The sequence below is a fragment of the Phoenix dactylifera genome, chromosome 11 (assembly GCF_009389715.1).
Source record: "Phoenix dactylifera cultivar Barhee BC4 chromosome 11, palm_55x_up_171113_PBpolish2nd_filt_p, whole genome shotgun sequence".
NCBI lineage: Eukaryota > Viridiplantae > Streptophyta > Magnoliopsida > Arecales > Arecaceae > Phoenix > Phoenix dactylifera.
Genome location: NC_052402.1, coordinates 13,208,413 through 13,277,082, shown reverse-complemented (window position 1 = coordinate 13,277,082; position 68,670 = coordinate 13,208,413). Strand labels below are relative to the sequence as shown.

The following is a 68,670-nucleotide window of genomic DNA, read 5'->3' as shown; positions in this document are numbered from 1 at the left end:
CAACTTTGCTGGGCAAGGATTACACATCAATTCAGACCCAGGTATGACATCGTTTTTTTTTGTTTGAAAATAGAAATTTAAAGTTAAGGAAATCCTATGGGAACTTCAGCATACAAATATGATTGAGAAAACTAAGCTAAAATCATTGATGGTCAAATAGATATGGTATTTCTGTACAAATTTTTTGAAGTAAAGATTGTGTTTGAAGATCAAGTAATCCAAACTATTAATAAACTGACAACTAATTAGTAATCCATGCATCTGATGATTACCAAAGAAATAATACAGGGTTGAGACTAATTGAGACTTGTGTCTGATTTGTTAGACATGCCTAGGCCAAGGCAGAGTGATATGCAACATATCATTAGATTCTTGATTCATTCTTTACTGGCTATCAGTGTACTTGTAGTGTTGGGATGAATCCATTTGATAGTTGACTCATTCTGTTTTGTCTTACCTCATGCAAAAAATCCACAACTTCAGATAACGATTCTCTCATTTTAAATCATGGAATAGGCTTGGTTTCTTGTGTTAGCTTATACCTGGATACTTGCAGCCATTTCTTGGTGAAAACCAGTTACCACTTGACTATCACTTACGGTGATGTTGTCTCAACTGTTACTGTTATACAATATTTTCTTTTAGACTTCATGAACTACCTCCTGGAATAAAAGACAGTTCCTAAATCTGTGGCATTCGTTTAAAAGTCATCCCCTGGAATGAAAGCCATCACTCAGATCCATGTAGTTCATAATAAATTTAATAGCAGTTGTCACCAAACCCAAGTTATATGTTTATATTAAGCTCTTTCTTGGCCTTTGACAGCATCCAGTTTGTTTTCTACAGTTCTTTGCTGCTTTGATTGTATTGTTCAGGTCATCTCCTATTGCCTTTTCTTCCTTGATTCACAAGCCTTACGTTTATACCCGAAAATAGATGTTGCCATCAAGACAAGATTCTTGTATTTCAAGAAGGCAGTGATCTGATATCTTGTTACAGCCTTGCCTTGTGTTTTGTTGGCCTTGAACAAATGCATTAGGCTAGGCTCTTGGAAAGACCCTAAAGTTTGTTTTCCCAAAAAATGCACCCAAGAAGGCCTATCAGCATTGATCCATAGAAACACCTATATTCAACCATGCAGCAAGTTGATGAGCCAATTTACTCCTAAAATGACCGCTATTGCAAGTGATTCTTTTTTCCCCTCTGAAATATGGAGGCTATCAGGCCCCAGTTGTTCAAGAACTAGAAACACAAAAGGACGAGAACTAGGCCCAAGGTTCCCAAACTTAACCCATAAGCAATCCATCCCCCCTCCCCACCGCCTTCCCCAATTTTTCTTGTTTTATTTCGATCAGACGAGTACGAATCTAGGGTTTCCTCTCCAGTTACCTTGCTGTTGAGAGTAGCAGATTGGAGCTCACGAGGACAAGGAGATCGAGAGCCTTGTCCTCCTCTGTGACTCGAGCATTTCTTCTCGATCTCTCTCCACTCTTTTCCCCCCCTTCTCTGCTTGAGAAGAAGAACGATCGGAGGTGGACCGATCCAAATATCGAAGGCGAAGAGAAGGTGGCAGAAATCCACGGACAACACCCCGAATTCAAAGCTGCGGGGGGCGAACAAGGACAAGGGAGGAAAGCATGGGATTTTATTTCGATTTAAATCTCGCCGTGGCGGTCATAAAGGGCTCTCAATTTAACGGTCACCTCGGCAATCCAACCGGTTTATTGGTGTTCGACAACATTGGACCGGTCTGGAGATTGAATCGGGTCGGGTTTAAGATGCGAGTCCGTTATAACTCCTTATTATATTGGGCATTGAAAGTATTCTTTGCTTTCTTTCTGACAAAGGCGGAATGAAACATACTGAATGACAACCATATGCCAAGAGCATAGCATATAGCGGGTGACTAATATTTTATAGTTACATGAGTTCTTCACACATATAACATCTCTTCTTTAGAATGCCAAATCCCCCACGCATATCCACTTCCAGGAATGAAGTAGAGGTACTTATTAGATCAGTTACTTCCTCAAAGAATTCTTTGCTATAGTTGAAGGAAGAGAAGAAGGCTTGAGGGCTTTCCTGATCTTGAATATGTTCCAAGCTGTTCCAACGGCGTGGCCAGCCGTGGCAAACGCATCTTCGGTCGCCACTCCAGCACTTTCTCCAAACCTGAGACCCATAACAACTGATAAGATAAAAGGTAGACCAGAACAAAACACTTAGACACACTGGTCTTGAATATATTATGAGAGCACACTTTTATCTTAAATACAAAGCTTTCTGACAGGCAAGCTGTATCTCTCTCTCTATCCACATGTCATCTGTTTGATCTTGATCCAAAGTTAATGATTTAATGCTGCTCCAGCACTCACATCTTATGAGAAATTTTGATTAAGGGAAGAAATTTAGGTCTGCTTTAATTGGGAATAAGCTTCTTTGCCTTAGAATATGGGGGAAAAAGTATTGGTTAGCTTACTTCTTAGACACAGCCCCAGCAACAACATTAGAGGTGGCAGCAATTGTTTTTCTTTCAGCAACCTCGACTGCATCCAAAACCTTGTCTGCAGTTAAAAGTTAAGCATTAAACTTCCATATAAATTATTGTAGGGCAAATCTGGTATAAGAGAATGCAATAGGCTTTTGTTGAGCTCTTCTTTTTACTCTTATCTTTGATTGGATAGCTATGGATTATAATTGTGAACTGGACTCGTAATAGTAGGCCAGTCTGAGCAGTCCATGCAGGTGCTAAGCTCCGGTATGGAGCAATTTGGACCTGAAATATGGTAATGTATGACTTACTAACAGCATCCAGTGAGGCCAGGAGAACCTCTCCAGGGAGCATAGAGAAGAAACTCTTCCCAGCTTTAGATTGAACAAGTGGTGCAGCCACGGAGCCAGTGATCAGAAAAACACCATCCAGCAAAGACCGGCTCATCTTCTCAGTCATTTCTGACAGCTTCCTCACCCTGAAAACATGTTGGAATAATTTAATACATAAGCACCAGAATGCAATTTTCAGACCATGCGATCAAGCCACTAATGCAACTGTAAACAGTGGCCTATCAGGTATTCTGACTTGAACTCTAGCCGCCACTCCACAATCTTACAGAGGTTTATAGGCACACTTCTGAAGTCTTTCATGAATAACAAACATTTCTTTGATTGATTACCTTCGGAGACTCTTATTGATTTCTCCACGATTTTTTTTCACTTCAATACTTTTATCAGTTCTATCCTTCCCATCAGATACACCAGTCTTGCCTCCCACAGCTTTAGGCTGAATCAGATCTGCGCCTTTCTGAATCTGCATTTTTTTTTTATATATTTTAATTTCATATTATTTAGAAGTAATGGAGGAATACGTAATATAAAATAGAGCATAAGAAGAGAGATGATTAGCAAGAATTTTAAGTTTAATCAGAAGTTTATAGATCTATGCAGTTGCCCATTGACTGCTGATTTCATCCATCTAATTACTTAATGACTTGTAAATCAGTTCATCATCTGAATAAAGAAATCTTTGGTAACAACTCCCAATGACTTCACCAACAATAACACTAGTGGACACCCTCTCATTTAAAATTGAATTACTTCTATTACACCAGCTGGTAAGTATTGGGTCACGGGGTCATCTAAGTTCATGCTGCTTGTGTTCCTTTATGGTTCTGGAACATCCTGATGGATGCCAGTAAACCACTTGCAGCTATTTATGTCATGTTTATGATGTTCCTTGACAGGGAGTAATGTAACTCTTCTTTTTCTCTAAAAAGCATACTAGTAGAGCCCAGCATATTTGATCATAGAGTTGATGATTTGAATGGTAAAGGTAATCATAATTATTATTAAAATATTGTCATTGTAGCAACATCTTGCATTAGTGCATATGTTATATCACAGATAAACTTAGAACAATGCTCTGTTATCAATATGTCTCCTCATCTCATCTCTCCGAGAGCTATTAATTGTGCTAGAAAGTAGAAATATGCTCTCTTTTTATGCTTTGTAATCTTTGACCATGAAAACAAATCATTGAAGTTGCAACTTTCTAACACAATTGGACTCTCTCAATTTATCACAAGACATATGATTTTCATTAAATTATGGAGTTATAACTTTTCTTCATTATCAAAGGACTCACTCAATTTATCACATGCTCTCCAGAACTAGCACAACCAATTGGACAGTCAAAGTGAAAGAAAAGAATTCCATACCTGACCGGCGTAAGCATTGCTGCACTTAAATATCCCCTTCACAATCTCACCAGTCCCTCCAGCAATTGCCTTCGCCAGCACCCCATTATAATCTTCAACCCTTGGTGCGTAATCCTTCCAATAAACCTCATAAGAAGGTGGGCGTTTCATCATGGAAGAAGCATCCGTTGGTGTAGAAAAGCATGTGTTTCCCTTAAGAAACATATCAAGAGAAGCCAGGCGGCTATCAGCTGCGGCAAATGAGACTCCATAGTTCAAGAAGCCACCATCCTTATCCGGCAAAGTAAAGAGATAGTGGACTTGGTCAAGCTTGATAACGGGCTCGTCTTTGGTCAGGGGCCACCGGAGGTCGGGGCCGATCCTTATAATAGTAGCTAGAACAGCATCTTGCTCAATGATCCTTAGGATGGCGAAGTCTCCTCTGGCAAGCTCAAATACCTCTCTGTTTTCCAGTAGGTGGACTGAAGCTCCTGGGATGTGGAGAAGTACTTCTTCTTTGCAGCCGCTTTGCCTCATCGGAGGGGAGGTTTTCGGCTTGCAGCAACCCATGCTTTGTTTGGTTCCCAATTGCTTCAGTTCTGGAGGTTTTGAAGGAGAGGTGCCTCTGGGGAAAATATAGGATTGGCCTGACGTACAATATTTCCAGAGAAACGATGCACCATCTGAATCAAGCTTGCAGTCTGAAATCTGGGAGCATCCACATTGTTTAAGGGATGAATGGAGGCTGTGGAATAATTCCATTTGCCATATGCCATGCTTTCTCTTTCTTTTCGTGGCTGGCGACTTTATTCGATGCTCAAGTGATAATATTTCCGCGAGTAAAGGCAACATCTTTATTGCACATTAGATTTTGGCATAAAGTACTCGAACTATCCGATGGACGAGACGAGCACGCCACACATCTCTGGGGTTAACCCCGCAGAATAAGCAAGACCTGCCTTTTTAATTCATACACATGTCATTCCCCATGCCCCGTCTACTCTATTACATCCGTAAAAGAATAGAAGCATGATAATGAGCTTCGCAACCAGTAAGTTATCAAAATCTTTAGATAGTTCAAGTTTATTATACAAAAAATATAAATTTTGTACGATTTTTTATATATAATAACATGCCGAAAAATACATGAAACATATCATATCTATCAGCATATAGTTCAAAATATATAATACATTTGGCCAAAAATAATTTATTCAAATAAACAGAGATGGATCATGCATTCTCACTCTCCTAGTCCTCATGACTATAGCTATGATCAGCCTATGGCAATTTTCGAAAAAGACTAGAGCCTTACTATAATATGCCGTCCATCGGTCATGCGATAGTGATTGCTCCATTAGAGGCTCGGAAGAAAACTAGCTCTAAAATCACATGAAGATAGGTCACTACAAGAAATTTGGACATTAGCGACGCTTTTTTTGGCTATTAGCGACGCTTAAAAGCGTCGGTAGAAACCATCCCGACGCTTTCCAAAGCGTCGGTAAAGCGTCGCCTATGCTACAGTGGAAAAAATATTTTCCGACGCTTTTAAAAGCGTCGCTCTTTTCCGACGCTTTAAAGCGTCGCGAAGTCCCGACGCTTTAAAGCGTCGCGAATTTCCATTTGCCAAAAAAATACCATTTGCGGTCTGCATCTTCTCCTCCTCCATTCAGAAATACAAACAACCTCCTCGATCGGTACCTTCATTCCATCCGTGCAGAGTAGTTGGGTTTGGCTATATAAACAGTTTTTTTTTTTTCAGATCGCCGATGTGGAACTAAAATGAGGTGATTTTTTGGCTTCCGACGACGCTTTTAACGACGCTTTTAAGCATTGTTATTTAACAACGCTAAAAAGCGTCGTTAAAAGTGTCGTTAATTATATATTAACTTCGACGACGCTTTTTAAGCGTCGTCATTAGCCGACGCTTTTAAAAAGCGTAGGCAAATATTGACGGAAAATTTTTTTTGCTGACGCTTGGAATAAGCGTCGGCAAATAAGAGTCGGTAATATTCTTTTTTTGTGTAGTGGATGTCTTCATCGGCATGTGCTAGCGATCAGCCTCGACTGGCTAGGCCTAAAAGAAAACTAGCTTTTGAGTACAACACGTTGTCAGCTAGTATGTGCCAGTGATCGCTCCACTGGAAGTTCGAAAAGAGACTAGATCCTAAGCTCATAAGATCATTGTCAGACTAGTGAGTAGCAAAATTAGAGCATATATGATATTACAGTATAATATAAATCACGCCCAAGTAAATCATGTCATACTTGATCCAACATTCTACAATTCAATTTCATATAGTATGCATACAAAACTTAAAAGAAATAGGATAATTTTCAAATAATGTAGATCAGATTATGTGCATGATTAATCACTAGGGTTAGAGGTAACTTACTTTTCACTCTAAAATCTCTTGAAATTGGCCAATCAAAAAAATCATCCAAAAACCTAAAAACAATTAAATGTTTTATTAGACTTCTATAAAGCATCATATGATAACTTGAAAGGTCCTGAGCTAGGGTCTAGTCTATATCTAGCCTATTGAAACTAGTCTAACATTTAAGGCAACCAGAATCTAAAGAGAGAAGGAAGGGTTTTTGGGTGGCGGTGGCAGTATATCATGGTGGCATGGTAGCCACCGGAGATTAGAAAAAAAGGAGAGGAAGCGGGGAGGGTCTCGGTGATGATCCATCGTAGGGGAGGAGGGGAAAATTTTTTTAAAAAAAATAAATAAGGATGGCTCAACGGAGGATAACCCGGCCGTTACTGGCCCTAGGGAGTTCGCGTCGGCCATGCCTCTGCGTCCTTAGCCCTACCAGCGGCTATATGGGCGGAGGATCGTGATCCCTACTTCGGCAAGAATTTTATCTCTTTTTTTGAATTTTGAATCAAAATAGGCTGGGTCTGCTGACTTTGATACAGAACATGCCTATTTTGGCCCGATTCTCACATTTTCCTCTCAGAAAAAATTTCGTCCTTGAAATTTGAAAACTCCAGATCTTCCAAAGTTAAAATTGTTCAGCCCAAAAACTCATTATACCCAAAGTAGCTAGAAGATAACTTGTCATTGGTGAGTATTTTCTTAATCCAAACACCCATATGACGCCTAGGCTTGCTAAGCACCAAGACCAACCCTCCTGAGTCCTTTTGTCAAACACACGTATAAATACATCTTAGTCATGCACCTCCATACCTATGCTCGGCACTCTGTCAACTGAACACATACGACATCATTGAGTGCTGCAAGCATCTCGGCCCCTCGTGTCAACCACAACACTCGTGAGCATCTTCATGCCAAGGCATAGACTTTTCCTAAACTCAGCACCTTTATGCTAACTCTAGTATTTTGCCCCTTAAGTAATATGTAATCCATGATCCCATCCCTCTTTGATCGAAGTCAGTGTGATAGCTAGATTTGGATCAATCATAAAAGCTTATACTGACGAACAGACATCAGCTTTATGAGGTGATGCTCAAGTTAGACCTCAAAAAAGAGGGGGATAAAGCTTTTTCAGCCCTTGGAGTTTCTGGATTCTCATTCACACTTGCAAGTACTTGAAATTATTTGTGTTCAGGGTTTTCTTTTTCTATTTAATTCAGTGGCGCCCTTTCAGCAAGCTAAAAGATCATAGAAGCTCAGCCAGGGTATCTATTCTTCCTGTGGGCATCAAGATGAGGTGACACAAACATGACCACCACCAGCGGCCTACGTACATAATTTAACGTTGCACATAATCATAAACTCAATATGTAAATGATAATCCAAGATTGTGATCCCTCAAGAAGTTGACAGATTGTTCGAGCTGCTGACAAAACTGGGAGGAAGACTACCTTGGAGGCCCTGAAGAATCTGAGAACCAGAAGAACTGGCCCCCAGGAACTTCAAATTCACTATAAAATATCATTAAATTTCATTAGCTAACGGCTGCCCTCCCTCCCTCTCTTCACTTCTCGTACCTCACGGCTGCCCGCATCAGACTGCTGCCGGTACTCTTGCTGCCACGGTTGGCCATGAAGAAGCGACTCTCCCACGTTGAGAAGCAGCGCCATTCACTGCTATGAGAAATTCTGTGCCATGAAGGAGCTCAAGCAGGTAGTAAGGGCTCTACAACATCTAATGCATGTTGTGATTGGATTTTTATTTTTTTGGGGTGAAGTGCTCTGATTGGATTTGAGAGAAGAACTTAAGGGTGTATTTGGTTTGCACCAAAATTGAAATCATAATGAGATATGAATACTAGAGAAGAGTAGAGATTAAATTTTAGAAGATTGAAATATTTTCATTTGAAACTCTTTCCAGCCAAATTGCTAGAATGAAAATCATTTATTCCTATTTCGGACTTCAACTCTCCCCAACCAAATGTACCCTAAAAGCAAAGGTGCAGCATGAGAGAAAATGTAAGAGCAGGGTCATCCAAATGGATGATTTTGGCGACGTATGACCTCTATGTTCGTAGTAGTTGGAGTAGCTTTCTTTCGAGGCATGACATATCTTAAACTGATTAATAAATACAACAACGCCTTGCAGTTTCGGAGGGAGGAGCATGGCTGATTTTTTTTTTTTTTCAAGAATATGAAGCATGGCTAGTCATCGTCCAAGTTTTCTGTAAGAGCTCCAGGAGTTTGTAACTCCCAAGGTAGCCTGGATTACTTTCGGCAAGAGTTGTCTGATTTGCCATCTATGTTTTGTTCAGTGGTGATTTTAACCTTACGCAATCTCCATTTTTGCGTGAACTCATCTATCTTTTTATGTGAGTCAGCTTTATGAAGCGACAAAGATCCACCCAGTATTGGAGAAATGGATGATTTGTTAAAGCAAGGGCTGCATTTTCCAGCATCATGTAGCTCTCATGGAAAATTGTTAAAAGGATGTGCAAAGATGCCTCCTTTGATTAGTTGCCATTTGCCATTATGACTTTGGTCTGCTTATTTTTAAGAAGTGAATGGAACAAAACATATAAATATCCGGGTGACAGATAGAAAGTACCACCTTGTTCTTGAGCCTGAGAGTCCCCTGGCGTTAGCATGGACAAAAAGCCATAGTACTCCACTTCCCAACCAAAACTAAATTTGATAGCATCAAGCTTTTATAAAGTGGAATATTGAAACTTACTCTGGCCATAAGTAATATCGAGAAAGAAGCCTCCCCCAAATTTTCATAAAAAAATGACTCCATTATCATGAGGGTGAGAGTAATGCAATGTTATGGCTGACACGGCACTATCTTTGTCCAACTTTGAGTAAGATGTACTCTTTTATAATTATTATGCTGTCAAGTGTAGAAAAAAAAATTATTCACACTGTTTGGCGATCCTCTTGCATGGCAGAAAAGCAGTGTCTCATTTTTATGGATCTATTTATTCAAAGAATAGAATAGCAATTTGTTCAAGAAGAATAAAAGGTTTACCGTTGCAGTTCTATACAAGTTGCTTGATTTAATGGTAAAACAAATAAGAAAGAGATATACTCCCTTACATTAGAAAGCTGGCTTGATTTGTTTTCTGGAACTTCTGCTGTAGAAATGTTTCCCATATACGTAAACATACTTTCATTAAAAAAATCAAATAATAAAAAAATGAACAAGATATACCCTACGTCTATTTCTCATAGATTATGGTCAATGAATTTTGTTTCATTGAATGAAATGTGTACCCTATGTGCAGTCGTTGTCTTCATTGTCACCATTATTATTGAACTGTTTTTCTATCAAATATAGGGCAGCTAATAGTGGACCATAAATGTCATGCTCTAGTATAAGATGGGATACAGATCGTTGGCCAATGCAGAATTTCTATGCAACTTTTAGCGTGTAAACTTTATTGCCAAATGATTAGTACCTGGAGCACCAAGCCTTGTCCCAATTGTTATCTTACAGCTTCTCGTTCATCAAGCCATGTCCCGATTGTTAAGGTTATCTGTGCCATGGATCATACAATCCTTTACACCATAAATTCCAGCTTGATCATGTTATTTATACAATAAACCATTTGGAAATCCATTTTCTATTATTCATTTGAGTGTATGAATTTATCACTGATATGCCTTGAGCACACAAAATTAACAAGCTTGTTAAGTGTTTTTGAACTTTTTAAAGACTAAAGAAAAGGACCTTTTGGAGTTCATGGAGTTAAAAGCGCGCTACGGTTCATACACTCAATCCGGGCGCGAATCCCAGTGCGGAGAACTGCGCGCGAGCCGATGCAAACCGGTCCGGTTCGCACCGGTACGCAACGGAAACTGCTGGGCTGGAACCATTTTTCACAGCCGAACTGGACCGGTCAAGGACCGGACTGGTCCGGTACAGACTGAACCGGCCGGTACCATGCTTAAAACCGAGATGCAGATGCAAGTCTTCGTATTTTCACAACCATGTATTAAATCTAGCTAAAAGGATGGTCGCATTCATCTATGTGGATTAATAGTACATAAAATATCTCACATTACTCCATGTGATGTTTTCCACTAAAATGTTATATACTGGTTTATATGATTTGACAGACTTCTTATATGTGCATTTTTCATTTTCCATTTGTCTACCTTGCAAATGCTCATTTTCCCCTTAATTTTCATAATTGTTTATATTTTCTAAATTTTTGAAAGAAGCTAGGAAAAACAAATCTTATGATCCATGATTCAGTCCAATCTTAGCCCCCGTACGATTTAAGACTCAATTCATGTCAACATTACTCAGAATGAAATTGCCAGAAGTCAAAGCAATGATGGAACTATACAGCAGTGAAGTGCTTTTCTTTTTCTCTATATTCCTTTCTTTTGTTTTTGTGGGTAAATGAAATATGCTGGTGGTAGAAATTTAGCAGGTCTCAACATGTCAATAAACTCTCCAAATGACCAAGAATGGAGGCTTTGAGAGGACGTACCTTATTATGATAGAAATGCTTCCACTCAATCTCATAGTTCTTCGTACCAGTTCTTGAATCTCCTGATCCGCAGAGTATTGCATAAATAATGAAGAGAATTCCACAAGAACAAAGGAGAGTTATTCAATTCACTTGGTGTGCCTGTACTGAAGAAATACCTGTCTCTTCCAGTGCAAATCTTGATCAGTGAGCTGTGGCATCTGAACAGAAAATTCTCCGTACTATTGCTTCATCTGATTATTGCATCCAGTTTAAGACAGATATAGATACATAGTACTTCTTAACAGATGAACTAAATACTATATTGTACAATGCAACATGTCCGTTTACAATGATCTTCCGCATTGCTAGGTAGCCACCCTGGTTGAAGAGTGCACCATAGGTTTGAACTTTTAACCAAATCAGTGCAAAACAAGAGAACAATGATTGTTTAGGAAGTCAAGGATGTGGAGAGAAGGAAAAAACGAATGAATACTAAGGGCGATTAAGATTGAGGTTGGACTCATATATATTGCCGATATATCAATGTGATGATTCAAGTTGTAGTGAGCAAAAACTATTTCAAGGCTACCCACAAGTCCAGTGCTCAAGTCCAGTGCTTTTATTTCCACCTCTAACATCTGCACGCATGAGATACAATGTGAAGGGGTGAAATCCTGAGATGATACAACTCCCAGTCTGCTACCCTAACAGCTAAAACATAGCTGAGAAAAACAACTCTTGGAGGTTGCAAATTGGATGCCATGTTCTTGAGATACTTGCATCATGGTCAGTTCATTCTGTCTAATTAGGAAAAAGAAAATTTGTTAGTCCTAACTGATCTATCTTTTGACATATGGTTACAATTTTCTTTTTCAAAAAAAAGAGAAGGTGTAGAACCAGAAGTTTCATATGCAGATAGTTAATTGACGAAAGTTGACAAGCAAATACAAAAAAAAGTGCTTTTGATTAAAGGTGAACAAACAACTCGAACAGACAAGGTTACATAAAAGCATCATTGGGCTTCTCACCTATAACATGACTATTGTTCTTAATCAGATGGTACAGCAACACACCTGCTGCCACACTTACATTCAAGCTCTCTGCAGCAAGAAAAGACTTGAGATCTTGCCCAGAATAAGTCTGATCCTTTTTCTCAGCATCCAATTTTCCAACCCATCCAGGCATGAATCCCGGAATTCTAATCAACTCAGTACATGTCCTCTCCACTAGAGGTCTCAACCCACTGCCTTCACTGCCCAACACGAGTATCGTAGGCACCCCAGCTTCAACCTCATTTAATGGGATAGCTCTTGAAGAAACTGACCCTCCAAGAACCCTCCAGCCATTCTCAATTGATGATGACAAGAACTGCATCATGTTCTTACAAGACAGTAGCTCGATAAATTCAAGGGAGCCTGCACTGGCTTTGCTAACTACACCGCTCAAAGGTGCCGAGTTCTTTGCACACAACACCACCCCTTCTGCACCAAAAAAATATGCTGACCTTATAATGGCTCCTAAATTCTGAGGGTCTGTGACCTCATCCAAAGCCACCCAGAGAGGAGCTTTTTGACCCTCCAATGATACAGGCTCTAGTTCCCTAATATTAACCATCTCCAATGGAGAAGCATCGAGCACCAAACCTTGATGAGGTCGGTTGTCAACTACCATATTCAGATCATGCTTAGAAGCTTCTATAACCTTCAATCCTATCTTTTCAGCTATCTGCAAGACCTTCTCCACTGCCTTCTTGTCCTTCTTCTTATTGTTTTTGCTCAAGTCCATCACTTCCTGGACATAGAGAGCATAAAATTCCCTCCTTGCTGCCGTCAATGCTGCCAAAACTGGACCAACCCCATAAACCCCTTGGCCAACCATTTTCGGAACTGATGACTCGGTAGCCTCTTTCCTTGTCTTTCTTCCCAATTTCTCTTGCTTATTCCATTGATGAACTTGTGTTTTCTCAAAACGAGACTCTCGATCAATAAATCCCTTGGACTTATTCTTGATCCTATCCCATCTTGGATCATCAATAGGCTCATCATCTTCCTCCTCCACCTCCTCATATTTTTCTTCTTTAGCAAACCCTCTGAAACTTTTGAGGTTCTCTTCATTTCTATCTCCATTCTCACTGTTCTCTTTCACCCAGATTCCACGACTTCTGGAAAAATCTCTCTTCGCCGACTGTTCCCATGAGGAGCGGTTGCTTCTTACTGAAGGCCTTTTCTCCACCCCCTTTCGTTCTCCGTCTCTATAGGCTGCTATGCAAGGAAGTGTCTTGCTTTCTGCATTATTTGCAGTTCTCTGCTGTGAACCACTGGAGAAGACCCTAGTTCCGATCCCGTGCATTCTTTTTTGGGATTTCAGGTGAAATCCGTCCGAGAAACTCCTAGGATCGAGGGTTTTCCCACGAAATCCACTTGGAAAAATCCTAGTTCCCATGCCAGCAATAGTTTCCAGAGACTTCGGATGAAACCCCTGCGAAAAGCTTCTAGCTTTCTTTCCGCTACTGCTTTCCAAGATCTTCTGATGGAATCCCTCGGGTAAATATCGAGCGCTTCTTACTCTACCACTTCCTAGGGTTAGGGAATTCGATCGAGCGTTGCTCTTGAGGGCTTCCAGGAGAAACATATCGGCAATGGATCGGGAATCGAACCTGTGAGCCGATGTCCAGCATATGCGTCGTCTCCGAACCCTTGAAAACAGTGGGATCGCTGGGGTCTTGACGAGATTGCAGTATTACATGATAAAGGAAAGATTACGATTTCTTACATGCCCGATAGTTGTTCGACAGATTGCCTCACCGATGAGGGACGGCAGCCCAAATGCTTCTGACGGCTGGGCTAATGGAGCTAAAAGGGCGCTGCATAAAGAGCGGGGTCAAGGAACACTGTTTTGGAGCGCTCCAGGGACCTGGGTGAATACGCTGATTCCAGGCTGGCCCGAACTCTGTCGCCGGTCCGAACCAACCTGCCCGATTTCGGGCAACCCAAGAGCGAATTCCACATTTGATCCTCTGTTTTCCCTTAAAATCGGGTAGGTTGGGTCGGAGTAGAGGTCAGCCAGGCCATACATATATACATACATCTTCTCGATTCTTACTGTAGAAATATCTCAGTACTTGGTTTTAGAAAAAATGATGGTGGCCAAATTTTAAGATGGCCGTGAGAATAGAGATTACTCGGAATCCATCATCTTTGAGATACATTGAATTTCTTTTGTCAGCAAGGAGAAGTATTGGGATGAGTTATGCAGAGGCCAAGTAAGTACTGCAGGAATTGAACACAGCTCAAATCTAATCAAAACTGGATTGAAGACAGATTTTGGTGAAAATGCGACCAAAATGCCAAAGTGAGATCTTTTTGTTATTCCAAAAAACATAAACATTAGATCAACCAATCAGGAAAGGCAATGAAGAAAAAGGCACCATTTTGTTTCAGTTTGAACACCTTCAATTCATCCTCAAGGAGGTAAGGGGCATCTTCTCTTACCTTCGGTTTCAGGACATAGTAAAAAAAAAAGATAAGATGGAGCTTATTTTTTTGACCCCCACCCACCAAAAAAAAAAGAAAGAAAAAAAAGAAAAACAACATGATTGCAAATCATTAATAATACACCATTAATATCAGCTTAATATAATATAATAAATTATAATAAATAGAAAGCATTTATATTACATATTAAGCAATGAATTCTAATAAAGATGGAATATATTAATTCTAGCATTATTGATATCTGTTACATTTTAACTAATGAACTCTAATAATAGCCCGCATATTAATATCAGCATTATAAAGCAATAAATTTGAATATTAATACCAACATCTATATGATAAATAAGAATTTTGTATAAACTGAGTAAGCATGCAAAAACTTCCGTCGTTAATATCAACATCATTGATACCGATATTTATATGGTGAATGAAAAACTTTGCACATATAGATCCTCTACATAGACACTCTTATTACTACTACTAGCATTTTAATACCAGCTCCATACGATACATGAGATATATATTTTTTTGTTCTTTTTTTCCAACAATTCTTGAAGGGAAAGCTTAAATAACTAAATTTTGCACAATAAGAAATAAATTTTAATATTGGTTGAGTACATAAATATTGCTTTATTAATATTAAATAATAATTTTTAATGATAGACAGCATAATATCTGTATTATTAGTACCGAGTCTATCCAACTTTCAGAAAATACAAGGCACCAATTGAACCTACGGAATTAGGAGGACAAACACAGGGTGGACGTACCAAAAATGATGTATATTTATCAAATGACAAAAACCTTTGCCAAGATCCTGTATTGGATGCCAAACACCGCCATCTCATTCCCATCACGTGCACTACACGTGTCCAACTTTGTTGGTTTATTAGCACACTCCCGCTTTAATTGTTGCACTCCATTCGTTTCTACCATACGGGTAACGGATATGGAGAGCAGAATCGACAGGAGTGCACTTTCCAAAAGTTGAGCGACGCGTAAAGAGGCCCGCAACTCTACGGACGTGATCGAACCGATAAAGCCAACTGGAGCCCCTGGGGCATGAGGTCGAGTCCTATATATAAGGGAGAGAGAACGAGGGCTTTCGTGGCATCGCTTCTGGAGCTGCGGCTGTGCTTCCTTTGTCGGGAGGTAAAACCCTAGCCTCCTCTCCGCGATATCCCCTTGCTTTTTTAATTTTGTTAGAAATATTGTATTTAGATTCAATTGCACCGTGATCTGGATTCGTTCTGTCGAGTTTTTCGGCGATTTTTGCGAAAATTTTAACTTTTTTGTAAGAAATCAGGATCGATCGACATGGATAGCTTGTGTGGGGCTTATCCGCAGATTAAAGAAAGTTGCTTTGTTAGGTCTATTGATGGATTAGAAATTTTACTTGTAGCTCTAGATCTGGATTTGGCTTGATTTTGATGCTTATAGATCTATAGATTTATTGCAACAAGTTCAACTATTTCCTTACTTCTGTTTGTAATTTTAGTTTGCACGTGGTTTGGTTGTTTCAGCTCCTGGATCTATGTTCGTTACTGTCCTAGAGCTATATTTGTTATTTAACTGGGGTCTGAGCTGGGTGGGTTTACTTGGATCTATATATGTTAGTAATTCATGTCTTGAAATCCATGTCTTATGTGCTGAGTTATACTACTAAATCGGATTAGGTTTCTATTGCCATCTGACTAAGGGAAACAGGAAACTAACTGACATCTTGTTGATTATATGTCTACTATATTTTTTAGAGTTACTGTCATAGTTTTGGTGCTAAGCATTGATTTTTTCTATATAGTTGTTTAGTAAATCTGTTTGGTTCATTTCTAATTATTTTATCTTGAACAGGTAATTGTATTTTCGTGAGAAAAAATTATCAATTTTTTATAGGGGAGTTTGGATCTCCATATACTTACGTGAAATGTTTTAGAATTTTCTTCGTATTGAAACTTCCAAGCTTTTGTAGCTCTAGACATGCTAGAAGAATTTGGTTCTGGTTCAATCCAAATTCATGTTGCTTCTTACTTGTCTTAACAATTCTTTTGACACTTTTTCTCTAACATTTCCTATGTAGAACTTGGGCCCCAATATCATTGTTAAATAACCTTGACATGTCAGGGATGTATTGAATTCATGACCAGAAGATTCGCTTTTCAGTATTCGTATCTTCTTATACGATTATTGGTAGTTTTCAACTATTAAGGTTTTGGTTATATAGAACTTGATGTATGCCATCTGACATCTGACTCAGATACCAACATAAAATTGTCGTATCATCTGCTAAATTGCTAATATGCATTAGATATCTTAACACAAAATTTTTTTCGTGCTATGTAGTTTGTATACTTATATATGTGATATATTTGCACATGTGAAATGTTATATGATTTGTTATCTTATTAATCTGGTCCAAATTCTATACCATAAGATTTATTTGATAGAAATATCTAATGATCGGGTCATATGATAAGGTTATAGTAATTATTAACTGATCTACCTGTTTTTACCCATAGAGTGGGTTCTGTTTGTTTGATTGAACAAGCAGTTAAATTCTTTATAGACGCTCTTGACATTGCTATAAACTTTACCCAACTTTGATGTAACAAACACTTTCTGTTGCTATTGTGTCCTATGACCTGTGACTCATGAGATGACATGTTAGCTATAATTGTATTTTTTGTAGCTTTTGAAATTCTACTACAAATTTCCAGATGTGGAAACATATTCTTTGCTGATTCAATTTATTCAGCATAACGTGGATTTAGACAAAGGATTATCAAGGTCGGAAAAAATGACTGTTTGTCTATATGCTTAACTACCTTTTCCTCTTGTTTGGTACTGCTGATGTCTGTTGAGTGCTCATATTGCATGCTTGAGTACTTGTTATTCCAACCTCACTCTCCCTATTTCTTCACAGTTTCCACCTTACCATCTCAAACATTGTATTCCTGCCTGGTATCGACTCCTTGTTTTTGATAAAGCTTGGAAGGGATTGTCTTGTTGTTTTTTGCTTTATTTATTGTCATAATCTTTTGTTATTTGCTTATGGACTGCTCATGTCCAATTAATGTAACATGTGCATTTGTTACCAAAAAGTTCATGTGATTTAAAGGAATTTATAACTATCCTACCGAAGATTGTGTTTGGTAGAGAGACACATGAATTCATTCCATGCAAGTGTTTTAGAGGTCATTGAGTGGTAAGTATGTGGCTGGAGTGGTTAGAACCTCAACATTGTACGTCTCACACTTAAAAATTGCTAATCATGTGTTCCTTCCTTCCGTTATTATTCACTTGCTTTGCTTAATTTTATTTTTCTTCTCTTCTCTGCCTCGCTTCTTTCCCTTCTTTTGTCTTCTTCTCTACTTTGTTTTATCTATAGAAGCTGAGAATGTGGTTATCGTTGCTGCCAAGGCAAATAATGTAGAGGTGCATTTTGCAACCTGTGTATCTATCTGCAACCTGTGTATCTACCCACCTATGCTTGCACTATCACTTGCCAAAGCTTGAGTCCTCTTTGGCTTTATCACCCTCTTGCTTGAATGTAACTACAACAGAGAAATCCATGCTCCCTTATATTCTAATCCAAAACTTTCTTCCAAATGATTTATTAGTGCTTCAGAACCTTGCCTAGCTGGTAAAGTGACTGAGGCATGTAATTATGCACCTGCCTAATATAGTAGGTAGGGCATCTTCCTTATGTTTGGAGTGTCTCATTGAGCCACCTAGGCCCTAGGAAAGGTTCCTGGGAGCTTCCTGAACATAAAAAGGGAAAATAGAACCTTACCTTTGCCCTTTTTTTTGTTAAAGTGGTCTATTGCTCTTACATTGTTCAAAAAAAAACTAATGCCAGAACTTTTTTCTGGTGCCTTTTTGTAACCTGGATGTGAAAAGCTTATGATGTCTGGACACAATAGATTTTGTTCTAATTAAGATGTCCATTTGCTTTAGAGGAGCAATTCATAATGTCATCTCATATATGGTTTGGTGACCTAGGTAATTCAAAGAATTTATTTTGCATGTCTTGATAAAAGAACGTTTTTCTTTTTTCCCGTCAATTTTGAAGTTGGAATGCTGGATGACTGCTCAAAAAAGGATATGTTTCATCCTTCTCTATTGCTTGGAATTTTAACATTGTTTGCATAGTCTCGGTATTTTCATGATTGATTATGTTTTTATGATTTTTGCTAACTTGGCTTTCTATTTTTTCAGGAACGTACTAGAGTCTTTGTTGAATCTTCAAAGCAGGCAAGATGGTGAAGTTCACAGCTGAAGAGCTCCGTAGGATTATGGACATGAAGCATAACATCCGTAACATGTCTGTCATAGCACATGTTGATCATGGTATGAGACATCCGAGGCTTTCACTTTTAGTTGACTCTGTTTCCTAAAATCTGTGGTTATGAACATAGGCCAAAGTCTTTATCGTTCTATGATAAAACATAAAGGGCTTTTCTTTGAGCTGTTTGATTAAAAGACAAGAAGAAATACTGTGAACTTGTGGAAATTCACATGTATGATTTCCCTTAACTAGTAAGCCTGTTGGTGGTTCTTGCCTGCTGAATTTATTTGATTTTCAGACCATTTTAGCATCACATAGTTGGTGTGGGCTGCCAAAGAAAATTCATATCTCTTTGAGAAAAAAGGGTATTTGTTTTTGGTTCTCCCAATGTCTTCCAAAAACAAAAGGAAGAAAGAGGGAAAAAAGCTCTTCTTGATCCCAGCTTCTCCATCGAGTGCAACTGTATACACCAATTCTTTGCCTAGCTCCAAAAACAAAAAGAAATGAAAAAAATGATATTCATGGGACTTATGCTGGACAAGATTGACCGTACATACTGTAGCCTTTGCGAGCTATAATATAACAGGAGGGATGTTCATTTCTTCCCGCTTCTTGTGGTTCTTCTCCTACTATAACATTTTTATTTCTTATTCTATACAATTGACACCCTTAATGATAAAAGAAAAGTAAAACATATATTCACATTTTGCATCTAATCTGTTTCTTAAAACAAAATCATTAGATGTTATGCATTTATTTCAAAAAGTAAAGTAACTCAAAGTTGATTTGTTGTTAAAAAACTCATAATAATCTTATGTGAAGGATTATTGATTGAGGTTGTTTTAAGATGGTGACTTTTAAGCTTTACCATGAGCATCCATGTATGCTCTTTTTAGTTTGATATTACATAATTAGAGAGCAACATTAAAACTTACCTAGAATATTATGTGGAAGGCCAAATTATGATACAATTTGTGATCTCTATTTTTGCTCATTATTTTTGCTGTGCATTTCCACAAGTTCTATGCCATTGTGCAGTTTTATGCTTGTACAGGCTGTACGGTTAAGAGGAAAATTTTCTTTTATCAGCATTGCTTTAAAGTAGTCTGCTTTTTTATAATGTTAGTTACTTGATTTTCAACAATATATATTAGAATTTACCCAATAGATGCATATTGGTTTTTCCAAGATACTATTGGGGCTCTTTTTTAAAATGTTCAAAATTTGTATATGTTAAAGAATTCATGTTTTAGACTATCTGAATATGTGCCCTTTTTTTATGGTACCAATGAAGCCTTTTTTTGTGGGTTATTCTGTAGGCAAGTCTACTCTCACTGATTCTCTTGTGGCGGCTGCGGGAATCATTGCCCAGGAAGCTGCTGGAGATGTCAGGATGACTGACACCCGCCAGGATGAAGCGGAGCGCGGTATCACGATCAAATCTACAGGGATCTCTCTTTACTATGAGATGACTGATGAGTCTTTGAAGAACTATAAGGGTGAGAGAAATGGAAATGAGTATCTCATCAACCTGATTGATTCACCTGGGCATGTTGACTTCTCTTCTGAGGTCACTGCCGCTCTCCGTATTACTGATGGTGCATTAGTCGTTGTTGACTGTGTGGAGGGTGTGTGTGTCCAGACTGAAACTGTTCTCCGGCAAGCACTTGGAGAAAGAATTAGACCTGTCTTGACTGTTAACAAGATGGATAGATGTTTCTTGGAGCTTCAGGTTGAAGGTGAGGAAGCCTATCAGACTTTTCTACGTGTCATTGAGAATGCAAATGTTATTATGGCAACCTATGAAGATCCCCTTCTTGGTGATGTCCAAGTCTATCCGGAGAAAGGGACTGTTGCTTTCTCTGCTGGGTTGCATGGTTGGGCTTTCACTCTGACCAACTTTGCCAAGATGTATGCTGCCAAATTTGGAGTTGATGAGGCTAAGATGATGGAAAGGCTTTGGGGTGAGAATTACTTTGACCCGGCAACCAAAAAGTGGACCAACAAGAACACAGGTTCTCCTACTTGTAAGCGCGGCTTTGTACAATTTTGTTATGAACCGATCAAACAAATTATCAGCACTTGCATGAATGATCAGAAAGACAAACTGTGGCCGATGCTGCAGAAACTTGGTGTCACCATGAAATCTGAGGAGAAGGAACTTCTAGGTAAAGCTTTAATGAAGCGTGTCATGCAGAATTGGCTGCCTGCAAGCAGTGCCCTCCTTGAAATGATGATCTTCCACCTTCCATCTCCTTCCAGGGCGCAGAAGTACCGTGTGGAGAACTTATATGAGGGCCCACTTGATGATATATATGCAACAGCTATCAGAAATTGTGACCCAGAGGGCCCTCTTATGCTATATGTCTCAAAGATGATTCCTGCTTCTGATAAGGGTAGGTTCTTTGCATTTGGTCGGGTTTTCTCTGGAAGGGTTGCTACAGGTATGAAGGTACGGATCATGGGACCAAACTATGTCCCAGGTCAGAAAAAAGACTTGTATGTGAAGAACGTGCAAAGAACTGTTATCTGGATGGGTAAGAAACAGGAGTCTGTAGAGGACGTGCCTTGTGGAAACACAGTTGCCATGGTTGGGTTAGATCAATATATCACCAAAAATGCAACTCTGACAAATGAGAAGGAAGTTGATGCCCATCCAATAAGAGCCATGAAATTTTCTGTTTCTCCTGTTGTGCGTGTAGCAGTTCAATGCAAGGTTGCATCTGACCTTCCCAAGCTTGTTGAAGGTTTAAAACGTCTGGCCAAATCAGATCCTATGGTGGTCTGTACAATAGAAGAATCTGGCGAGCACATCATTGCAGGAGCTGGGGAGCTCCACCTTGAGATTTGCTTGAAAGATCTGCAGGAAGATTTCATGGGAGGTGCAGAGATTGTGGTCTCTGACCCCGTGGTCTCTTTCCGGGAAACTGTGCTTGAGAAATCTTGCCGGACCGTGATGAGCAAGTCCCCAAACAAGCACAATCGTCTCTATATGGAAGCACGACCCATGGAAGATGGGCTTGCTGAGGCCATTGATGAAGGGCGTATTGGCCCACGAGATGATCCAAAATCACGCGCAAAGATTCTGTCTGAGGAGTTTGGTTGGGACAAGGATCTTGCTAAGAAGATCTGGTGCTTTGGGCCTGAGACCACTGGTCCTAACATGGTCGTTGATATGTGTAAGGGAGTACAGTACCTTAATGAAATTAAGGACTCTGTTGTGGCTGGTTTCCAGTGGGCATCAAAAGAAGGGGCATTAGCTGAAGAAAACATGCGTGCGATATGCTTTGAAGTATGTGACGTGGTTCTGCATGCGGATGCTATTCACAGAGGTGGTGGTCAGATCATTCCAACAGCTAGAAGGGTCATATATGCATCACAATTGACAGCTAAACCAAGGCTGTTGGAACCAGTTTACCTGGTAGAGATTCAGGCTCCTGAGCAGGCACTGGGGGGTATCTATGGTGTTCTTAACCAGAAGCGTGGCCATGTCTTCGAAGAGTTACAAAGGCCGGGTACCCCTCTTTACAACATCAAGGCTTACCTCCCAGTTGTTGAGTCGTTTGGGTTCTCGAGCACTCTGAGGGCTGCAACATCAGGTCAGGCATTCCCTCAGTGTGTGTTTGACCACTGGGACATGATGTCTTCTGACCCATTGGAGCCTGGTACTCAAGCAGCACAACTTGTGAGTGACATCCGCAAGAGGAAAGGCTTGAAGGAGCAGATGACCCCATTATCCGAATTTGAAGACAAGCTCTAAGTTATTAACAGTACATGCGCCTGGATTTACTTTGTTTTTACTGTCCCACCTACCAGTGAGTCTGTTTCTGTCGCGATTGCATGCCCTTGGATATTTTCATATCTGATGTACTATTTGAACAATTCTAATGTCTTGAGTTTGCTGTGAGGATGCTTTATACATCTTTATTGGTTAGGTATTTTTCAAGGTATTGTGTAAGACTAAGTATGCAGGTTAGAGAATTTATCCATTGATGTGAAGTATATAAAGTCTGAGTTGCATCATGCATGAACTAACCTTCATCAATCCTTGAATTGGGTTAGGTTGTGGGTTCCCGGTTGTGTTAGAATGCAGTGCAGTGCAGGATAATTTCTAGTGGAGGATTTTCCAGTGTCATTCTCAAGAATTGCTATTGCATTACCATGTCCGTGCTATGGTATTTTGTTGTACCCTACCTGGACGGGAAGTCATCATACGTATCAAACATGCCACTAAGATTTCTTATTTGCATTTGAATCATTTGACTGAGTTCTTTTCATCTTGCCTAAGTGATAGGGAGTTCTTTTACACATCAAATAATTTTCAAATAAAAAAATTATTTGCATTTGTTCATGTCTGAATAGTTTGCCTAAGTGATAGGGAGTTCTTTTACACATCAAATAATAAAGATTGTCCGCCCAATTTGGTCTTGTTTCTTTGTGACAATCATTGATTTTCGATCCTGTCATGATACATTCCCGATTCTATATCAAATGTTTTCTGAGTTAAGATTTGAACCAAACGCTTCGAAGTTTGTTTTGTAGTTGCAGTTTCGTGAAGGTTTGATGACGAACATGTTCCCAAGCAGTAGTGTGGTTTGTGGCCATCCTGAAGGGTTGGGGTTCAGATGTTTTAAAGCATGATGCGAATCAGGGCTTGTCCCAGAGGTCACAACGGTAGATTCCAACTATCTGCACATCGATAATTAATGCATGGATAGAATCTCCCTCCTCTCTCTCTATGCAAAAAAAAAAAAGACGCCAATTTTGATATGTTGATAATAGCTTGACCAATATCGCTACGTCAGCTGTCGTTTTTTCACTTTCTTATTTGTGAATATATTTCCTGCACTACAATAATATTAACTTTTAAGGCTTCAAAATTTTTTTTGACCCAGCAAAAGAGGTTTACCGTACTTCGCTTCAACACGGGAACATGTAATAAAGTCGTCTTGAAAAGTAGCTGCCCCACCTCCAACCTGTCTCAGCAAACAGCTGTAATCCTCGAGTTCCATCGTATCTTAAAGAAGGCTGCCTAGCTTTATGTGCATTTCAGTTGCACAATGATGGGAAAAATCTCCGGACGCAATTAATGAATTTGCTATCATTGATCTTTCACAAACGTCTAACCAATGTAACAACTCGCGTTCGGATACGTTAAGCTAGAATAGCATGGATTTCCACGTAGAATTGCTTGTCCCAGCGGGATGTCATATCATATCCTTCAGACGAAAGAAAATTTGTTGCCCTTTATTTAAAGGTCTAAACTCAACCTAAAGAGTGACAGCTGCTTGATTGGTTTCTTCAAGCATGCACGAGATGCCAGACCTCCGAAGTTCAGAGTGTTCATAAATTCCTTTGCCAGTTACAGTGAGCTGAAAACGCCAGACTAACCAAGAAAAAGATTATCTACCAAAAAAAAACAAGAAAAAGGTTGACCTGAAATATCACATACTGCGTTCGGAGCTGAGGAGGCATCTAAAGATTGGCATCCAAGAGATCTGCCAGAGTCCCAAAAGGGCAAACTAGCACTCCAAAAGCCAAGATAGATTTTTTTTTTTTTTGGCACAACAGTTGCTGACGTCAATCTAGTGTGAGTGTAACCAACATAGTGTGAGGTAGATTTTGACTCCATTGAAGACTTGTTCTGTTAGAAACCTACAGCTCTGGGCTCTACCTGCTGGAACTGAAGTAACTAGGAGACAGCACTGTATCCCTGGGTATCACAAGGCATTGCAAGATTCAGTCTTAATATAATATTACAAAACCATAAGTATTGCAACATCCAATTCTCTCTCTCTCTCTCTCTCTCTCTCTCTCTCATTATGCACCGCTTGTAAACCTCTAGGCACAAAACCTTCCAAACAGTTGGGGCACCTTATTCTACTAGGTTTTTGAGAAGGGCGATTCGAGGGCATCTAACAGCATGCATTTTTGTTCCCGTTCACAGTTGTGAGACCTTTTCTTCTGAACAGCAAAGGAGCCCCTCACGTTCGTTTGTCTCTTTATTGCAAAAATTCATGACCGTAAACTTTTGGTCTGATAGTCTATCTTATACAAACACAATCATGTTCATAACAATATTTAGCCCTGAAATAATGCAATCAAAACAGCGATGTTAATAGATTATGATGCCAGTTGCTAGCAATCAGCAACCTGCTTATAACAGAGACATGCACAAGCATGTACACGCCTGCAAACCCACCCAAGCACATGCACATATGCACGCTCATTTGGAAGCCTGCAGGTAATGCCAATGTTGTAAAGGTAGTGTGATGGATCTTGGAATAAAGAAGATGTCAAAAATATATATGAGCTGATCTTGCTTATGCCAGAAGGGTCAATAATGGACGTTGCTTCATACTTAGGCAACCATTAGAAACATCTACACTCTGAAGAGGAATATTGTGTGTATGTATTATATACGTAGTTCCTTTGAATTAAAGTATTGCATTATAGAATATTCTCAGGAATATGATAGGCACTACCAAACAAGATGCATCAAACAGTACATTAACATCATTAAAGAAGATTAGCAAAAAAAAAAAAGAAAAAAATAGTCTGTCATATAACAACAGCGAAATGAATGAATTTCTACTTGTAGTGGGACTAAATCAAGGTTCCACCTTAAGCCCTTTCCTCTTTGCATTTAACAAGAATGGACTGATTATCAATATTAAGGAACATTTACATAGTGTGTGTTATTTATGAATGATACAGTGAACAAATGGGACAAAGATTAGGTTATGCGCTAAATAAGAACCAAGGAGGTATGCTTTGGAAGATCTATTATAAAATTTGAAACGAGCAATCCCAACAAAGCCATAAAACTTGATGACCAAAACATATACCAGCGAGATCATTTTCGCCAGCCATATTGGCTGGAGAAGGATAATGAGATAGAGAAGGATGTGCATAGGAGACAAGTTAAATGGCGGACAACTGTGACAGTCGTGTAACTTTAAGATCAAGGGAATATTCTGGACGAACAAGGTTGGCACTGCTCAATATATCAGCATGGAGAACATAAAGATGCTGAAAGATTAGATAGAGGAAGATGTGCATAGCAGAATCAGAGCAGACAAGTTAAATGGCGGACAGCTGTGACAGTTGCATAACTTTGAGATCAAAGGAATATTCTGGACGAACAAGGTTGACACTGCTCAATATATCAACATGGAGGACATAATGATGGTGCAAGCACTTGTGAACTGGGTGATACCAAAGGGGTCACAACTTTCATCAATTTGAAGGAGGATCTAGGTTCGATTCATGAGAGGTTAATCCACAATATTTGGACCCAGGCACTTTAATCCCTTCCAAGCACATCAGATTAGCATTAGAATGAGAAGAGTGGTGAGGAAGATGTGTTATAACATTAGGAAGGCTATGACCAGGATAAAGTACAAGTTAACCATAGTGTGGGCATAAGTGCATTGATTGAAAGAGAAAGAAAGAGTTGGGCATGATAAAATTTGGATCAAATTTACCAGGCAGTTTCTGAAAAGGTTAGCATTAAACTTTAACTTGAGAAAGTCCTGAAAAGAGTCTATTGGTTACCTATGACCAAAAATTATATGGTTACAAGAAGAAGAAACCCCAAGCCTCAATCAGAGCAATTACAGGAACCACAAGAAACCAAAGGGCCAAGAAACAGAATGAGTGGAGACCTCAACCAGAACATACAAAGGAGAGGTGCCACAGACAACAACAAGAAAGAAAAGGCAAACCATATATATGTCCTCACAAAAGCTGTGGTGGGTGGATACGATCTAATTTCTCAAAGAGTCTATTGTTTACCTACACCCCAAAATTCTATGATTAGAAGAAGAAGACCCCAAACCTCAATCAGAGCAATTACAGGAACCACAAGTAACCAAAGGGCCAAGAAACAGGGTGCACCAGAGACCTCAACCAGCTCATACAAAAGGAAGGTGACACAGACATCAACAAGCAACAAAAGTAAACCATATCTATGTCCTTGCATAACCTGTGGTGGCTGGAACATGATCTAATTAAATATTCTTTCCAAGTTTGAATTCAGTAAGCAACAAAATCTAATTTCACATCTATGCCCATGCAAAATGGGGACAGACATGGTTGATATTATTCTTCTAAATTATAAGCCTGGTATTAAGTCTCAGATGTTTCTTTCCAACAAGTTGAGATTGACCATCATGGCGAAGAGAGAAGGATTTGAAAGCTTACTATGATGAAACACCAGTAAAAGTATAAACAAGCTCTATCTTCAAAATTTAGAACAAGGACAACTATGTTCCTACTAATAATAACTCGTGTTATGACTTGACAATATAGTCTCTCTTTCTCCCAAAAGCTCATAGTGGTTCCCAATATAATGATTCAAACACCTTCATGCAACTAAGAAGCCTGCAAAACTTTCTCAGACTCGATCAAATGCTTATTGTCATTAAAATGAAATGAACGTGCCTATAGGACATGTATATGAGGAGCAGTCAGAAAGAGTGGTATGTTGTTTAGCCATGCATTGGTTGACAAAAGTAACGACAGGCGAAGGAGAAATGCTAGGCCTATCTAGAATTCCTTATAAAACTTTGTTAGGAATTGGTCAACTATTTTGTGAAAACTGTATCTTATGATTAACTAGGTTCACCCTAATTCAGCCAATTGGTATGAATTTGAAGCAGTAGGAAAGCTCACAAAGGGTCTTATGTGAAACCAATTTCACATTGCATGAAGACAACAATAACAATTAGCAATACAATGGACAAATAACACTGAAAAAGCAAACAACATGCCATGGTGCATCCTACCTAAAAGACAATGTCAGACAAACGTGACAGATCATACAAGCGACTCATAAAAGGGCCACTTCTTTTTTCCTTTCCTTTCTTTTTTTCAGAAAAATGGTGGCTGTGAACAGAGATGCTGCACAAAATTCAGCAATAAGTAAAAGAAAGACACTTTTACGTTGATAAGGGAGGAGGGGCAAAAGCCCCCCACCAGCCCTTTGTTAAGCAAATAAAAAGATGCAAGGTAAAGACGGTAAATATAACCTAATAGGATGTTTTCCTTGATACAAAAGCAATCCAGCAGAGACAAACCCAGAATCAGAGAACACAAGAGGCAACGGAGAGGCAGTTTTTTTTCTAGATTTCCGCTTCATCAATCAGTAAACATGACCATAAATATTTTAATACTCACGCATTTCTCACACAAATAATTCACTCAATTTTCAGGCAAAAGGGCCACGGCCACGAGATGGTTCTATATCTGCCGCTCAAACACGGACATCAACATAAGTCTGAAAACCTTACATCTCTCAAGATCAGAAAACTTCCAAAAGAAAGAGCCTTTCCATGATAAGATTTAACTTCTCTTTTTTTTTAAAAAAAAAACACCAATAATAGCACAACAACTTGAACCTTGTAAAATGCTCCAAAAAATGCCAATAGAAGGCCAAAAACTCTTCTAAGTGAAATGATTAGAAAGTGACGAACATCTAACATCTAACAGCTCTTAGCAGGCAATCAAAAATCTCGATAAAATTAAAAAGAGAATCTTAATTCGTATTTAATGGATAAAATCATAAAATCAACCAAGATTCGCACCAGTGAGATGAACAAAGAAAATTTCCTCCAAGGAGAGCGAATAAATCCAAGGGATAAAAATTATAATATGAAAGCATTGAGGAAAAAAAAACCCCACAAGAATCGTATGCGTTAGCGCTCGATCGATGCCTTCCGTTGCCTGGCTTCATCCTGTCTGCCGTCTATGTACACCGCACTCGAGAGGTGAGGAGATCCCGTGGGTTCGGCTCGAGGATCTACGGCGATAGAGGAGGGGGATGTGGGGGCCGATGAGGGGAGGCGCCGCCGCCGGATCCGCGGAGGCCGGTCGAGATCGGGCAGGCGTTTACAGGGTCGAGGACGGAACCCTCCGTTGCCATGGGGAGAGGGGGGAGAGAGAGGGGGAGGGGAAAGGGATCGGGTATTTTTCTGGGGCGTTTTCTGATTTTTTTTATGGTGGGCGTTCCCGCCTCCGAAGTGGGAAGGCGCATGATGTTTCTTTGACTCTGGCTTTCATCATACTTGCGAAAAAAGTTTTACAAGCTTTTTTGAAAAAATAAACCTTTATCATTATTCTAAATAACTGTTCTAACAGACTGTAACGGTTTCAGCCGCCTCGATTATATTCTTGAGATAAATAATATGAAAATAATAATAAAACCATCATTGCACATTACTTCGTATTATAATAATTGCCTGTGAGGGCTATTATTTTTACTTATTCTTTCTTCTAAATAAAATATTTTTAATTTCACATTTCTCCTATAATACTCTTTTTCTGTAAAAAGAAAATATTATTTTATCTAATTAAATATAAAGACAAGGATAATGCCGCTATTTCTCCCTACTAATCATTGTCTCAGAAGTTATTTTAGTATTTTAAATTTGAAAAAGTTACATTTTCACATAAAAATTGATTGGTGTAATTCATAGAATTATTAATAATGGTTTTAATGAGAGGCCATTATAATAGGATAATGTGTTATTTCAAACCTTGGCATTTACGGGTAAAGACAATGAATTATTGGCTCTTTCTTTCTTTTAAGAAAAAAAAAATGTCAAAGAAAAAAAAAGAATATTATGAAGTATCGTGTGGGAATCTTATCTCTCTACATGAAATGTATAATTTACATCATGATTGTTGGTAGAGACAAGGACATTTCTGCTCTAATCATCCCTACAATTTAATCTATTTTCAGATGTATATTTAATAAAGAATAGATAGTTGTGGTCACATGGAATGAAATATTATTATTCTGTAGGATTTCCCACTCTATATCTTCTAAAAGAATATTGTTGGTTGTGATCTTTGTTTGCTAAATGTATTTTTATTATCGACCGATATATTCTTTTGTCTTTTTTCCTCTAGTAAAATCTTAATGAGCAGCAAATTACATTTCAATAAATTATAGATTTTTTGCACCAAAGGAGGTTTAAAGAGGCTCGGAGAAAAGCATAAATATTTGCATTACAATATCATCTATCTAGATCTCTATTGTCAGCATAAGATAGGGATATAAAAACAAAAAAATAGCTGAAGAATTTCAATAAAAGATATGCCTTACGATGTTAGTTGAATGTGCTAGTTTATTGAGTTCATATAAGTTTAATTGACCCTATAATGCAGTTAGCTTATAGGGAGAGGGTAGCACGTCGAAGACCTCTCAAAAAAGCTGTTAATCCAAGGATACGGATAGAGTTGAACTCTACGGGAGAAGCAGCAGCATGAAGCCCAAACCCAAGCCTGGCCTGTGAAATTTTGGGCTCTAGCATCCCATGCACAAGCCATGTGGAAGGGTCTGCTTTCTCAGCCCAACCAAGGTTCTATTGGTCCGAGTCATAGCATGGAAGCGATCAACGATCCATTGTTCCCTGTTTGACTTATCAAACCTTTTTTTTTTTTATTTATTTATTTTGAGGATATGAGTAAAACCGATCGGAGTGCCCAATACACGATCATTTCTGCCCGCATCGAACATTTTCCTGGCGGGGTGGGGGCTGCTACGGGGGTGGGCTTGTCCTTCCTCCCTCTTTTCTCTTTTTTCAAAAAAAAAAAAAATCATTTTTTTTATCCTTTCGACGCACAAAAGGAAAGGTCATCATTATTTTTTTCTTTTTCTTTTATTTTCTTTTTTAAAGCAAATCATTTCTTTGGTTCAAATATGCTGGGGAGTTATGCTTCCAGACTTGTTCCACGACTTCCAGAACCCCGTTCATTTTTTTTTACTTTGCCTCATACTCAATCATTGAGCACTTCACACAAAGATCCATTAACCTCAGATTCAACTATTAAAAACTATTATTATTATTGTTGTTGCCGCTGCTCTTATGATTATTATTATCATCATTATTAAAATTGTTTAAAATTAGGAAAAATTAACATGCGGTCCCTCCATAGACTGGGCTTTAATTTTTAATCCCTGATGACCAAAGTTATAATACCCGGCTCAATAATAATAGTTTTTATAACTCCAAATTCCTACCCACTTTCTTTAATTCTAAAATGACTAGTATACCCCTTTCCACTTTGTTTCCTCTTCCTCTTCGTATCTTCTTCGATCTTTCTATCCCAACTCATCTGCTACACCTACCGCTAAGTAAATATTGAAAAAAAAATACATCATTCGTCCAAGTTTCTACACGAGGGTAGATCATCCGCTTTTTTCTCCTGCAAAGACGCATCTTCCATCTATTTTTTTTTTCTCTGCTTCTGCTGTCCCATTTCGTTTGCACACCAACGGACTGCTAACTTACATTTTTCGTGGGTTCAGGCTAACATTTTCAATTCTAGCCATGTGATTATCTGCGTGTTATAGTTCCATTACAGTTCCATTACTGCAATAGTTCTCGATTCAAATCAGGAGAACTCAACAGTGCTGGTACACAATCGAGGTGTTGATAGAACACTGGATGGATATTTGATTATGAAGGATATTGGATCGTAGGACCATCCATGAGGTTGAGTTCCGCGGTTCTCAAATCTCTTCTCAATCAGAGGGTAGGAATTGAAATAGGGGGAAATGCTTTGCTGGAGTCAAACTGGAAGGAGATGAAAATATAATAGATTGCTTACTGTTGCCGCCAAAATCTTGCTTGATAGAGTTGACTGAACTAGCACACGACAATTTGGTCTGCTCGGTTAGTCTTCTTGGATGATCTGCTCGAACAGAAAGGTCGGCTTGAAGTAGAATACCGTCATAAGTGATATCTTGCCAAAGAATAATAAATTTGCAAAGGAAATACTGATCACTTGGCAATAGTAAATGACCCCAACAAATTGGCAAAAAGACTTGGATTCATTCCAACTCTCAAGATAACTCATATGTAGGATCATTTAATTGCCTTCTTAATTCAAGAAGTTCTTTAGTCCCCACTGACATGGAGGTAGAAATTGGTAAAAGAGAAATCGAAAGAAGTGCAGTTAAGAAATGGAGAGAAAAGGAAAAGATCCAACATTGATAAGAATGTTTATTTGAGTTTTTAATCTTAAGAAATTTCATCTCATTCCGGGCATGTTGTAAGACCTGCAATAAAAGACAATGGAAAACCATTAGCTGGTAGGAAGAAAAACATTTATGTGCTTTCCTTTAAAATGCAAAAAGAGGAGAGTGGATAACAAGTCTCTTATGACTACAAAATCTCCTGATTTCAATTACCAAGTCAATGTTATAGCTGCCCTTATTATCATGCATGTTTTATAAGTACTTGAATCAGACAGGATGGTCACATCCTCTTGGCACATCCTTAATACGTCTTTATAAATAGTTATTTCCATGTTGCATACACTTATTCTATGATGCACATAGTTATATCCACCCAAGGCGCACTTATGCTGTGTATTATGGTACATTAAGTATATACCATGGTATATTAATTATGTATTGCGATATATTAAGTATGTATTGTGATATATTAAATGTGTACACATATTTAGTAATTGCGTACAGGGGGTATTAACTATGTACATGTGTATTGTGGTATATTAATTATGTACTATGATATATTAAGTGTGTACAATGGTATATTAAATGTAGGCACATATTTAATAACTGTGTATTGGAGATATTAACTGTGTACTATGTTATATTAATTATGTACTGTAGTATATTAAGTGTGTACTATGGTGTATTAACTGTGTATTGTGTGATATATTAAGTGTGTACATATATTAAGTAACTGTGTACTATGTTATAATAACTGTATACTATAACATATTACGTGTGTACTATGGTATATTAATTATGTATTGTGGTATATTAAGTATATACATGTATCTAGTACCTATGTGCATGGGAATATTAACTATGTACTTTGTTATATTAAGTGTATATACATATCTAGTAACTATGTACCGTATTATATTAACTATGTACTGTAGTATATTAAATATGTATTATGGTATATTAACTGTATACTATAATATATTAAGTGTATACTAAAGATTATACTTACATCACTACAAGAAAATTAGGCATTAGCGACGTTTTTTTTGGCCATTAGCGACGCTTTTAAGCGTCGGTAAAAACCATCCTGACGCTATCCCAAGCGTCGGTAAAGCGTCGCCTATGCTACAGTGGATAAAATATTTTCCGACGCTTTCAAAAGCGTCGGTCATTAGCGACGCTTTTTAGCATCGGTAACGTACAATTTAGCGACGCATAAAAGCGTCGCTAATTGCAATTTAGAGACGCGTTTTAGCATCGGTAACTAGCGACGCTTTAAAGCGTCGTTAAAGTCAAACCTACCGACGCTTTAAAGCGTCGGTAATAGATAACGTCCGTGATTTTAACGACGCTTTAAAGCGTCGTTAGAGTATAATTTTTTTAAAAAAAAATTTAATTTTTTTTTTAAAACTCTGTTTACTAAATCAAAGGCATTCACACTAAACGATATTATACTCATAGCACAATCAAACATATTTATCAAAACATTCATATTGTCAAATTACATTCATACTGTCAATTTACATTTGCAATGTACTTCGAAAAGCATAAAAAAATACATATAAAACTCCAAAATAAAAGCTTCAGGGATCAATGGGGTCACCATTTCTACGCGCAGATGAAGTATCAGGAACCTGTAATAAAAAAACCTTAAGAAGTTAAGAATACAAAATTTATTAAGCTCTTCAAAAAAATATGATACTTATTTATATGCATGTTGAAGGAAGGACTTAAGAAGGCTGGCCTTTGATGGATTTCATGCTGGGGCACTACATGGATGTTGATACAAATTGCATATTGTCTGTATATGCAGCCTACACATTGTATATGCACTATGGAGTCCTTGACTGCTTGCATGCCATAGCCATAGCCATAGCAAAAATAAGATTCCTGGTCTTCTAAGAAGAACTAGGAGGGAAATGTGAACGGCGATCTACTTGGAAAGAATATGCATATGATATACATAAATATGAATAATTCTAATATTGAAAGCAACAACAGCAGAAGTATCATAAATTATCAGATACTCAACGTGACAAAATCAGTTAAATATCCAGCAATTGCTTATAAAACAAGATTACATGGTACTAAAGCCAACCTTTCCTCAGTAAAAGGTCGCTTGCTTCCCTTCTTCTCATGACCATTACCATTGGCAATCTCCTACAAGATATTATGAGAAACAAACATTAAAACTAATACCTGACTCAGAAAAATATCAATGATTACCGCATAAGATAATAACCTTACCATACCCTCCTTCCACTTGATAGTCGTACCGGTTATATTAGCCACTCCTTCCTCAGTGAAGGAATAAGTCTTCACAAGCTTTGTGTCTTCAAAATATGGGTTAGGAGAGAAGTTCTATACATTACAAACACCCAGTCAATTGATTAAAGATAATAAATCACAAGAATATACTTATTCATAGCAACAGAATGGCTATTTCGTCAAAAACAAACAACATCTCACAAATATAATGGAGTAGCCTGACTTCAAATCTTGACAATCTTCAACGTCCAATGAAACCAAATACTTGAAAATCTGCATCAAAGGAACTTTATTAACACAAGCACCTGGAAATCTATAATGGGTTCCAAGTAATACCAGACATCAGATAAATCCAGAAGAAGCTGACAAAGGTCCTAAAATGATATCTCTAATTGATATAGTTAATATATTTATTCTGGATGGAGTAACAATTTCCACCACACTTAGTTTGAACACAGCATGTTTCAAAAATAACAGCATGCATACCTTTTGGTCTTCCTCTGTCAGAAGATTGCTAAGAGCAGGATGACTCAGGAACTAAAGAGTTAAGCATTACACACAGAAATACAAAAAAGAAAAACTATTAGATGAGAATGTTCCAAAAAAGAGGTTGTAGCTTAAATATATAATTACTAAAAAAAGAGAGATTACGAACCGCAGTTAACCAAAAGTCTGGAATGGATTGGATGATCTCATTCCGTTTAATGTAGACAGGTCTTCGAATCTCATTATATTTCCGTTCCACCTCCAAAACTTTATCACTTGCTTCCTCATTAACCTACAGTCATGAATGAGATGAGCATATGGCAGACACAGGCAACAGGCCGACAACTTTAGGAACTTAAAACTGTCCATAGTCCTAAACAAGTAAGCCAAATCCATTGAGGTTCAATGAGAATAACAGCACACACAAACAACAAAAACAATGAGCAATTCATCCATTGATGCAGTTCGCACTTCTTACTTACCCAAACTAAGAACATATTAACTCTATGGTCTGGGAATGTAAATCCATTAACCCATGTACCTTGTTCAAGCTCAGGCAAAGAAATGGAAGGCCATATATTTGGTCGACAGTATGATGGGTACCTAGATGATAGAGTCCAATTGAAGTGATCAATAAACATAAGAGAACACATGTAAACATATGATTATAGATAAAGTCATAGTACTAAGAAGCAATTTCCTTGAAAAAAAAGAAGACAAGGAAAAGGCACAGTAGCATTGAATGTAATGAATCAGCTTGTAAAGCTGTTCTGCATGACAATCATGATTGCCATGTTGGAGATGATATGAAGCAAAGCACAAGCTGAAAAATTTTGGCCATAGAGTATTACTATATTATTAAGGATTGCCTACCTTTCGACTTCTTTTTTTATTTAATCCTGCAGCAATCAGACAGCCCCCCACCAAAAAAAAAGAAATACTATGCTAGTAAAAAAGAAATTTCTACTTAAATCGTGGTAGAGATTATGTTGGACAGAAACTCTACTACAAACAATTTTGGTGAGCCTTAAAATTCTACAAATAAAAATTCAGAACACTTTGTGCGGTAGCTGGTTTGGCCATTCTCTTCGCCAACATTGAGAAAGACAAAAAACCATATGACATGCCTAAAACTTGACTGCAAGGCTCACATGTCAGTCAAAGGCCTAGCCATTGTTCACTCATGAAACTGATCTAGTTCTCAGATCACATGAAGAACATGTAAGCCACATTATTGGTGCAAACATAAGGATAAAAAGACACCATATGTGTAAAGCCCTGTCAACATACGAGTATGTGTTGGGCAAAAAATCTCCTACAAATCTCCATTCAATGTTCCATATCACCAGTGAGTTATCAAATCAGAGTTCAAAACATTCAGTAATGCTTTAAACAAGATAATAACGGAAGGCACAATTTCAGTGAAAAATAAGCAAAAAGAGCTCAGTCAGCTAAATAAAGAAGCAGAACAATAGATCGAGTAACACAAATGGTGGGAAGGAGGAAAATACAAGAGAACAATCTTGTTATCTATTAATCATGAGCTTGTAACACAATTTTTCCCACCCAAAACAATTAAACCTCAAAAGCACACCAAAAGAGCAGAGGAAAGACCTTCAAGCAATAACAATGCAATGGACCAATTTCGGTCAATAAAAAGCAACAAAAGAAAAGGTTAACTCCAAGAAAAAGAGAATTACATAGAATTAGATGAGAGACATCCAAGGCCATACTTTATCCTCGGATTCTAGTGACAACAGCAAGAAGTAAATGAAGAAAATCCCAGGAATTAAGGAAGAATATAGCTATCCACCAAAAAGCATTAACACAAAATAGACAAGGTACAACTATAAATCCAAATTTTATAGATTATGAAAAAAAAATGTAATGATTTAGACGAAATATTCTGAAAGACTCTGGAGATGCAATGATAGAACAAAAACCTTGGTCCTCACCTCCGCCTCGTCTCCGTCGGAGGAGGAGGGCAACGAAGCTGAGGACGGCGCCGACGACGACGAGGTTTTCCTCTCGGAGGAGGATCTTGAGCGCGAAACCGGCGATGTCGGCGGTGATCCGACGGCCGTCGGCGACGAGCGCCCGTCGGGGCTTTCCGGCGAAGGCGAGCAGCACGAGGATCGTGATCCAGTGACCAACGTGGCCGGCACCGCCACAGCCAGCGCCGCCCCCATGGAGAGCAGGCCGAAGACCCCTCCGTAGAGCATGGAGGCGTAGAGGGCCTTCCAGCCGGCGGCGGCGCGGGAGGAGGCGGAGGCGGCCGCCGAGTTGTACCAGGAGCGGATGGAGAGGAGGAGGTTCCAGGAGGAGGAGAGGAGGAGGGAGTAGACGACGAGGAAGAGGAAGACCCACGTCCGCCGCTTGCTCAACGCCCGCATCAGCAGCGACTCCCCCCATCGCGACGACGGAGAGCGCTCGGCGGAGGAGAATGGATGAGATCGGTGAAAAGGGTTGAGAAGAGAGGGAGTCGGTCGGCGTGAGATGGGGATTTAGGGCTTTAGAGGGAGGGGGTCTGCGGGAGGAATGAAGTCCGACGACGCTTAAAGCGTCGTCGTGTTCTCCGTTATGCCGACGCATAAAAGCGTCGGTGATTAAATATTCCGACGTTTATAAGCGTCGGTAATGCACCCAGACGCCGACGCAAAAAAAAGCGTCGCTGGAAGCTTTTTTACTGGTTACTGTCCCCAAAAAAAAATCGCGTCGGTGTTCTCCTTTTCTTTAAGCTGTAGTTATTGGCTCAACTCTGTAGACCATCACTTCCAAACAATTGCATTATGTAATATTTGCACATGTTCAACATTTTGTTACATATCAGAGCTAATTTATTATGGAGTTTATATGGGAATAAGATTACCATTTTATTGTATATTCATTTTATATGCATGGTTGATTAATTGACATGCGAAACTTGTACACCCATGACCCATAAATGACATTTCTTCAAAAAGGCTTGGATCCCTCAGTGAAATGGTTAGTTTTGACAAATAGCCAAGAATACCTCGAATCCTTTGTACAGCCAGGTTATGTATCACTATAGATAAGCTTGGTATTAAGATATTTTCAATCACCCACAAAGAACTCATAAATGGCTTTGTCCACTTCAATTGTGCTACAAGCTGGTTCCTTTTTTAACTTGTTACACCTTCATCATCTCCCTCGCCTTCCTTGCATCAACAAGTGAATGTAACAAGAGCTATCAAAAAGACCCAGCTACCCTCTCTGCCAACTCAACATCCCCATGTTCCCTACAAGCACTCAAAAGAGACCTCCAAAGCACCGATGCATCCTTGACTGGCCCTCTTCTTAAGAGCTCCTTGGCCTCCTCCAAAAGCCCAGCTCGACGAAGCAAATCAACCATGCATATATCCATAATGCTCTAATCTCTAGTTCAATTCCATACACTCGAGCGGTCGAGCCGTATCATCGAAAATCCAGCATCTTTCGTTCAACAATCCCTCATGGCTACAAGCAGAGAGCATATTCACAAAAGTCACTCCATTGCGCACCAAACCATTTCTTGGCATCCCCTCAAATAGCCTCAATGCATGCTCCCCAAAGCCATGGCTACTTAAACCATCTCTCATTGCGTTAATTCCATGTAATAACATCCTTCTTAGAAGTGCCACTAAACCCCTGCAAAATTTTCTCTATGCTTCCACACTTTAAATACATGTCGACAAGCACAGTCGCTAAAAATCCCTTGATTTCAATTCCATTCTTATCAACATAAGCTCGAATCCACTCGCCCTATCCACGAGCTCCAACTCGAGCACATGCTGACAACACATAATTATCGGGTCATGTGGGGGAGCGGAGCATCCGATAGAGGAGATGGAGGGCGGGCGCCGAGTCCCACGCATGGGCATGGGCCCGGATCATAGAGTGCCAGGCAAATGAGGTGGGGGCGGGGAGGCAGGCAAAGAGGGAGTCGGTGTAAGCAAGAGCTAAGGGCTTGTCGACAGCGACAATGGAGGAGAGAAGTTGAGCGCCGGCGGTCGGAGAGCGAATCAGACCCTCTCTAGACAAATAATTTCCAAAGTAATAACTACCTCACTTTCTTAGTGGCTAATGCCAATAGTTCTATGGACCGGCAAATACACAGTCAGTCAACGGGGGCTTTCTATTATAGTGGAGTCTGAGGGACCGGCAATTAACTTTCTGAAAAATTTATTCTGCAACCACATACAACCTAGAGAATGTGTTCCCCGCTCAGTTCTTCTTCTTCCCCACCCCTATCCCCCAACCCTTTCAAGAGTAACCTCTTTAGTCAATATTCTTCCCCCCTCACTTTATCCAAACCCTCCACTCTCCACTGACACCTTTGTATCGCCACTTTGTATGCAGCCTTCCATGTCCGAGAAACCGTGTGAGGGTGTACATTCGGGTGCTCTGAGAGATGGGTGTCAAGAATCTCACCTCTAATCGATCACGAGAAGCCATGCAGCCTGCCTGCTGGACCTCCCATGTTAACGGCTCAATTTTTTGGTTGACTGAGTCGGACCGCGTAGAACAAGGGGATAAGGTTCCCGTGGTTCTCCTCCTTATCTCTTTGGCGTGGCTAGACTTCCAAACTCTTTTATGCTCACTGGCATTTGTAGAAGACGAGGTGGAGTCGTTGAAAAGAACTTCGAAAACGAGGCTCCCATCCTTTTCTCGTCCTCCTTCTTATCTCTTTTGCTTGGCTGGAGACTTCCAAACTCTTTTATGCTCACCGGCATTTGTAGAAGGACGCGGGAGAGTCATTGGAAAAAACTTCAACGACGCGGCTCCCATCCTTTTCTCGTCCTCGTTCCTCTCTCTTTCGTCAGGCTAGACTTCCAAACTCTTTTATGCTCACCGGCATTTGTAGAAGGACGTGGAGGAGCCGTTGAAAAGAACTTGACGCGGCTCCCATCCTTTTCTCGTCCTCCTTGTTATCTCTTTTGCCTGGCTAGACTTCTAGACTCTTTTATGCTCACCATCCCACTCCAAAAATTGAAGACCGGCTTTCCTAGAGCTTCCACTGCAACAAAAAATCATATATTTAATAAAAAATTGTTATTAGAAAAAATAATTTTAATATAAAAATTTTTTGTTGATGAAAAAAATTATCATGATACTCATCAGAAAAAATGCATCGTCAAAGATATATGACGATCATAAAAATATTTTGCTAACAAAATATATTAATTATTATAAAAAATATACTCATCACAAAATAATAAAGTATTTCATGGCAATAGTTTCTGACACAAGAAATTGACAATTTTATCATGATATAATATTTCATCACCAAAAATAATCTCTGGCGATGTAAATAAATTCCTCATCAGAGAGATTATATTTTAGTGATAATATTATTCATCATAAAAAGTAAAAAAAAATTGTCGGTAAAGGATATTCTTTGTCACTTAAAATTATCTATGGTGAATAAACAAACTCATCATCAAAAAGATTATATTTTGTGATAATATCGTTTATCACAAAAAGTAAGAAAATTTTATCACTAAAAGATTAGATAATTCTCCACATTATAAAAATATGCTCATTTCAAATATATTATGGTAATTTATATTTTAATAATTAGTTATTTTCATTTAAAGTTCAATCCTCTTCCTTTTGACAAAAAAAGATTAACTTATTTTATTCTTTGTAATATTTTGAAACATTTTGTTTAAAATATTTTGAAGTACCAGTAATTCACATATTTCAATATTTTTTACATATGTTTTAAAGTTATTTAAAAATACATAATTCATGATTATTTTTATTCATGCTATAATTAAAAAATAATAATGATATTTAATATAGAAAATTTTAATACTTTGAATAGTTCAAATCCTTCAATTCTGGATCCAAGATGTTAATAGTTTAATTTTTAATATATTTTTAATTCAAAACAGGTTAGAACAGTTATCCAAACTTTACTTGAATCGGATTCAATATAAGTTTAATATTTAAATCTTAGATTATTATCTAATTACTATAATTTTTGGTACCATATTTATGCTGACAAAACTTTTTTATGAATATAATTTTTGCTACTAAAAAAATTAGTGATATTAATGAGGTGATAAACCTAAGTTTTTGTCAATATTAGTGATGTAATTTTATTGCCACCAATAACGGTTATAGATAATTAATTTCCATATATTTTGAATGATAATTACAATGATATTTAGTGATATAATAGCTTTTATCAGAAATTATGCGTTGTTAGTGACAACAATTATGGTATGGTTAAAAATCTTCATGCAAACTTTTTCTCAAAACTACGCAAAATTTGTATCATATTTGTAATGATGAAATTTTTCTATGACAATAAGTTTCATTGCTAAAAATTTACAACATTAGTTTGGTGACCTATTGTCATGAAATTTGTAATCATTGGTGCCATTGTTATTTTTGTCACGAATGGTAGTCATAGCTAACTTCTAAATTTTTAAAATAAAACAAAAATAGATGACGAGAAATGTAGGTCACCAAAAGCATAAATATTTAGTGACCGACGATATTTCATATCAAAATTTACGAATTTTTAGTGATGATAAACTTTGTCACAATATAGTAAGAATTGTTATAAAAAATTTCCTCCATATGAAGAAAATTGGCACGTAATATTTGGTGACACTATTATTTTTCTTATGAAAGCAATCATAGACTATTTTTATATTTTATAAATAAAATAAAAATATGTGAGAAGAAATTTAAGTCACCAATAACAAAAATATTTAGTGATTAAGATATTTCATCACGAAATTAAATTTTGTCACGATATAGTAAAGGTCGTCAAAAAAAATTCCCTTCATATGGCAGAAATTGGCGCCATAAATTTGGTAAGGTATTTTTCCAATATAAATAATTTTTATCATGAAAAAAATACTAAACAAAAGTTAATGTCCATCACCAAAATTACACTTTCATTGACAAAATTTTCTCTGTCATCAATTTTTTTATCACTAATATCTCTTTTAATTGTTGTAGTGTTTGGCGTTGCAAGGCAAAACAACCGCTGGATGATTCTTGGTCTCGCACACCTTCAATGGGTTGACAACTGATCGACTAATATTTACATGGTGATATCCCTCTATGGATGACTATTCATATGTTGATTTTAGGATTCCATGTTGATGCAGCCACATAACAGTGCTACCTATTGTTAGAAGAGATGCCAACGGGGGCGATGGTACAAACAGAATATAAACTCTACACTGGATGGTGTACGCATCGATCGTCTCATCACACATGCGACATGGCCAGCCGAGCCTAGCCAAGCAAACCTGTGCATATATGTGTGGTCGTTAGCCTATCATCCGCAAAGTCTAACTAAACCTGAACTGGATATCAATAAATGCAAGTAAACTTGCATTAATTTTAATAGCCAATACATAATTTTTAAAAATAATTTTTTTAACAAATGGAACCTTTTATAAAAAAAAATAAATTAATTTTATTAAAAAATTAACTTTTTTTATAAAAAAATTAAAATTAATTTCCGACATCAAGCATGAGTGTTCTCAAATTTCTCTTCCCTTATATGTTAAATGTATAACTTTTCCGCTCCGTTACTTCAATTCTGTTCTTATTGGTTAGAATATCTGCCATAAATGGGGATTATATGTAGAAAATAAATATATCTACTCTTAGATCTTGTTAACACAATAAAGTAATTCTGTCTTCGCAGGTAGGAAAAATCATCAAGTTGATTATATATTGCACGCAACTACAAAAGTGTGTTTTGTAACAGCAGCCGTGGATATGGGGCATTAGGATACAGATTCATAATGGCAGTAGAGATGGATTGCTTGTTACTCATAAAAGACAGCTCAGCTCCTTTAGGTTTTGGACGTCCAACCATCGCGGAGTGCAAGCTCATCAATCCACTTTAGCGGCAAGCAGGCGGGGCATACGGCACCAGGTGGACCCCACCAACACGCAAATGGCTGGTACATTTGCGCTCCCTCCAGGCCCCCACACGGTATGGGTGGACCCCACTAATACTTATGTATGGCTCGTGGCCGGGACTGTAGTAACCGTTCAAACTAGCGTGTCGGAGAAATTATCCAGCAGACCGCCATTTTCCATCTCTGACGTTCTCTCCTAGAGCCCCAATACTTATGTATGGCTCGTGCCCATGCCGCTATTGCCGTCCACAAAAGCTCGCGAACTCAGCCCCTGTTGGTGTTCTCAGCCCGATCCCCCAAAATTAATGGCGGCAGAAGCCATCTCTTCTTCTCTCCTTTTGCTTATCATCTTCTCCTTCTCTTCGCTAGCCGCATCCCAAACGAAAACAGAGGATGGAGAGAGGCAAATTCTCCTCCGAATCAGGGAGGATTGGGGAAAGCCCTCGGTTCTCAGCTCTTGGAACGACTCCAACTCCACCAACCACTGCAACTGGACCGGAATCGGATGCTCCGCTCATGGCTCTGTCACCGAGATCACACTCGTCAACGAAAGCATCAGCCAACCGATCCCCACCACCATCTGCGAGCTGAGAAGTCTCTCCTTTCTCGACCTCAGTGACAACTACATCACCACCTCCTTTCCCACGTCCCTCTACAACTGCTCTAACCTCTTGCACCTCGACCTATCCTGGAACTACTTCGTCGGTGTGATCCCCTCCGATATCTACCGTCTCTCTCCCGGTCTCACTGACCTCATCCTCTCATACAATAACTTCATCGGAGACATTCCCCCCTCCATCGGCCGGCTCCAGGCTATCAAGAATCTTGCTCTCGATGGCAATTTCTTCGCTCCGGCAACGATCCCCTCAACTTTCCGCAATTTGACACAGTTGAGCTCCCTGTTGATGAGCAAGACTAATTTGAAGGGCGAGATCCCTGAATTCATCTGGAGTCTAAAGAAGCTAAAGTACCTTTATTTATCTGCAAACAATCTAACTGGAGAGATCAACATCGACGGAACAATTGGCGCCTTGGGGTTGAAAGAGATCGACGTCTCGATGAATCAATTAAGTGGATCAATCCCGGAGGAATTCGGCAAGCTTCAGAACCTCTCCATCCTCGACCTCTCATCCAACCGGCTCTCCGGCGAGATCCCGATCTCATTACAAAAGGATGTTGGAGATAACCCTGACGGGTGTGTTTGCACGAATCACGCGGAGGTGAGGCAGCGCCCACCGGCTTCACGGTGAGCTGACGTGTTGTCAATTTAAATCTGCATGGTTTTGTTACGAGCGTTGGGATGACGCGTTCGTTTGAATGTTTTGTTACGTGCGTTGGGCACGAGGTATATTTTAAATGTTAGTTGCATGGATTAAGGGACGACGTTGTTTTCGTCGTTTTGTTTTTATTTGTTAAACAGTTTCCGAAGTAGTAGGACAGGGAGTTGTAATCATCGTTGGTTTGTTATATATATAAAACGAGCAGACGCTGTGAGGGACTAAGTCTCGTTTTTCTTCCCGTCTTTTCTTCCCATCATTTCACTTCCTGCGTCGGAGCATGAAATTGTGTGCCAGCCATTAAACGCTTCGAGAGTACGAAGCGAGTTTATCCTCTACACCAGACTGGGAGGCGAGCTTTGTTCTCTTCAAAGGAAGCCTACAAGGAAAGCTTCCTCTCGAACCCCAGCCTCTGCGCTTCCAGCGATCTCTTATACGTCCCTGTCTGCAAACATGGTTCGCCATGGAAGATGCGTATAATCCTCATCGTTCTTGCTTCACTCGTCACCTTGATGGCAACCGTCTTCACCGTCTTCAAACGAAGAGACCGTCATGGGAGAAACAATGTCAGAGATTTACCCACGTGGAAGATGATGTCTTTCTATCCGTTGGATCTTATTGAGTCCACCATCCTGAGTGGGCTCACGGAAGACAACCTTATCGGGAGTGGCGGGGGCGGGAAAGTATATCGGATTGTGCTGGAGGACCATGTTGCACAGATCGTGGCCGTTAAAAAGATCTGGAACACCAGGAAGCTTGATTCCCTGCTGGAGAAGGAGTTCCAAGCTGAGGTCCAAATTCTAGGCTCCATCAGGCATGCGAATATTGTTAAACTACTCTGCTGCCTCTGGAGCATCGACACAAAGCTGCTAGTGTACGAGTACATGGAGAACGGGAGCCTGGAGCTGTGGCTTCACAAGAAGTGGAGGGTGGGGGAGCAAACCGAAGAGATGAACTCTGATCACGTCCCTTTAGATTGGTCGACCAGGTTGCGGATTGCTGTTGATGTGGCACGAGGGTTATGCTACATGCACCATGGTTGCTCCCCACCTATCGTGCACCGAGATGTGAAGTCCAGTAACATACTATTAGACTCGGAATTTAGAGCCAAGATCGCTGATTTTGGTCTGGCTCGAATGCTTGTCAAGCCTGGAGAGCCCAATACGGTGTCAGCTGTCGCGGGGACATTCGGTTACATGGCTCCAGGTGAGCGATTTTGTCATTTGTCATATTTTTAATATAGGCACATAAGATACAATCAAGGTAGTATTCTTATGAATATTAATCAGGTTAGTATTCAGATCTCCTGTGAGTTAGGAGAGAGTTAGCAATTAACTACTTCAATTTAGAGGACATGCCTTGGCTATCGAAGTTGAAACACCAATGTCCAGGTGCTGCTACAGTGGCCGCACCTAGACCTCACACTTGCATGCGCTTCAATTGTATCTATCGCTTCCCAATAAATACTTTATTTTGTTGCTTTAGTACAATATTACTGTATATTTGATGTGTTATTACTTGATTTCCAGAATGCGCATGCTCGAGAAAAGTAAATGAGAAGATGGATGTGTACAGCTTTGGAGTGATTCTTTTGGAACTAACCACCGGAAGGAAAGCAAGGGATGGTGGTGAGCATGATAATCTAGCAGGATGGGCTTGGCGCTGCTTACAGAAGGATAACAAGGTGATCGATGCTATAGATCAGGATATCAAGGATCCGACATATATAGAGGAGAGTGCGCTTATCTTTAAATTAGGAGTCATGTGCACTAGCCCATTGCCTTCTTCGAGACCTACAATGAATGATGCACTACAAATCTTACTGCGATGTCAACAAGCTACTGCAAATATTACCATGGTGTGAATGAAAAGATGGTATTATAGAGCTTCTACAACAGCAGCTGGTTGCGAGCATATTATTTTGACCAACCGCAGGCTATCGCACCCATGAACAGCTCTTATATATATATATATATATATATATATATATATATATATATATATATACACACACATATACATACTGACATGGCAGCGTGTGATGGAAGCATGTTATAAGCACACTATTCTCCATGCCAATTATGTCCCTTCATAAAATAGGGGAGGTTCCAACTCTCTCCATTTTCTATATCAAAAAAAATGTTTTTTAAGGTATCCATAACATTTATATTTGACTTCTCTCATAGACTAGTGCAAAAAAGATAGGAAAAGTTCCAAAGACATACCTCAACATCCTTTCTAAAAACAAGTACACAAAATGAATCTTCTATCATCAGACTAGGATAATTTCTCTTCTCTAATTTTGGGATCATTGATGTTGCATGTTTTGCATCAAAGAGGGCCGAGCATGATCGTATGGACGACACATTGATGGCTTAATAGGCAATAGCCATCCAATTTTAAGATAGGCGATGTATTGTCTATCTAAACATGCACACACCATACAGAATGGAGAAGAGGTATTTACAGGGGAGGAAAAGTATATGTATAGTGGTACAGTATCCTGATAGGGTGATTATGGTTGTTAAAAGGATCTGGAGCTGCTTGCATCTAGAGCTCACGCCATACTTATTCATGCACTTCAAGTGTTCGATGTTTTCAAAATTTTGATGAGAAATGTTTTTTTGTTTTTCATTTTTCTTTCTTTAGGCGAAGTGATTGGGGGGTTGAACTCAACTAAATTTTATTTCAACATTGGTGCTTCATTTTTTTATCACTCTAGTTTAGTACATTACTTGGCAGCATTCGTGTATGTTTTTGTACCGCTACTTGGTCTGCATGATGAGCTTAAGAAAACTAAATGAGAAAATGGACATGTCCAGCTTTGATTGGTTCTTCTAGAGCTCACCTCACCACCATGAGGAAAGCCAATGATGGAGAGGACGCTAATTCGGCAGAATGGGCTTGGCGCTACGTACAAGAGACCAATAACATTATCCATGATATAGATAACAATGCCAATGATCCAACATACTTGGAAGATATTACGATTGTTTTTAAATTAGGACTTATCTGCAGCAGTCCTTTGCCTTCAACGAGACCTATCATGGAGGAGGTGCTGCAACTCTTACTACGACATCAAGAAGCGCCAAATTGCAAATATAACTGGGGAATAAATAAATAAATAAACACCGAATTGGGGCCCCCACCATGGCCGCGAACATCTCATTTAAATGAGCTTTAAGGAGCCAGCTGCGGGCTGCTGTACCCACCAACGATATTGTGTGCTGCTGTAACCACAACAGTACTTTCATGTCCCAACGAAATTGCTGCTGTACCCACAGCAATTTGTCAGGGAAGCGGTTTTCAAATATTCTTGGAGCGAATCTCATTATGGTTGAGGGCTCGGATGTGGTGATCGGCTGTATCCAAAGTCTAAGCCCGGAGTTCGACATGCACTCCCTATTGTAGGATGCTTGGAGACTGGCAAAGGAGGGCATTTCTTTTGTTGTGAAGCACATCTACTGTGAGGCCACTCGGGTGACATGCTATGGACCAATTCCGTATCAGCTGCAAAGGGCTTTCAGGACATACTTTTTTTTTTTTGAATTTTTTTTTGCATATATTCATCCTAGAACTGTACGAATAGCTCGTTTTAAAGAGAGAAAAAAATGATTTACACCATGTAAGAGGTTGTCCATAGGCACAACATTTTATGCGCCATTTTTTTCACCCGTGAGATGTTTATCAGTAACATCCACCATGCTTTTTATTTGATTTATTCAACTTCTCTCCTAGGCTAGCTAGCCAATCATATAGTTATTGCGAACATGAAGAATTTTAGGGGACCCCAAACATGTAAATGAGGTCAAAGACGAGCCAGGTTTTTTCTAATTTGTATAAGACCTCATGGACCAAGCCGCATGCAGTGGTAGAATCATTACGAACCCATAAAAGCAGCTCTGGCTGATACAGAATCAGATAAAAGGAAAGACGTCATTCAAATCTACCAGTTAAAACACTCTGTATTACTGTCATTTCTGCATTAGTAGAAGGGTAGTTAGTAATGGTACTTCTCTTTCTCAGGTGCCCTGCCTTTTGTTTAAGAGGAATGCTAAAACAATAGACCCTTAAACAACATCTAAACAATGAAAGTACTCCAGAATCTTCTCATAGGAAGGCTGCGGTCCAGCCAAGCAACCCTCCACTACTAAACATGCATAAACCCTGAATTTTCAGTCATCTGAGAGAATAGCCTATTATTTCAGCATTCTCATCTCTTGGAGATTGACCATTTCTTGGTATAGATCTGTCGAAGATGACTTCGAACACATACAGGTGCAGCTAGTTCGCAGAACACAATAAAGCATCATCTGGTAATAAAAGAGAGTTTGCCTACTCTCTACATAGGGCTTCTTAAACAAGGTGCAACAGCTGCATAGAAGGCATGATATCCACTCCAAGAAAAAAAAGACTTCATTAATTCCCCTCTTTTATTGTTAAACTGTCAGGAGAAACCCAGAAAACAAAACTAGTAAAAAACTGAAAAATAGATAAAAGAAGGTTGACCGTTCCGCCACTTCGCAGGAAGGGAAAGAAAGAATGGCAGGTCTGGAGCAGCATCATCCGCACACTGACTGCCAGACCCAGAATTTATACACTTGCAAGATTTCTCCTGGTTTTCTCTACGCTACCATATACTGCCGCAGGGGTGTTAAATTAAGCATTGCTTCACAGAAATGAGGAGCGACAAAAAGAAACCATAGACTGCCTAGGTTTGTATCAAGACCCTTCAGGATTCTTCAAGCTCAAGATACTGAGAGTGAGATGCAGCGAGGAGAGCTGCTCCAATGCCTGATCCGTCACTGGCAAGCTTGATGACAATAGACGGCGCGGCCTCTTCTCCGAGCATCTCTCTGAGTGTGGTTTCCAAACAATTTCTAAATCTAGTGTAATGTTCATAAAGCCCACCGTCCATAGCAATCACTGTCCTCTGCATGTCACTTCCATCCCTTGCTGCATTATCACGGTCCTGCTTCTTCAAGACGCCCAGTATTCCAGCAGCAGCGAGACGGGCCCCACGACTGGCAATGATATCACAGACCTTGACAACCAGCTTTCTTGTTTTCAAAGAGGTATTAGAGATCTGAAATTAAAAGAAAAACAAAGATTTTGTAAAAAGAACAGCCACATTCTGATGACTTCTGTCAGGAGGAATTTAGATTATAGAAAAAAAGGAAAGGTAACATACCCCTAAAATATCCTTTAGTTTAGTCCCAACAACTCTGAGATCGGATGATGTGTCATGATGCATGGCTGACATGTCTGGAGTCCTGCACATATCAAGTCCCAATTTTGTTTATGATAAGCCAATACTGTAACATCTGACATAAATGTAGGGAAAGGAGAAGCAAATACCAATAAATGTCCGCTAAATCACAATAAAAGATATTGTCAGAATTACAGGGAAAGGAGAAGCAAATACCAACCAAAGGGTTCCCTCTGAAAGTCAATAAATGACTAAAAAACTGCGCACGTACAATTACCATATGCACCAACTTTCAGTTCAGACTACACAAACAAATTTTTAACTGTTTCTTTTAGAGGCAGGATCAGACTGACAGTGCAATGGTTACCATGCCCTCTTCCAAAACCAAACATGCCACAGCATGGCACGTATACAAATTTCTAACTTGGCAATATGTATCCATCTCAGCTTTCAATTCTATATTCAAGAACAAAACCTCAAACTACTATTACTACCTTTAGCGTCCTCAATAGGCAATATGTACCAAATGTGGGACTTTCGTGAAGATGCTAGATATTAACATACTAAACAAGAGTCATAAACTAATGAGGAAAAAACATAAAAATTCTTTAAAGGTGGCAGGTCACAATCTACTGGTGGTGAAGGCATTTTCATGGATAGGAAGGATTCCGACCCAACCATTATGGCCTGCACGCATCACAATATTTGTGTAAAGTCTCTAATCCAATAATGTGGGAAACATCCTGCTTGTAAAATATAGAGCATAAAACTATGTCGTGTTCATATATTATTGTTAAGGGCATTATTGTAAATGGACCATGTATATATAATGAGAATATAAGGACGGGGCTTTTACCCTAGCTTCTTCAAAACATTTTGTGTCTTGCTACTCAACCCTTATTATATTTTAGATCGTATCAGAGTCAAATCCTGCAACTTGCGATCAACTTCTTCTCTTAAAGGTCCCACTAATGACTTCACTTTCAAGTCTTTGGAGGGCCCAGCTGGTTTGAAGGCTAGATTTGGTATAGTTCTCGAAAATACGCTTGCCTTTGCTCCGTGCCTTGTGGAGGGGCTCCCTTGAAGATCGTTGGAGGGGCCCAGCTTTTGGAGACAAGGATTTACAATAGAAGTGCCAGATCTGGTCTCTTCTTTGAGGTTTGGGTGGTGGGCGTTTTTTGATGGGTGGTATTTACAAGCTTCTTATGGTTACCACATCAGATTTTTAATATTTCTGAAGTTTGGTGCGATGATACATATGCACGGATTTGTTTATATGGCTGATTAACATCTCTTGGCTGAATCTAGGTTGTCAAGAAGCGTACTTTAGTTCTTGAATATTTCAGGTTTCTTCTGTTGCAGATCACTTCATCTTCATCACAAGATCCATCGCCTTCAATTTCAGTCAAGCTAGATGGCAAAATTTATAGTTTGTGGGTTTTCCATTTTTTGGAATTATGGGGAGAATGCTCTCAGGAACGATTGATGGGTCAACAGTGATACAAAGTCATCCGAAGGAGGCTGGAGAATGGTTGATTAATAATTCAAAGACTATCATGCGGATGATAGATTCCATCAACCCAACAATTGCAGCCAGTCTAACCCAATTCTCTACAGCAACTGAGATGTGAGACTTTCTGAAGATATTTTAGCAAAACAATCATGCTAGGCTTTATCAATTGGAGCAACAATTGACTTAAATGACCCAAGGAGAGCAAACCATTCAAGAATTTTATGCTAGCATGTATCCTTACTGAGTGAAATGATGAACTACCTACATGAAGCAATCATGGTTATTTGATAACGGATGTTAAGTACTCTGAAACTGATGGTTAATGACTAAAGATGCATTCAGTTATAATCTAATTGACAGTGGTAATCAACACAACTTGCTTAAAAGATGTTATGCAAAATAGAACAGTATTCTAACAGTGGTCATTGACAACTAAAAGCATACCGCAGTATAAATTGAACTTCAAGATTTGGTGGAACACTGTCTCCAAACAAGGCAGCTTCTTCAGCCATTCTCAACAGGACTCTTCGTACAATTTCTCCCAAGTACATTCCGGAAATTAACTTCTCAAAGATCTGGGAATAAAAAAATAAGGTACATATAAATCTGAACAACCAATTTTTTGTACTCAAAGAAGTGGACGAAGAAATCACCTGTTCACCAGGATTCAAACTTTCAACATCTAATGCTTGATCGTATTCTGTTATCGGAAGATGAGATGACCTGAAATTTCCCCATTCCATGTTGATAACCTACAGGACAAGAAAAATGCCTCACTCTCTGTAAATACTTCTCTTTTATTTTAATAGAAGCCTGGTGGTTTCAACCTCCCTTCACCTCAAAAAAAAAAAAAAAAGAGCCTCACTCATGTTTGATAACATAACATGTCCTGCCCATTAATAAGAGGCAAAAGAGATTGTTTCTTGCTATTGGTTTAATGAGAAGCTTAAAATTACTCAAAATTTTGTTTCCAACCTCTCATACTTAAGTTCCACAAGTTCCAGGCAACAGAAATTCTGCTTACCATCTTTCCTGATTTTGGTAAAAGCCCATGCCATTTAGGAATTGCTTGTGCATGCTCTACATATGCTGCATTTGTTCCAGTACCCAGTATGACAGCAGCAACCACATCATTATCGTAATATCTGCCCCCAGCCAATGTGCCAATTGTGTCATTTACCTAAAATAAGACCATCAGTTCTGCCCTAAATTTGCACTATCTTCACCTTTGAGGTGAAGAAAGAAACCAACAATTGGAAGAATACTTATGTCTTTTTGAAAATGCCTAAAAAGAAAAGAAAAAAAATGCCTCAAATGCAAAGCTTCTCATTATTAAATTTGAAAGCAGTACGAATAAAGGAACTTACTAATGCTGTAACCCGCATATCAAGACCTTGCCTTTCCATGGCCTTGGTCAACTCAGCCACCACATCTTCCCCAACCTGGCTTTGGAGGAATGAAAAAGGTCCATCAAAACATATTATGGTCTACAAGGAATTTCAGCAAGAATGATGATATCTGGCCAATGTGATTGTGGGATTCTATGAGCCTTTGCTATCTTTTACACAAACTAAATGAAACATTTAAGCTTTACGGAGTGATAATCTTCATTGGCCTGATCTGTAATAACTTCAGGCAACCCTAAGGAAAGAAAAAGAACTGGTATGGAGTGTGAAATTTTGTCATAAACCACTACTAAGAAGATGGCACATATCAAACTAGAGCATATCTAATAAGCTCAAGAGAAAGATCATTTAGATAGCAATGCAAACTAACTATTCAAAAGTGACTGTATGGAAGGCATATGACAATCACTTCTATTCTATAGTTCACTCAATGATTATTAAATAAAAAATTAGTCAATAAACTAATTTGCCTTACAATCTAGTAAAAGAGATAAAAAATACATTACATGACATAAAAATTCACCTTTGAACTATATATTCCTACTCGCCCAACCAATCCTAAGCAACACATTTAAATGCAGTGCTGCATGTAGTAAGCAAAGGCAACTTGTATGTCAATCTCAACTAAAAGGAAAACCTAGAAATACATAAATAAAGCTAACAAGGAAATGTTAAGCAATAGAGCAAGTGCAAAGATCTCGAAAGTCAAAATACACATAGCAAAAAATAAAATTCTGATGAACATGTTTATTAAATTTTCAAAATGCTAGAAAAAATAACTTAACTGAAAAAGCATCAGGAAAAGTGACTACCCCCAAAAAAAAATAAGCATTGAAGAAACTGCAAATAATAGGAGCACTTGGGACAAAATTTTGAATTACAAGAGAACTGGCAAACTGAGAAGGATTATTTTTTAAAAAATAATGGAGGAAAACTTAATAATACTCATTAACCGTATCTTAGATGAGATAATTCTTGTTGATGCCAGAAAACTAAAATACAAAACAAAGAGTATATATTAACAATTGAGGAAGCGTAAGAAATTGCATCGCATCTATTAAGATGATTGTGCCATGTACAAAAAAAGAGAGATCAAATGAAACTATAATAAAGAAACATTAACAACTGTGATCCACATGAAGGGTCAGAAAAAATATCGAATAGGATTAAAAAACTTGTTGGAAGATGTCAAAAGAATGTGGGAAATTCCGTTTTGCCAGAGGAAAATGTCTTAAGCTCCAAAAAGACCAAACAACAAACTTCTTAAATCCAAATTCAGGAATACAATTGGTAGATAAGATACAGAATGATCTATTCCATGCATGGACACCCTGATGGACAACCAATAACATTCATCATATCCAAGAATTTTCTTGTGTAGCTTCAAGTTCGTCATCACATAACAAAGCTAAATCATAATCTCATTTAGGTCAAACAGGAAAAGAGAAACCAGAATTTACCGTGCCATTAATGGCAAAACCCTTTGTCCACTTAATAAGAGTGCCAGACGAGATCGATGTTTGCTTCACAGGGAAAGAGAAAGTAAAACCAAGTTCTCTCTGCCTGCCCACAGGAAGGTGAAATTCTTCACCTTCTGAAGCAACAAACTTTGCCAATGCTGCAGCAATGAAGTCAAATAGTTCCTGAAAGCATAATTGAAGTTGAGCAAGCTTAGAAGCAGATTTAGATATTTCCAAATAAAGAAGAGTCAAACATACAACACCAGGCCCCTCACTTACACTGGAGCTTCCAACCATCAAATTTGGTGGAATGGAAACTTCTTCAAATTCTTGCCTGACAACATACCCTCCCTTTCCTCCCAATTGTACACGTAGTACACGGAAGTTGGTTCCTCCAAGGTCCAATGCATAAAACAATCCTGTCTCATCTCTGTAATGATACTACTTTTAAATACTTGATGAAACAAAAATTGGTTCCTAATATTTTTAGCAACACATCCATAATATTAGTCATGCTGTACAGGCGTGTTTGATGCAGGCCAACAATCATTAATGCAATCTATTTGCTAAAAGAAACAAATAATGCATGTTTATGACACATGCACATGCACATACACATACACATATATAGACCCTAAAATTATCAGATGTGAGCTCAAATGTTCAACTCTGCTACAGACTGTACTAGAGTTTACTCTCCTCATCCTCCTACCTCCTCCCATTATCTCCTCAGCCAACGACATGTTTAGTTTCATGGTAGTAGTTTTTTTGGAACAACGTTAGCTAACAAGCAAGTCCAAGGCATCCATGAAAAACCAACATTTTTAACATTATTGGCATATTAATTATCCATCCTCCTGAGCTAGGTGGTAGCAAACCGAGTTATAGGTCATCTGTTGAGCTGCTTTCATGTGCTATGAAGATCAGTGTACAAACAGCTATAAATATAAGCATTCAAAATGAGGAAAATGGAAGATTCCATCTCAATCACTCTCCAGATGCTAATGTTATGTAGATCCGCTTTATTTTTATATTACCAGATAAATACACAACCTTTTCTTCTTAAATCAGTAGTGGCCTCACATGTAAGTATATTAAACTAACACTCATCAACGACTATACTAGCAAACACACTTTAAACCATAGGATGGTAATTCCTAATAATGATCCAAAAATAGGCTTCACATAGAAGAACATTAAAGAGAAATCTCTCATGTAAGCTAGCTGGAAATCGAAACAATAATAATCGGTTCAAGCACAATTCTCAGAATCATCTTAGATTGAATGGGCATAAGGTTCAAGTCAATGTCTGTACTATTATATTGGGCTACGATACAGGTCCGGAATCTTTATAGTTTTTATCAACCTCCTTTGGAGCTTACAAAGGGTCAAGTAACTAAACTGAGAAGCCAAAGCTTGCCAATACAACATAAAATTGAGGCACAAATTGAACAGAACTTTGGGAGGCCCACATGGTACAATGAGATATAAATCTGATAATCATTCCCCTAGGTACTTCCTTATAACATGTAGATTAACATGGGATTGACAAGAGCATGCTCCAGCCATTATTCCCCAACTTAAGTGGTCCCCACTTAAAAGAATAGCTTAATACATTGACAAGGATTTACTTGCAAGATTATGTTTGACTTCTCTTTTTGCTTATTTTCTTTGTTTTCTGAAGATGAAAGTCATATTACAAGTCCAACAAGTAGAAGACTTCATTAGAAATCTTTTTCTTTATCCATGTTACAGCCTAACCCTACTCTTTCCTTTCCTTATGCAGATCCTAACAGTAACAACACCATATGACATGTCACAACCTAGCAAATTTAATAGAGTCTGATTCTTACATAGGTAAAGATAACAGAATTCTTCTCGCAAAAAATCCAAAGCTCTCCAAAGCCCCAAAGTGACAGGCTTAACATAGTATAACTTGTTTTCATTAACTGACAGGAAGATACATGACTTCAATTCACCAAAAAAATAAACTTAATATACAAACTGAATACATCTATATCATACCTCTTGGATCTAAACATGTGACTAACAGCCCATCATCCATGGGACCACCATTAGCTCATATTTTTCCAACTTACTAATTTATGAATGAGGAAAGACCTTCACTTGTTGATCAATATAAATACTTGATGCACAACTACTCGACCTTTCATGTCATATAATTCATATCCATTCCATGTTCCAAATTTTGAAGAAGGCCAACTTATCTCCTCAGAATGTCAGGTATCATGTTGGTGCAGAGATATGCTAGACTAATGGCAACATGGCATATATGCAGATGATAAAGCAAAAATACACATTCGGGTCAGATTATAATGCTGCTCAAGTTAAACTATATGCAAAGAGTTAACCAACAAGTCTTATCCCATTTGTATGGAGACTATTTTGGAATCAGGCATAAGCTGTTAAAGGTGTTATGGTAGAATCTTGACGAGAAGATCACCTCCGATGAATTTTCATGACTTAAAGAAAACAATTTATATAATAGCAACACCCACATATTTATGTCTTAGAATGTGATAGAAATGACTACATTGAGATGGATGCATGGTGAAACTAGGAATAATAGAATGATAAATGAGTATAAGAATAGTACAAAATAACGACAAAGTGGTGGAGGTTTGATTGAGGTGATACAAACATGTACAATGAAGATCCAAGGGAGTTCTAGAAAAGAGGTATACTTTATATATGTTGAATGTTGTAGGAAAAGAAGCTGAAAACGTAATATAACATGAATGGAAGTTATGAAAAAGGATATAGAAAAGCTTGAAATAAGCTCAGAGATAGCCCTGCATAGGGATTTGGAAAATGGGAATCCATAAAGCCAGCCCCAAAAAGTTGAAGGCTTCAATTTTATTTTATGGCTATGGTTATGGTTATGGCTGTTATTGAAGTAGAGGGCACTTGAACTGTACACTAGAATGTCATCCGTCAAGAACGAAGACCCATACTGCTGATTATAAAGTTTAAGATTACGAAACTAAGGTTCTAATACTCAAAGTTATCCTAGTCATGAAGAGTCTAGATGAAGGGAGGAAAATCACACCATCTGACTCAAGGAGTTAAATAATCTCTAATAACACTTTATAAGCCAAAAGACCAGATCAACATTAACACATGTAAAAAATAAAGCACTTGTATAACATGAAAAAAATATTTTACAGAGAAAAACATTGCAAATATAATATTAAAAGCATGTAAAGCATCATTCTATTGTTATACGGCATGTCCCTTTCTATCATAAAATTACAAATTTTCTACAACATTATGGGACATTTACTTCAAACACAGGACATTTACTTCAAACACCAAAGGCTGATTGCAATAAATTATCAACTGGATGTAGAAGAGGTGATGATGCAAGATCCAAAGTAGAGAACATGTTGGAAACCATTGTTCATGAACCTGACAACTTAAGATGAGGCTTCATAGTTTAAAGAGCTTGCATATTGAGGTTTTAGGTGCAACCATTTTGTTTTGGTGTCGCCATTTACCTATCTCTATATTGCATCTGTTAATTGACTCCAGATACTTGTTCTGTTATACCAGCTCAGCAACTATTTGCACAAGAGAATATTTATGATTCACGGTCGGTAAACAAAATTCTATATTGGCAAGATTTTGTTCCATAGGTAGCCACTGACTTAAAAGGTCATGATTAATATGTCTTGGTAACTGTCCTAAAGAATTAAGTGTTACGAACCAGGAGCTAATCATAAAGCTAATTATATAAAGCAAGGGTCAGGAAAAATAAGCAAATAAAATAAACAATCAACCCCAATGCCCTGAATCCTAAAATACATCAAAGCTCAAGAACTATCGTCCCACAAGCCAAAACTGGATTATAGCCAGCAACCAAGATATATCCTTGTAACAGAACTGGGCCGGTCTATTGACATATAATCTGAAGTTACTGAACTCATCCATAACCAGGGAAGAAGCAAAGTGAGACATGACGACCAAATAAGCTCATTTGATAGTCATAGAGAAGTCAGAAAATAGTCATATAACTTGTTCTATTCAAAAGAGGGGGAATGCATCATGCAGAACTTCATGTTAGTTGCTGACTGCGATAAAGAGAAGACACTTTCTTCATCTTGTTTTTCTACTGAAAAGGAGTATAACACCCTCCCCCACATCCTCACAGAACTCATGCCCATAACATCATACAAAACAAGGGTCATTGGGCCTGGAGTAAAACAAGAGATGCAGAACCGGAGAACGTTTTCACGAAGAACAAGAACTATGAAGAAAGAATCATCAAAGTAGGGACTCCAAAATAGAAAAGGTAAATTCTGACAGACAAACCCAAAACGCAAGAAATCCGCGTGAGAAATATTTTTGAAGTACAGCAATAAACAACTACGAGAAAGAGGAAAGAACCACCCACAAGATACAAAGAAAAATCTTTTTAACATAAAGAAGGGAAGAAAGCATATCAAAAGAAAGCAAATTTCCAACTACAGTAATGGTAACGGGAAGGGTATCTCAAGAATCAAAGTCATAGCCCGAGCGGATCCAATCATAGAACTCGATATATATGCACATCCGTAATTGAAAAAAAGAATAGGCGGGGAAAGAAACAATAGGCAGTACCCTGTGGGGAGGTTATCGACGTAGCTGATAAGCATCTTGAGCTTGCTCCCGCCCTCCGAAGCGAGGCCGGCGAGCATCTCCACGGTCATCGCATCCGCCACCTGCCTCAGCTTCCCAATCGGCGTGGCGCACTTCTCCTCCAGGTCCTTCAGTATCGCCATCGCCCGTGCCCACCGCCCGGAGCTCCGCATCCTGTGCCGCACCACCAGCGCCGCCACCGCGCATGCCGCCGCCGCGCACACCACCGCCGCTCCCACCGCCACCTTCCCCATGCCCGCCTCTCCCCAAAATCACCCAAAGACAAAAGAAAGTAAGAAAAATTTAAGCTAACTCCTAATAAGATCTACCAAAATCCTAGCTTTCCACTCGATCCAAGAAACTAGGGCCTCGAATTCTTTCTCTTCTGCTTTCTTCCCCTCCGCGCGTTCTTTCTTGATCGGAAGAAGACAAGACACCCTAGATCGGTTCGGAGATCCTTGCTTCCGTTCTTTCAATAAAAAATTTCTTCTCCCGCCGCCGATCGCCGGCGATCGGAGAGGAGAGGGATCGCCGGAGACCCTGAGATCCAATGGAGATGGTGGGATTCAGAGGAAGAAGGGGATCGAGCGATACTTGAGAGGGAGGCGGAGACACAGACGAAGAGCTCTCGTGACCGTGGTTTCCGATTCTTAAGGGATGGGGACGATTTGAAGGGGAGAGAGTTTTTTGGAGGTTAACGAAGAGCATATCCAAGATTTCGGAGTTTTCCCCACTCAAGAAAATTTTTCTTGATTTTCTTTTTTGTCAGAATGCCCTTGATGTTTCACTAAATTACGAGACAAATCACGCGGTCTAACCATTTGCATTTCTGGAAAATTACTTCAAAGCGCTATGGGTGTTTAGGTAATTTTGATTGGATATGACAAAACGCCGAGATGAAGAAATCACGTGATCTTCCGGAAGTCAGAGTCAGCACGTTAAAGATCGTGACACGTGTATTTCAAGATGGAACGTGGCGACGATCTGGTAGCCACGAAGAGGTTAAAAAGCTGAGCCGAGCGTTGCAAAGAAGTTAGAAACGGTTCGCGATGCAGCGTTAGGGTTGTTGACGAAGGATAAGGAATATTATGGCAAACCTCTCCAATAAAATAATTCCAACAAGTTTCTATCATGAGATAAGCATACGGGCCCACCATCAAGCTTTGACCAGAAATTCTATTCTCCACCAATGGATATTCCCCACACTAGTCGTGCATCTCCGAGCCTCATGCATCACCGTTGATGTGGCGAGCATGATGCAAGATATAATTTTTCAACTTTGATGTTTATCTTGTTCAGATGAAAAGCATATGGTTGAAAATTCGTTATGCCACACGTAAGCGATTTATTAAAATCCTCATTTCTTTTCGAAACTTAGTTAAGCACAGACCTCACAAAATACAAGACCCAATAATATCACCAAAGTGGCCCCCACCTGACGTGCTTGGTGTATGGCCATCTCCACCATGCCTGCGAATTACATAGACCCTAGCATGAACTTACTCTAAACTCGTACCATGTACCATGCATGCAGTGTATGAAATATTTTGGTAAACTAGCGTATAACTTGTCCAATATATGGGATTTTTTTTTTCTCATCTTCTCAAGCTATTTTTCAAATGCAATAATACCAATTCAATAAATTATAAATAATAAAATACTCCAATAATTGCATGTTTAGTAATTAATTTTAATTATGATCAAGTAGAAATTTTTGTTATTATAATTAGGGTCGTTAATACCTGCATCTCTATAGCAGATGGATAATTTGGATAAACTCTCGTCATTAATACCAGCCTTACTAATATTGGCCCTACATGGTCCATGGAATATAATCTTCTCTCTTCTAACGAATTTTCAAATATAGTATAATAATGTAAGAATTTATAATAAATAGAAATTTTTATAGCTAAATTTTTATTATAAATAGAAATAAATTTTAATAATACTTGAGCAGATAAGCCAATCTAATCAGATTCAATGAGACTAGAACCTTAAACCATCTAAATCCCAACAGATCAAGCACATTATCTACCTAAGGAATTTGATTAATGCGCATCCTTTATTTCTCGATAGATGCGCTTCCCTCTCCCTAAAACATTGTCATATATAAAAGGATATGTATTCTAATATATATATATATATATATATGCCACTAGATCCAAATCATCATGGGCAATATATGTACTTATCTTCCTTCATTTTCACCATATTATCCATTCAGATCAATGGCACCTTTTCTCGCTCTCATTTTATTATAATAATAATTTTTAGGACACCGGTAGGTCAAGATGATCCAGATCTACATTATTCACAAATTGCCTTCGACCCAAGCTGCAACCAAAATAACAGTAAACTAATTGGACATGAACTTAGATACAGACAATCGCCAATAGAATTGAGTGCAAATTTCATGATATTGATACTGATTCGATTAAAGTTAAGTGGATTTAATTTGACATAAAAAAATAAATTATAGTCCCTTAAACTTTGACCTGTCTCGAAATAAGCTCAATCCAACTTGAATCTGTTAAGCAATGATCATATACTGATTTAAATCTTAGGCCAAAAGAGTAATCAAATTACTGCACCAAATCCAACCTAACTTTCTTGCACTTCTAGCAGCACCATCACTCCCATGGTCCCGTATTCCCATTGTGCGCGCGCGCGTGCGTGCATGTGCGTGCACCATTGGACTGGAATCTGGAGGCGTGACACCGCCAAACTGACGCAGAACACCGTGGAAAGCACTAACAAGACGAACGGTCCAAAAAGGAGGGGATCTGTCACCATCGTTACTATACTTCCGTAAGGGAGGAATCTCGGCTTCCCTCCTGATTTTTTTTCTTCCTATAGAAAGCGATGATGCCATCAAGATGGTAGCACAGTTAGAACGAAGCTAAAATTTTATCGGAGTGATCCAAGTTCGAAACGCGCAGGCATTAATTAAATATGAAGATCGGATGTCTTCCATCTGGTTTATCCAGTGAAGTAGCCATATGATCCACCGGTACTAAGGAGGCGTTAGAGTGACGTACTCAACGTGGGGCAACTCACGAGTTGGAGAGGATATGAGTGAGGATGGCCATCCCGTCTACCTGCATCGAATATTTTCTGGTGGAAGCGGGCCCAGTGAGGGCTGCTATGCGGGCGGGTTTCATCTCTTTCTCCTCTTTATTTTCAGCAAAAAAAAAAGAAAAGAAAAGAAAAGAAAAAAAGAGAAGAAGAAGAAAGAAAGAAGAGACTGACTGTCACAACGGAACGACACGTGAATGGTTTCACGTCGCAGCAGGAGGCAGTGCCTTTAATTAGATGTCTGCCTCCCACATCCTCTTCTCGACAAATCAATTAAAGGCAATGACCAACCTTTGATGTAAACGCTTCCTAACTCAGGAATCTGGTTCTAAAATAAAGGTAGCAGCCAGAACCCTGGCTATGGGCTATGGCGTGCACTAGAAAAGAAAATCTATCAAAAGCTTTTGCCAACCCCTTCTAAATGGCATGATAAAAACGATATGAGGCATAATTATGTGGTGGTGCATTCATAATTCACAACTCAATGCATTGGAACCATTACTCCAGTGATAGTGATGGCATGTTGTTCATGTGGATTAGTTAGCTGCTAATATGGTTTGTTGCCATGAGGTTCGAGTTCTTTGCAGCATGGTCCAAAATGACTGTCCGAAAAATATTTTTGAGTTTTTTTAAATTTAGAATAAGTACCTAAGATCAATTCATTTAAATCTAATCACAAGCATCATGATCGGCTCGTTGTTAGGCTCAATGATTTTGTACTACAATGCTCCCTAATCTATATGGGTTATGGACCGGGTCTGCTCTAATACCGTTTGTAATAATTCAGGATCTCACTAAAATAACTAGTCGTAAGGTATTTTTTGAGTTCTTTAGTCTTTTATAAGTACTCAATATCTCTCCGATGAATAACCGATGTAAGGCTAAATTCATGCATAAACAAATGCTCACATATACATTTGCAAAATATGGTATGCCGAGTAAGGTAGGTGGATACAAATTATTCTGTACATTAGGAAGTCACAAAGATGGTTACAATGGACAAAGAGACCAACATATGATTTAACGCAAGTGATTCTTCAAATTTGTATCTTAAACTTACAATCCACATCTCAGTGGTTATGACTAGCATTTATGCATTTGCTACTTGTAACAAGATCAAATTGGATTGCATTCTCAACAAAAGAAACTAAAGATCTCCAAATAATTAGGAACATGGAAATCAGTCTTCCCAAAAAAAATTGAACCAGCAGTATGCGGATTCGGTCCTTTTGGCTGATAATAGAACAGTCGACACTTATGGCTCCAAAAAAAGATTCCTATGTCCTTTTCTAACAGCTCAGCTGACAAGGATTTATGGCCTCAAGATATGGAACCAGTTCCATCCCGGCTCTCTCATCAAATAAAAGATCTTGCACAGCAATCGCATGAACAATGGAATGCTTGCTTCAGTGCCAGTTTTTTGCCCCATAATGGACCCATGAGGTTGAACAAATTAGCGGTTTCAACTGTCTAACAGCATGCAAGATTCCAAACACTAGCAGTCTAATCCTATCTTGCTAGTTAATCAAGCACAAGAAGAAAGTTGGTAACTACAACTAGAAGAAAGTAGTTCAAAGGTCCTTCCTATTTTCAGTCAAGATACATCATGCTACTTTACAAGTATTTGTGACTGCGAGGTAGCAAACAATGTCACAAGGGTTTGTTTGACCTTTGAACAATTGAGATATCTTAGCCTGGGATCTAAATGGACCAGACCTGGAAGGCCATGCTTAAGCTTGTATTCAGGTGCTTGGGAATGCCCGGGCTAAGAACTCCAACAAATTGAAGCAGGCCTGGTTCTCCAAATCGCAACGTGATGAGAAAGCGAATCTTGGTATGAGTTGGGCTTAGACCAACCTTTCACGGGCCTGGACCCAACTTGGGCCATGGCCAACTCCAAAGTTGGCCTGGATCTTGGCAGGCCAATATGAATTTTATCTTGATCGATTTGTAAATAATGATAAGAAAAAAAAATTATCTATAATATCAAGAAAGAATATTGGATATGATTTACAAAACCCCTAAGTATTTATTCACCACGGTGATAGAAGAATCCACTATAAGACAGCTTCACTCACATCATAAATACTCAGTAAATCAACTGTAGGTAAGATGAAAACATTTCAAGAAACAGAAAACAAAGAAAAATGGAAAAATTGTAGAAGCTCAAACAGCAGGAAACCACCAAATTCCTATTTTGATCTCTTTACACACGTATTCTTATGTTACACGGTTCTCTATCAAGTCTTGAAACCCAGGGCAGACCACCTCCTTGTGCCCTCCTTGACCCTGTGCGAATTAGTGACCATAAGATTTTCTAGGGACTTTGGCTCCCTATTTCTGACTCTACCTGCTTCTTTTAAAAGCTCAGCGAGCCTTTTCCTCTCATCTTCAACATCAGGGTTTGCTGTTCCAAGTTTCTCCTCCCTCACCTTAAGTACATATTCCAGGATTTCAATTGCATCTTCCACCCTGCCATGAAACAAGTGCAAAAGAGTGAATGACATGAAATCTTTGATCCTGAGTTATTAGCATATTATATTTTGTGCTAAACAGCTCATATGCTTAGAGGCTTCATCTGGAACATCAATAGGCTTGACAATTCCAAGCTTCGAACTCTATAGAAATGTGATTTGTTTAGCCAGAAAATGTTTATCACAATACCTGAATCAAAATGGTGATGCAATGGTCACTATCCTAGAAATGCATATTCCCATAATTAAGATGCCACCGAAGCCTAAAACAGTAAATCTACCAAAAATCTCCTGCACTAATATGAAGAATAAGTTCCATTATTAAGCATAAAGATGCAATATATGCAATATCTACAGACTGATGAGAACAATGAATATATGAAAGACAACACTTATGTGCTACATCGCAGTTAGGGCTTTCAAATGGGAGAGCTGTTAACAAGCAGCTCGTGTTCAGCTCAAATTCTGCTTGAATTTGACAATCAATTAGTAAACAGTTCGAGCGAGATCAACGCTTGGCTAGTAGCTAGCTCAGATATCTTGAAAATTCACAAACGCCTCTAGATGAGCTCGAAATAAAATTAGCTGAACATGAGTTATGCTGGCATGCACCAGCTCAGCTTGTTTACCCTGGCTTGTGTTGATCAATCTGTTAGATAAATTGAAACCATTGTTGTGAAGATAAAGGTCACAACAGATGAAATGATGCATCCAAAATAAATGCTGCTGGACTGATCACATCACTATGGGTGAAAGTGGATCGGATAATATCCGTCCGGATCATTTTCATATCCGAATCTATCCAGATATGGATAGAAATTTAAGCATCTAACTAATATTCATATATGTATCCATATCCGTCAAGTAAAAATGAATACAGATATGAACATATAACTATCCAATCCGAATTTGAATATCTAATTCTATTTGTAATTCTATTTAATTTTATATGATATTCATGAACTTTTAAGAAAAATAAATGATCACATTAATATGCTATTAACTTGATTTATCATTCACTTAATAATATGTGGTCATAAAGTTTAATTATCCGATTTATATCCGTATTTATATCCATATTTTTGGTATCCGATTTATATACATGTCCGTTTAAAACAAATATAGATATAAATTTTTGCATCCGACTAACATCCGTATCTGTATTCATCAAACAAAACAAATATGGATATGAATATGCTAGTATCCGATCCAATTTCAACCCTACACATCATTTATCTGGCCCTGATAGGAACTATATTATATGGTCAAATATGAGAAAATAACTATAGCACCATCTCCAATGGACGAAACCAAGGAACCAAATCAATTTTTTCCATGTGTCAGAAGAAAATTTAAACAAAATCATCTTGCCACGATCACCTCTCTTCAGATTTGCCAGCATTTTCTTCAGTTACAATATAAGCTTACATACCATCTCCTCAAACTTAGAATTTTATTCTACATGAGTTTCCAATTGACCACAAAGGACAACATGATAAGTTTGATTACTGACAGCTTAGGTGACAATACTGTTTGAGGAGGTCCTTTATTACATACTGAGTTCAATCAGTACCGTGCCATTTTCAAAAAGATATCTACATCCAGAGCTAGCTTGTTGTATTTGGATACTCTGCTGACCAAATGTTTTCCTTGGCTTCACAGAAGGGACTTGGTAGTAGGGTCTTAAGTAGAATAATAATATGGAATGCTGCTATTAGGAGAAACCTCAAAAAGTCAAAATCAACTTGATGATACATCTGATAGATTGGTGAGGAACAAGGGGATGCAAGTGCACAAGTATTGGCAATTTGATGAGCTCCTCTTTCTTGTACAAGAAAATTGGTAGGATTCGGAATCCCAATTTTATCTTTAAACTAGCAAGATATCCTTCAGACATCATGTCATGAAAAAGCACTCAAAAGAAAAAGAACACACATAGGACATTATTGGAGTTAGCAAGCAGATATTTCTTGTATTTCTTCAAGATGAAGATCATATCTCCTTACAGAGCCAAAGATGATAACTTCAGGCTACTTGAACTGGCTAGCAATATGCCAGCTGCATGACAGAGGATAATTCTGACCAAGAGAAAGAAATAAATCTGAGCAATGATGGAAGCTGTTGGAGCCTCTGGCATTAAAATATTTGAAGGAATTTTGAGAGAATAAAGCTAAAAGGATGTAGAAGATTGTCAAAGCTCGCAAATCATTACAAATGTTGGGCATCCAGGCATATCAGCACATTACAACTCAAGGGGATGTCCAAAATCTTCTGAAGATGACTTCCCAAACTAACATTCTTTCCATGGGACACATGTTATCTAAGCCCTCAAACTCATATTAAATCAACAAACCACCTAACTGCTTAAATTTAGACTCCTTTTATCGAACCAAGGGCTTCCATGCATAGCTCATAAATTGTTGGGAAGTAATTAGTTATTTATTGTAAAGAAAATAAGGATCTATATCTGAAAAGAATGTGCCATCCATTTCTTCCATGTATTAAAACAACAGACCATTTGCTAAATGAACTAAACAACTTCTTAAGAGTAAAATTAAAGAACAAATAGAGAAAGACATGAAAATAGCAACAGAACAAAAAAATCAACTTGCAAGCTACATATAGAAGCCTGAGTAATGATTAAGAAACATAGATATAACTTCTAGAAAAAGAATGAATAAATATGAGGATTGAATAACTGCAGACTGCAGAAGTTATGTTACCTTCCTATGGCATCATATGTTGCAGCTAGATTGCTATACACCCCAAGAGTATCTGGATGGCTTGACCCATATTCCTGCTCCAAAATTGCCCTAGCTTCCTCAAACAAGTCTGCCGCCTCATTAATCTTAAACAGCTGCACACATGCCAGCCCCATCTGATTCAACACAATTCCAAAGAAGGCTGATTTTTTCTCACCACTGGCCCTCAGCTTGGCCACAGCACTGTCGAAAGAGCTCCAAGACTCTCCATACCTCCCAACCATGTAATACATCACCCCCATCTGGGCCTCAATCCCTGCAACAGTGCTCCACTGCCCTGGCGAATCCTCCAGCAGCTTCAGTGCCTTCTGCAACAGCTTCAATGCCTCCTCAGGCTCATTCACCGCCTCAAAAATGGCTGAAATTTCCATCAGACCTCCAGCAATATCCTCAGGACTGGTGCCTGGAACAGGCTTGGCATAAATCCTGAGGGCATTCTCGCAGTAGGATTTTGACTCCCGAAACTTGCCCATCTTGTAGTAGATATCGGCAAGGCGAACAAAGACCGAAGCGACAGACATGTGGTTGTCACCCTTGATGGACTTGAACACTGTAAGGGCCTTCTGATAAGAGAAGACAGCCTCATCAAAACGGCCGAGGGAGAGATAAGTGTTGCCAATGCTGACATCAATGGCAGCAACCTCAGTCTCCTGACCATTGGCGATCATGGCCATGGAAGCAAGAACAAGGTGCTCGAGGGCAGCATCAAAGTCACCCTTGGCCTCATAGATGAGGGCCATGAGACGGCGGTCTGCAGCCTCCTCGAGAGAGGCGGGAGGGCTATGCTCACGGTGGATGTCGAGTGTCTTGCAGCAGAGCTTCTCCGCTTCATCAAACTGCATTGCCTGGACATGAGCTTCGGCCAAATACCTGCCAAATTTTTAAAATTCAGTTACTGATCCAAGGGGAAAAGGGAAAAGCCGGGGAAGCGTTGAGAGATGGGAGATCAAAGAACTGAGGAACCAGTTTAATTATCCGTGATCATCGAGGTTGGGAGCGGTTCCTTTAGTCCGCAACTCTGTTCTTGATGGCAGCCTTACATGGTTTTATTTGCTGCAGTATATTTTCTTGGTGCTAACGTGCGCCTCGCTTCGAGGGCTATCACGGCAATCGAGACCATCCACGCCGGAGGACAGAGCAGGAGGGTTAAAAAAAAAAGTGCAATATGCGGAAAGAAAGGTATAGAGCCGCGGCGCACTCACCGGCAAGTTTCGGCCACCCTGGGATCTCCCTCCCCGAGCTCCTCCATCTGGATCTGGAGTCCCTTGGTGTAGCAGTCGATGGACTGATCCAACCTTCCAAGCATCGAGTGCGTGTCCCCGAGCTGCATGTACCCGGAGAATGCCGCCAGCGCGTGCTCCGGTGCCGTTCCGGCCACCGGCACCGCCGCCACCGCCCGCTCCAGCACCGACACCGCCTCCTCGTACCGACCCAGGCTGCAGTAGACTGCCGCCGTCACGTGCAGGCTCATCGCCAGCTCCAGCGCCGCCCCTTCCCCCAACCGCTCGAACGCCCGCGACGCCCGCACCGCGTACTCCAGCGCCTTCCCTGGGCCCTCGCCAGACGCGATCGTGTCCCGCGCCAGTTTCAGCAAAAATGGACCCAGATCCGGGTTGTCCAGTGCAGCCTCGTCCGCCGCCGTTGGTGGCCGCTGCTTCTCCGCCGACGACGATCCCGGGGTCCGCTTCTTCCGGTCCGGGGAGGGCCTCGCGCGGGAGGACGGGGAGGGCGACGGGGTCGAAAACTTCTTCGGCATTGGGGATCTGACCTCGCCAGGGCGCCGGATCTGGGAGTCGCCGTCGTTGGGGACAGCAATCCGGAGCGGTGGAGTGTCGGGCGGGGCGACGAGACCCGGCATGGCGGCGCCGGAGATGGAAATCTAAGGTTTTCACGATAAGAGTCACGGAATTGGAACGAAGATTTGGGTGTTTTTATAGGAGAAACCGAGTCGCAGAGGTGGCGTCAAAGACATACAAGGGATGGAGAGGAAACGGGTCGCATTATTTGTTAAGAGATTACCACTCGCCACCATTCTTGAAGCTTGCTTGCAAGGTACTTCTACTCTATATTTCAAAAAACTTAAGAAATTTATCCTTTTTACCAAAAAAAATAAGAAATTTACCGGAACGAGACTTAATAAAAAAAGATACATATAAATTTCTATTTTAATTAATTATTTGTGGATTTTGGAAGCTTTAGGTTCTTTACTTGTGCGCTGGGTTCGAATTTCCTTTTTCTTTTGCTTTCTTTTTGCCCGTTAAATGAAATAGGAAAGGATTAAAGTGTCCATCTGCACCGCTTAATTACCATGACGTCGCTACTATGTGCCTACAATTACTAAATTGCCACTGGGTGGTGCCTACTGCCAGTTTCAAGGAATGGA

The 68,670-nt window shown here is 39.1% G+C and overlaps 9 protein-coding genes and 1 long non-coding RNA gene across 13 annotated transcripts; 3 read left to right on the top strand and 7 right to left on the bottom strand.

Annotated features, from left to right (window-relative positions):
• Positions 1-1,789: 1,789 nt before the first annotated feature.
• On the bottom strand, positions 1,790-4,980 carry LOC103711506 (senescence/dehydration-associated protein At4g35985, chloroplastic-like). Its single transcript, XM_008797676.4, has 5 exons — positions 4,215-4,980; positions 3,174-3,307; positions 2,803-2,969; positions 2,480-2,564; positions 1,790-2,172 (listed from the first exon to the last, which is right to left on the bottom strand). The coding sequence occupies exons 1-5, from the start codon at positions 4,953-4,955 to the stop codon at positions 2,022-2,024; spliced, it is 1,278 nt and encodes a 425-aa protein (XP_008795898.3). The 5' UTR covers positions 4,956-4,980; the 3' UTR covers positions 1,790-2,021.
• Positions 4,981-10,959: 5,979 nt separating this feature from the next.
• Positions 10,960-14,082, bottom strand: LOC103711498 (rRNA methyltransferase 1, mitochondrial). 2 transcript variants are annotated; one of them, XM_039131680.1, is made up of 2 exons: positions 12,083-14,082; positions 10,960-11,855 (listed from the first exon to the last, which is right to left on the bottom strand). In XM_039131680.1, the coding sequence occupies exons 1-2, from the start codon at positions 13,683-13,685 to the stop codon at positions 11,842-11,844; spliced, it is 1,617 nt and encodes a 538-aa protein (XP_038987608.1). In that variant the 5' UTR covers positions 13,686-14,082; the 3' UTR covers positions 10,960-11,841. The 2 variants fall into 2 exon arrangements, with proteins under 2 accessions (XP_038987608.1, XP_038987609.1); XM_039131681.1 differs by having other exon boundaries at positions 10,960-11,851.
• A 1,498-nt stretch (positions 14,083-15,580) lies between these two features.
• On the top strand, positions 15,581-22,856 carry LOC103711488 (elongation factor 2). Its single transcript, XM_008797644.4, has 3 exons — positions 15,581-15,700; positions 18,764-18,895; positions 20,153-22,856. The coding sequence occupies exons 2-3, from the start codon at positions 18,805-18,807 to the stop codon at positions 22,591-22,593; spliced, it is 2,532 nt and encodes an 843-aa protein (XP_008795866.1). The 5' UTR covers positions 15,581-15,700; positions 18,764-18,804; the 3' UTR covers positions 22,594-22,856.
• Positions 22,857-24,445: 1,589 nt separating this feature from the next.
• LOC120112397 lies at positions 24,446-28,842 on the bottom strand. The gene is made up of 2 exons (XR_005513934.1): positions 28,518-28,842; positions 24,446-24,920 (listed from the first exon to the last, which is right to left on the bottom strand). It is a non-coding gene; the product is annotated as an uncharacterized LOC120112397 (long non-coding RNA).
• Positions 28,843-33,279: 4,437 nt separating this feature from the next.
• Positions 33,280-35,437, bottom strand: LOC120112396 (NAP1-related protein 2-like). Of its 2 annotated transcripts, none has more exons than XM_039131682.1 (7): positions 35,117-35,427; positions 34,745-34,867; positions 34,576-34,626; positions 34,291-34,362; positions 34,069-34,182; positions 33,920-33,981; positions 33,280-33,455 (listed from the first exon to the last, which is right to left on the bottom strand). In XM_039131682.1, the coding sequence occupies exons 1-7, from the start codon at positions 35,234-35,236 to the stop codon at positions 33,329-33,331; spliced, it is 669 nt and encodes a 222-aa protein (XP_038987610.1). In that variant the 5' UTR covers positions 35,237-35,427; the 3' UTR covers positions 33,280-33,328. The 2 variants fall into 2 exon arrangements, with proteins under 2 accessions (XP_038987610.1, XP_038987611.1); XM_039131683.1 differs by having other exon boundaries at positions 33,358-33,455; positions 34,064-34,182; positions 35,117-35,437.
• A 1,030-nt stretch (positions 35,438-36,467) lies between these two features.
• On the bottom strand, positions 36,468-37,093 carry LOC120112537 (putative protein TPRXL). The gene has a single exon (XM_039132106.1). The coding sequence runs from the start codon at positions 36,966-36,968 to the stop codon at positions 36,468-36,470; it is 501 nt and encodes a 166-aa protein (XP_038988034.1). The 5' UTR covers positions 36,969-37,093.
• Positions 37,094-42,602: 5,509 nt separating this feature from the next.
• On the top strand, positions 42,603-43,975 carry LOC103711234 (receptor-like protein 52). Its single transcript, XM_008797301.2, has one exon. The coding sequence runs from the start codon at positions 42,704-42,706 to the stop codon at positions 43,721-43,723; it is 1,020 nt and encodes a 339-aa protein (XP_008795523.2). The 5' UTR covers positions 42,603-42,703; the 3' UTR covers positions 43,724-43,975.
• Positions 43,976-44,059: 84 nt separating this feature from the next.
• LOC103700466 (receptor-like protein kinase HSL1) lies at positions 44,060-45,643 on the top strand. Its single transcript, XM_008782408.4, has 2 exons — positions 44,060-44,956; positions 45,280-45,643. The coding sequence occupies exons 1-2, from the start codon at positions 44,221-44,223 to the stop codon at positions 45,612-45,614; spliced, it is 1,071 nt and encodes a 356-aa protein (XP_008780630.2). The 5' UTR covers positions 44,060-44,220; the 3' UTR covers positions 45,615-45,643.
• A 2,500-nt stretch (positions 45,644-48,143) lies between these two features.
• Positions 48,144-58,665, bottom strand: LOC103711471 (hexokinase-2-like). 2 transcript variants are annotated; one of them, XM_008797620.4, is made up of 9 exons: positions 57,959-58,662; positions 53,618-53,768; positions 53,339-53,521; positions 51,840-51,914; positions 51,497-51,652; positions 51,126-51,224; positions 50,917-51,047; positions 48,942-49,023; positions 48,144-48,836 (listed from the first exon to the last, which is right to left on the bottom strand). In XM_008797620.4, the coding sequence occupies exons 1-9, from the start codon at positions 58,228-58,230 to the stop codon at positions 48,483-48,485; spliced, it is 1,503 nt and encodes a 500-aa protein (XP_008795842.2). In that variant the 5' UTR covers positions 58,231-58,662; the 3' UTR covers positions 48,144-48,482. The 2 variants fall into 2 exon arrangements, with proteins under 2 accessions (XP_008795842.2, XP_008795834.2); XM_008797612.4 differs by having other exon boundaries at positions 50,917-51,224; positions 57,959-58,665.
• A 4,392-nt stretch (positions 58,666-63,057) lies between these two features.
• Positions 63,058-68,323, bottom strand: LOC103711482 (protein KINESIN LIGHT CHAIN-RELATED 1-like). The gene is made up of 3 exons (XM_008797631.4): positions 67,490-68,323; positions 66,249-67,157; positions 63,058-63,523 (listed from the first exon to the last, which is right to left on the bottom strand). The coding sequence occupies exons 1-3, from the start codon at positions 68,143-68,145 to the stop codon at positions 63,292-63,294; spliced, it is 1,797 nt and encodes a 598-aa protein (XP_008795853.2). The 5' UTR covers positions 68,146-68,323; the 3' UTR covers positions 63,058-63,291.
• Positions 68,324-68,670: the final 347 nt, after the last annotated feature.

Coding starts and splice junctions, on each gene's coding strand:
- LOC103711506 (XM_008797676.4), bottom strand. CDS start 4,955: ATGGAATTATTCCACAGCCTCCATTCATCCCTTAAACAATGTGGATGC. Junction 3,308..4,214: donor GCAATGCTTACGCCGGTCAG/GTATGGAATTCT, acceptor AAAAAAATGCAG/ATTCAGAAAGGCGCAGATCT. Junction 2,970..3,173: donor ATCAATAAGAGTCTCCGAAG/GTAATCAATCAA, acceptor ACATGTTTTCAG/GGTGAGGAAGCTGTCAGAAA.
- LOC103711498 (XM_039131680.1), bottom strand. CDS start 13,685: ATGTTTCTCCTGGAAGCCCTCAAGAGCAACGCTCGATCGAATTCCCTA.
- LOC103711488 (XM_008797644.4), top strand. CDS start 18,805: ATGGTGAAGTTCACAGCTGAAGAGCTCCGTAGGATTATGGACATGAAG. Junction 18,896..20,152: donor CATAGCACATGTTGATCATG/GTATGAGACATC, acceptor GTTATTCTGTAG/GCAAGTCTACTCTCACTGAT.
- LOC120112396 (XM_039131682.1), bottom strand. CDS start 35,236: ATGTTTACATGTGTTCTCTTATGTTTATTGATCACTTCAATTGGACTC. Junction 34,868..35,116: donor TTTGCCTGAGCTTGAACAAG/GTACATGGGTTA, acceptor TCATGACTGTAG/GTTAATGAGGAAGCAAGTGA. Junction 34,363..34,575: donor TGACAGAGGAAGACCAAAAG/GTATGCATGCTG, acceptor CCTTTGATGCAG/ATTTTCAAGTATTTGGTTTC.
- LOC120112537 (XM_039132106.1), bottom strand. CDS start 36,968: ATGCGGGCGTTGAGCAAGCGGCGGACGTGGGTCTTCCTCTTCCTCGTC.
- LOC103711234 (XM_008797301.2), top strand. CDS start 42,704: ATGCCGCTATTGCCGTCCACAAAAGCTCGCGAACTCAGCCCCTGTTGG.
- LOC103700466 (XM_008782408.4), top strand. CDS start 44,221: ATGCGTATAATCCTCATCGTTCTTGCTTCACTCGTCACCTTGATGGCA. Junction 44,957..45,279: donor ATTCGGTTACATGGCTCCAG/GTGAGCGATTTT, acceptor CTTGATTTCCAG/AATGCGCATGCTCGAGAAAA.
- LOC103711471 (XM_008797612.4), bottom strand. CDS start 58,230: ATGGGGAAGGTGGCGGTGGGAGCGGCGGTGGTGTGCGCGGCGGCGGCA. Junction 51,915..53,338: donor GTTTTGCCATTAATGGCACG/GTAAATTCTGGT, acceptor CTCCAAAGCCAG/GTTGGGGAAGATGTGGTGGC. Junction 49,024..50,916: donor GAAGTTCAATTTATACTGCG/GTATGCTTTTAG, acceptor TGATATGTGCAG/GACTCCAGACATGTCAGCCA.
- LOC103711482 (XM_008797631.4), bottom strand. CDS start 68,145: ATGCCGGGTCTCGTCGCCCCGCCCGACACTCCACCGCTCCGGATTGCT. Junction 67,158..67,489: donor AGGGTGGCCGAAACTTGCCG/GTGAGTGCGCCG, acceptor AAAATTTGGCAG/GTATTTGGCCGAAGCTCATG. Junction 63,524..66,248: donor ACATATGATGCCATAGGAAG/GTAACATAACTT, acceptor GTTTCATGGCAG/GGTGGAAGATGCAATTGAAA.